The sequence below is a fragment of the Ursus maritimus genome, unplaced genomic scaffold (assembly GCF_017311325.1).
Source record: "Ursus maritimus isolate PB19 unplaced genomic scaffold, ASM1731132v1 scaffold_3, whole genome shotgun sequence".
Lineage (NCBI taxonomy): Eukaryota > Metazoa > Chordata > Mammalia > Carnivora > Ursidae > Ursus > Ursus maritimus.
This window is the reverse complement of record NW_024425563.1, coordinates 28,229,110-28,301,198: the sequence shown is the minus strand read 5'-3', so window position 1 is coordinate 28,301,198 and position 72,089 is coordinate 28,229,110. Positions and strand designations below refer to the sequence as shown.

At 39.0% G+C, this 72,089-nt stretch overlaps 2 protein-coding genes across 3 annotated transcripts in view; one reads left to right on the top strand and one right to left on the bottom strand.

The window, feature by feature from the left end:
• Window positions 1–3,647, top strand: part of PTPRZ1 (protein tyrosine phosphatase receptor type Z1) — a 114,639-nt gene extending 110,992 nt beyond the window's left edge. Inside the window, exons 28-30 of the mRNA XM_040644548.1 lie at window positions 515–657; window positions 1,372–1,507; window positions 2,961–3,647. Coding sequence (XP_040500482.1) covers window positions 515–657; window positions 1,372–1,507; window positions 2,961–3,101 — 420 coding nt within the window. The 3' untranslated portion in view covers window positions 3,102–3,647. The remainder of the gene's footprint in view (window positions 1–514; window positions 658–1,371; window positions 1,508–2,960) is intronic.
• Window positions 3,648–12,266: 8,619 nt separating this feature from the next.
• AASS (aminoadipate-semialdehyde synthase) lies at window positions 12,267–68,227 on the bottom strand. 2 transcript variants are annotated; one of them, XM_008705815.2, is made up of 24 exons: window positions 68,072–68,213; window positions 61,107–61,331; window positions 57,255–57,431; window positions 54,269–54,353; window positions 51,433–51,500; window positions 51,191–51,337; window positions 50,188–50,266; window positions 49,933–50,060; window positions 48,397–48,545; window positions 46,854–46,976; window positions 46,357–46,468; window positions 34,827–34,886; window positions 34,607–34,674; window positions 32,068–32,189; window positions 31,753–31,879; window positions 28,042–28,152; window positions 27,841–27,949; window positions 26,082–26,222; window positions 21,762–21,929; window positions 18,436–18,531; window positions 16,773–16,888; window positions 16,001–16,089; window positions 15,343–15,519; window positions 12,267–14,243 (listed from the first exon to the last, which is right to left on the bottom strand). In XM_008705815.2, the coding sequence occupies exons 1-24, from the start codon at window positions 68,207–68,209 to the stop codon at window positions 14,125–14,127; spliced, it is 2,934 nt and encodes a 977-aa protein (XP_008704037.1). In that variant the 5' UTR covers window positions 68,210–68,213; the 3' UTR covers window positions 12,267–14,124. The 2 variants fall into 2 exon arrangements, 1 of the variants encoding a protein (XP_008704037.1); XR_005838522.1 differs by lacking the exon at window positions 16,001–16,089 and having other exon boundaries at window positions 14,112–14,243; window positions 68,072–68,227.
• Between the last annotated feature and the right edge of the window lie 3,862 nt (window positions 68,228–72,089).

The window sequence follows — 72,089 nt, the reverse complement described above, 5'->3', positions numbered from 1 at the left end:
TTGACTGAGTACACTTTAGGAAGCTGGGGGTTGGAGGTTTAAGGGATATAAAGTCACACAGCCTGGTTGGTCACTTAACGCAAGAATTAGAAGTAGACCAGATGTCCATCCCCCTTGCCAGCATTTCCCCACCCTGTCACGTAATTCCCCTCTCCCCTCAATTAATGCTGGATTTGAAGAAGTCTATGTGAATTTTGAAACAAATGTTAACACTGAAGATGTCTTTTTTGAATTAAATAGTGGCACAAAGACATCTTTGTTTCAGAGTTTGATTGCCATAATGAACCCACAAATAAAAAAGAGATTACATCTACACATGGGAAATGAGGCGTCACAGCAGCTTCTTCCCTCCGAGACGGAGGACGGACGGCAACCGCTGCTGTTGACTCGTACGCGTGATTGGGTTTTATTACCTTCCTATAATTCCTGATTTCCCCAGTTATTCCACTCGTAATAAACTATCACTCACCAATATGACCCTTCTAAAATTATTAATTTTTCTCTCTTCTTACAGGATGATTATGTACTTGAAGTGAGGCATTTTCAGTGCCCCAAATGGCCAAATCCAGATAGCCCCATTAGTAAGACTTTTGAACTTATAAGTATTATCAAAGAGGAAGCTGCCAACAGGGACGGCCCTGTGATTGTTCACGACGAGTAAGTTCCTCTCTTTAACCTGTTCCGTGCCTGAGCACTCTCCAGGTGGTCAGATTTTTCTGTTTTCTTTGTAATAACCTAATGCTTTAGACCAATGGTGGTGACTCAGCGAAGGGAGATTATCAGCTTTTTATAAAGAAGGTTAATACAGAATTAGTTTTTTTTTTTTTTTTCACTTCTCTTAGAGCTCCTGTTGAAGGCAGAAGATGGGTACCGAACACGTTGTGTGATGAGTCAGTGTTGTGGCACTTGAATTTTCACAAGTGCTAACCAGAGAGACATTTCTAAGCTATTGATGCACTGGACAGGATTAAAACTGATCTAGTTTTTATTTACCAGGAACAGGAATCTATCCAATAGATCTTTCTAGGCTCCTGTTACGAACAAATTAAAAAAGCATATGCTGACATTATGTTATGTGTATGCTAGATGGTAGATGTAACTTGTCAGATCATTGTGATTTATTACCGGCCCCTTCCAGAGTATAAAAATAACAAATGTATAAACAAACATTGAACTTCCATAAAGTATCCCATTACTAATATCATGAACACTTGCTATTGTTTCAAATTAAACCATAGTTCTCTACGTGATAAAGAGAGACATTTCATTAAAAATTCTCGTGTTCCCACTACAAAGTTGTGAAGGTCTTGTGCCAAATGTGAATGTTTGATGCATCCGAATGGAGTCTTTGTCCTTTCCCTTTGCTTACAGGCATGGAGGAGTGACGGCAGGAACTTTCTGTGCTCTGACCACCCTTATGCACCAACTAGAAAAAGAAAATTCCATGGATGTTTACCAGGTAGCCAAGATGATCAATTTGATGAGGCCAGGAGTCTTTGCTGACATTGTAAGTAAAAGAACAGTGAACCGAACTTTCACTGTTAGAGTGCTGCTTACTTCTTAGAGGTTGCCAAAATCATTTTATCATGTATCCAAAAAAAATCACATTGACTCATAACATATTACCATGTAGTATTGAGCTGAATTACAAGTTAATCAGTTCACAATCCATGGAACTGGAATAATAAACAACAAACATTTAAAGTTTATCTTCCAGAAAATTGATGGATAAAATTTTTTAAATTTCACATGTGTCTTTTTGCAAGACTTACCATAATTCTGAAAAATACCCTCAGTAGAAGCACCAACTAATCCGACTTACCCCACAAAATAGTTCTCTTGGGGCGGGGTTCAAGTTCTGCATAGCCTGAGAACAGTCAGAAGACAGATCTCGAAGACTTAAACATTAGAACTGTTCACTTTTTTCTGAAGCCAAATTCAATTTTGGTACTTAACAAATGGGTAATTTCTGGGTACTTCTATTTTTTCATTTTTAAATTTTTACTGAATCTTTTTTTTTTATGTTCAATTGGCTAACTGGGTACTTTTAAAAAGAGAAACTTGTGCAATCAAGAAAGAGACACAGCACATTTGGAGAGATAGTTTGGAGAGATCTCAACTCTGAAAATAATCTGGAAGTTTTTAGTATCGTAGAAACGAGGGCTGGAAAGACAACAGGGAACTTAGTGCAAATGCCCCAGTGGGAGAACCTTAGGTGGGTATAGCAGTCACGGACTCGCCTCCAGCTCCCTGGTCTGTGGATGTGCAAGGGCCCATCTTTAAGGCTTCATTCAGTCCAGACCAGTTGGCCAAAAAGGAAGGTCATAAACTGTGGTCACACATGTGCTTCAGAGGAGCACTTACTAAAAGTCATTCAGGCCAGCTGAGTTGTCTCAAGCTGCTCCTATGGGAAATTGTTTTCCAGAGACAGAACTTTCACCTGGTCCATGAATGCATTGAATGATGCACTGATTTACATGTGGGCCTAGTGATTTTCCACTATGATGTTAGTCACTGGCTCACATTCTCTGAAACGGCCTTTGGCCCACCACCCTCCCCCACCACCCAAATTGGCACCTGTAAGAAAACTCTTTATTCCTTCTTCATAGTAGGGCCCATGCTCACCCTTGCTCAAAGCAGGGCATAGGACCAGTCAGGCTGGTAGAGTGTGCAGAATACTTGGTAAAAAGTGGATCTGGTAAAAGAAAAAAGAGATTCTGCATGAGCCCCTGAGCTGACAGTGCAGTCCTTTCTGGGACCTCTCCATAACCAGAGAAACCCAATGGATTTCCTCACAGCTGGAGAAAGGAGAATGAGTAAGTTATTTATGAGTGGCTTACAGGTGCCTCGTACCAAAGGATTACACGCAGTGCCAGCATGACTGAAAATGTTCCTTCTTTTTACAAATGTCCATCTTCACTGAGCTTCTTGTTTATAACCTCGCATTCTCTGTCCTCCAGGAGCAGTATCAGTTTCTCTACAAAGCGGTCCTCAGTCTTGTGAGCACGAGGCAGGAAGAGAATCCATCCACCTCTCTGGACAGTAATGGCGCAGCATTGCCCGATGGAAATATAGCCGAGAGCTTAGAGTCTTTAGTTTAGCACAGAGAGGGGTGAGGGGAATCCATACCTGAGCATTGCTTTCCTCTTCCTAAAACTAGGCAGGAAAATCACCTCAGTCCTCTGTTATCTGTTTACTTTCCATCACCTGACAGTAACTCCATGACATAGGATTCTGCTGCCAAATTTACACCATTAACAACGTGTGCCTTTCTGCAACACTTCTTGTAATTCACTTACTGAGTTTAAACTAAAATGGTCGAGTTTTACAGTATTTCTAAGAATGGAATCGTGGGGTTTTTTTCATATTGATTTTAACAGAAAATTTCAATTTATAGATATTAGGAATTCCCAACTACAGAAAACATGTTTGTTTTTAGTGTCAAATTTTAGCTGTATTTGTAGCCATCATTGGGTTTGCTAGAAATATAACTTTTAATATAGTAGATTGTAAATAAAACACTCCGTTTCCTCTGATATTCCATGTTTTACAACTGCAGTATTCACCTAAAGTAGAAATAATCTGATACTTACTGTAAATACTGCTCTAGTGTCTCCATGGACCAAATTTATATTTATAATTGTAGATTTTTATATTTTACTACTGAGTCAGTTTTCTAGTTCTGTGTAATTGTTTAGTATAATGATGTAATTCATTTATCTGGTCTTACTCCTACAAGTCTCCTGATATCCTTTCATGTTATCTCAGTAATTAACTCTGTTTTAGCATGTAACTTTAACTTTTCTGGAAAATAGAAATACATTTGTTTTGAAAGAAGATGTTTTTATGAGAATAACACCTTACCCAACATTGTTTAAATGGTTTTTATCCAAGGCATTGCAAAAATAAATATAAATATTGCTATCGATTTGCATTTGTTTGGGGAGTGTTGTGCTGGGGCATGTGTAGCAGAAAATTGTAGACACGGGTCCCCCTGGGATGGTGGAAGTGAGAAAAGGTGGATGGATGGAGCAGCAGAGAGAGCTGGGATTCCCAGTCTGTGCACCGAGGCACACGGGGAACTCAGTGACACTGCATAGCTACTATTATTAACTTACTCGGACCTAACTACTTACCACGTACCAAGAAACGTCAGGAAACTTGGGTGTAGAACCAAGCTGGGACTTAGAATTAGGCAGATTTGCTCGTCAGGGACAAGCTAAGCTGGTTTGCAAGCCGGGTGAATTGACAGACAAAGACCAGCAGCTCTTAAATCCCAGAGTAGAAAAAAGGTAAGACGCCTGCCCCACGTGCAGGCAAATCGTCAGGATCCAAGAGCTGTGTGGAGCTGACGTGTAGGAAAACAGTCAGCCTTCGTGACAGGCCGACTCGGAGACTGGAGGCAGTCCCCTGCCTCAGCTGGGTGTGTTGTACAGCACCGCCTGGTGAAGAGGACTCATCCCCAAGAATGTCCAGAGCAAGAGGCCAGGAGAAGTTTTCGTTTAAACTTGTGGCTCTCAGAGTATGGTTCCCAGACCAGCAATAGCAGCAAAACCTGGGAACTTGTGTGCACTGCAAATCCTAGATTCCCATCCCAGACCTACCAAATCAGCAGCTCCGAGGTTGAAGGTCAGCAATCTAATGCATGCTAAAGTTTGAGGACCACTGCTCTGTAGCCACCATTCAGGGAGCCGCCAGTGTTCTTAAGCTCCATCAGGAAATGGTCACCAAATCCTTCAAACAGAACCAAAATTAATTAGCTTTCCTTTAAAAGCAATAGTCATGAAGAGAGGTGAATAGGAGAAAGCTCAACAGCAGAGTGTCACAAATTACACAATGTTGGTAAGCACGGCTTTACCAGGCACAAGAAAAATAAACGGGCGGCTTTCTCACCCTGCCTGGGAGGAAAGCCACGAAGTTAATTTTGATTTCTTGGTTGCTTTTCTAACCTTATCTCCTAGTCCTCTTGTTTTATATTCTTTCCCTCATTACACACAATGTTTAATCATAAGCTGATCTGAACCAGGACTACATGTCACCTTAATTATTTTGTCTGTTTTTCCCTGGGCCTTTGTCCTAAGAACAAACACCCTCTGGGGGGATATGGAAATTTTTATTGCCTTCATGATTATTTATCAATGAGGTGCCTTGCAGAATCTCTTCCAAAGGAAAGTGATTATGTAAGTAACTTGTATGATAAGTCAACATTTTATAGACAAATTCTAGGAAATATACCAGAACTGTAAGGTCCATCATAGTTTCAGTGTGATACCCCCTGAGAATTTATGGCAGCTCCTTCCTCACATATAACGGATACAGATATTTCATACATATATATTCTACTCATTATTCCAGCACAGTATTCTTAATTGTCTTATTTCTGATCTAAAACTTCCTAATCTGTTAACATACAAAATGCCTTAGACCATTTCTCTAATATTCAGAACTTGGAAAATAAGATCTCTTTATAAGTAGATCTATTTTTAAATATTTTATTAGAATTGAATTCCACTTGCAAATAGCACATAAACTCAGAAGTACTAACCATGTATTGGATTAAAGTGAACTTTTTAGGGAAAATTGGAAAATCTACATCTTTGTTAAAACACATTTTTATTATTATTATAAACCATGATTGAATATCACCCACTAACTTGCAAAATGCTCTGGTGAATTAGAGCTCTCCTCTTCATTAGTACAGTACTAGAGCGCCAGAGTAGGTGGCGTTAAATGGTAAGACATATAAATGACACATATTACACCAGTTTGAAGGAATTAGACATCCTTGGCATTAAATTAGAGTTAGTAAGGTTTTCTTTACAGTAATCATTTTTAAAATGAAAAACAAGATATGAAAGTGGGAGTAAGAAAGGCTGTGGGTGTGAATTGGAAACTTCTCATCGCATACACGACAATAAGTTCTGCTCAGTCCATCCGTGGTGACACATTCTAAGCAGGCCACAAGAGACACAGACTGACCTTTGAAAAACTTTTCAAATATGCTAATTTGCAATACTTTCCTCTGCAACTCTGGCTGTGCCATTCAGCATGTCTCTCAGATTCGTATGATCTTGCTTCAGCCCTACAGGAGTCGCCTCAGTTCTGAACCGTGAACAGATGCAAGACATTTCTCCCTTGCTGCTCACTTGTTTAATGAAGCCATGTGCCCGAAACTATAGCATTAAGGTTCCTAATAACGAATATTAGATTAGAAAAGTCTTTCATGGCACATTTACTTCAAATAAGTGTTTTAATGGACTCAGGAAGTTAAACCTGCCTTTCTTGGACTTGTTAGAGAGTAAATGAGAAAACTTCCACCTTTTGTCATGATAGTATGTCCAGTTATAAGCTCACAGGGATATATAAAAAAATTCAAAGAACCAGTTAGAGAAAACATGAAATGGTTAGAAAACAATTAAGGCCAATGAGGACAGATGGATAACTGGGGTCATTACTGTGTATTTGCAGAGCCACCCACATGCCACTCTCCTAGGGTGCCTTCCTGTGGGCGATGGTCTTTTCCAAAAAGAGCTCAACAGTATCTTCCATCCCACATGTGACTTTTTGAAACTCATCCCATTGAGCTGTGGGGTCTGTGGTCCCTCTGCTTGAATCTGGGTGGACTTTGTGATTATGGGGAAAGTGACACTATGCGACTTCTGAGGCTAAGTCATAAAAGGCAACGCAGTTCTGCCTAGTTCCTTTGGGACCTTCGCTCTTAGAACAGTGCCACCATGCTGTGACAAAACCCACATATGGAAAGACCCACGTGGAAAGAAACCAAGGTCCTGGTCCTCTGCTCCAGCTGAGCTTCTGGCTGACAGCGAGAACCACCTTGCCAGCTGTGGGAACTAGCTGTCTTGCAACGGATCCCCCAACTCCGGTCAACACACCCCAAGTGAGACTGTGTGGAACAGAGATAGCTATTCCCCCTGTTTCCCCTAAGTCATGCCCAAGCCACAAACTGATGAACAAAATGAATGACTGTTTTAAGCCACTACATTTTGGGGTAGTTTGTTACACAGTGATAGTAGTTAGAACACTTCTTACGCTTCAAAGCCAGAAAAGCTGTAAACTATAGTCCCCTGACTCCTTTGCAGCTAGGGTTGTGCGTATGAATTACATTCCACCAAATACAGGGAGCCATAAAGTCTGGAAACATAGACAATGTTGTTTTACCATGCACTGTAATATAATTTTAACCCATTTATTATATATTTGCCTATACTTCTTGACTTTCTTTCTGGCCACTCTGAAAATACTATCACACAAGATTTAGAAGACAGAAATAAGGCAGAGGCCATCTTTCTGCCCTCTTTGACCCTGCTGGTAAAAGGAAGCAAGGTTGTAGAGACAGATGTGGCTCTTTGCAGCCAAATTCCAGTGTATTGAGTTGAGAACCAGTAGCAGCCATGGCAGGAAGACCAAGTACCTTTTCTTTTAGAGACAGAAAGAGTGTGAGTGAGGGTGGGGAGGAGTAGGTAGGGGCAGAGGGAGAGGGAGAGAATCCCAGGCAGACTCCGTGATGAGCGTGAGCCTGACGCGGGGCTTGATCTCACAACCCTGAGATCATGACCTGAGCCGAAATCAAGAGTCGCATGCTCAACTGACTGAGTCACCCAGGTGCCCCTTGACCAAGTACTTCTGATTCAAGCTTCCCAATACATGGGCACTAGCTATGAGTGTAATATATTGCCCCTACTGACTTGTACGCCTTTCTCTTTAAAATGACTAGGGTAGTTTCTGTTTCCTCTTCGAGAACTGATTCAGTAGCCTGGAGAAGTGTCTATATGACGTTCTCATTTTTTTTTTAGGTAACTTATTTCTTCAACTACTGCAGTAGCCTCTGGATAGCTCACCTTCTCACCCTGCCCTGAATCCCTCTCAACGCTGGAGGCAAAGCAATCTTTTAGAAGCACAAATCTGATTTTAACAGCCTCCTGGATTATTAAGTGACATAATCTCAATCTACTGTGACACCATGATTTCGATAGTTGGGGGTGATTTCAAACATCACAAAATGATGCTCTTAACCCATCCTTATGCTTTGGGGAAATTTCAACAAGCACTCCAAGAGGCAACAAATGAAAGAGAAAAATATGCCTCTTCAGCATTACTGCTAATGCTAAAAAATTTAACTGCTTTATATACAAGCAGAGCCTGTAACAACCTTCCCTTCTCTACACTTCCACCTCTACCATACCTTACCACCAGGCTTGTAAATATGTCAGTACTATATACATACGTATATACATTTATTGTATATATACACTACTATACGCCAGGCCTCATGATGAATGCTAAAAATACACTGGAATCTTAGTTTGAGTTGCCACAGAAGCAGACTCTGAGGCAATGTTTTAAGTACAAGTAGTTTATTTGGTAAGTGATCCCAGAAAATACTTGTAATTAGGAAAATGAGTCAAAGAAAGACCAGAGAAAGTACCATATTTGTCTTTTGAAAGACTAATGTGTCTGCTGTGAGGAGAATGGAAAGAAATTCTGGATGAGGCTAGCTATGCATGGGTAGAAAGACAAGGAAGGAGTCCGAGGGTGGATGAGGATAGATTCAGTGGAGAAAAGGAAGAAGTCCTGATTTGCTGGATATGGGAGTAAGAGAAAGGAAAGCATCAAGGATTACATCCAGAGCAGGGAGATTAGTGGTTGCCATTTCTTGAGATAGGTAATCAGGTGGAAGAACTACTTTGGGGGGAAATTACTAGAGTGGCCCCACTGAGAAACACTAGTTTATACTATAAACTCTCAAATCAACACTGAGTTTAAGAAGTCGGGGAGATATCCCAACAGAGATATTAGTAGATATTTGTATACATACTCAGAACCTCAGATGAGAAAGTTGGGGATTCCTTAGAGATACAGGTGATATTCAGAGCCACAGGGTGGGATGCGCACACCCAGAGGGAACATAGAGACAGAAAACAGAGGCTGAGAAAGAACTCTGAAGAATGTCATCCTTTAACATAAGGACAGATGAGTAGGATGCTGAAAAGGACCACTATCTGCATTAAGCATCGTACTTGTTGAACCATTTGCATAATGGTTGCATAATTCAGCCAATATTAAATTTCAAATCTCATAGGCCAGAAACTAAATAGAATCACTCTGTGCCCATCAAAATTTTTAAGTTTTTTTTAAAACATTATTACAGTATTTTAATAATCCATGCCTCTCATCTTTTCTCCTAGTCTTCTCTGTTTTACAGTCTATTTCAGTTTCTTTCCTCTATCAATTCCCATTTAATTTCTACCTCTTTTTAAGTATTTCCCTCAACTTAAGAAGAAAGAAAAAACTCCTTTTATCAACAGTTTGCTAATGAGACAAGCATGGTTTTTCTGTATTGGAGTTATGGTGCTCTGATCAAGTATGGGGGCTTGCTTTACCCTGGGGCCAACTTCACCAAGAACCTAGCTTAGAAGAAATGAACTTCAAAATGAATTGAGGCCAAGTGCTGGGCTGCTGCTTTAGTTTTGCCTGGCAAAAGCCCAGAATCATCTTCAATCAAAGAGGGGAGCACTATCAATGAAGTTTCATCAGACTTTGAGGCTGGCAGTGGAATTCTGAGGATTTATGCAGTGATGTAGTATATTTATCAATCAGCAGAACACTGGAAGACACCAGAAACCTTCTATTTTACTAAACCAATAACTTAGAGAGTCTGAACCTGTTAACCTTGAAAGTCAGGACTCAACACTATGTTTCATAATTCTTGCTAATTAATAAAAATTAAAAGTGTTAGGACTAAAACAAAATTGGAAGAAGGAAGTTAGTAGATTAGCTGTCGGTGACTAACAAGTATTGCTCTACAACAGGAAGCTTTTCTCACTGGATTCTTTCCAGTGGAATTCAAGTCTGGTAAATGTAGTTTCACTGCAGACAATCAACAAATGTAATCTATACAGCATATAAGGATAATACTGGCTACTTGCATGGCTGTGCAAATTGTGCACTGATCTAAGGGGGAGCTAATCACATCATAGGCATCAAATATATGACATGTACTTAAATGATTAATACTTACGAGGGTAGTAAAATGTTTGTTCTGATAAATTACATGCTTGACAATAATTTTTTGACAGAATTGTCTTCAAGAAGCAGTGTCTTTCTCTAATTCTCAAAAAGGCACCGTATGGGCCAGTGGTGGTCCCAATAAGCCACCATAAAAGAGGTTTTATAAATCAAAGTGCTTCCCAAATTTTACGAAGTATTTTGAATGACTTCGAATGATCAATTTTCAATATTAAGTCCCGTCACCTTAGGCAAATCATTTAACTTTGTGAGACACATTTTCTCTTCTGTAAAATCAATGGCCTGCCCAGGTGACTATTCTGGTCCTTTCCACTCTACTGCTTTAAGATTCTCATTATGGAGCAGAAATATCTGTAGCTTGTTTGAGCAGCATGGATCTTTGAGGATTCTTCCAAAGGCATTCAAATGATTGAAAAAACATCTCTAAGCTAAAATCTCATTAACCTTAACATAAATGTCAGGCAAAATGTTATTGCAAAAGAGGGAAGAATACTAGCTTTGAACATCCACAAGGTGCCAGGCTTTCCCTTACGTTTGCTCATTCAGCTTTATCACCATCCTGCAAGTTACTGTTATCCTTATTTTATGGAGAAGGAAATAACTCATATATTGTAGAACCACCCAAACTGCTCTTCAGCAGAGAAGCTTCTAATATCTATTTTGTCTAGGACAAGGAAAACTGAACAACATAAATATGGGGTTTATATGAAAGAGGCCAAAAGAGATCTGGAAGATGGGAGCATTCAGTCTACTATAACGATAGGACCAGAGGTTAACAAATTTTGGCTCAAGGGCCAAGTCTGCCCATCACTTCTTTTTACAAATAAAGTTTTATGGAACCCAGTCATGTCCATTCATTTATGTACTGTCTATGGCTGATGTCATATTACAAAGGCAGAAATGGGCAATTATGGCCCCTTCGGCCTACAAAGCCTAAAATATGTAAAAGTTTGCTGACCTCTGAGGAGTTATATGCTTGTAATTATAACCTACCCATTCATCCCCAGATCTTACCACCACCACCTTCATTTCTGAGGTTTCTGCTGGAAAGCTCATTGAGAGCCAATGCAGTGTGTGATTACATCCATCTTTACTCAAGCTTACACACATTCCTTTTCTAGCACTGCCACTAGCACTGACAATAGACTAGCTCTTCAATCATATCCCTTTCGTCATTCATTGGTGTTATGAAGCCCAAACAGTTAATTAAACTGAGCACTCAACACGTTTCTCTTGCCCACCTAAGGTGTTAGTTCCCTACCTAGTTCCCATTCCACCTGGGCACTATTCTAGATTGGAAGTGGAATCAATGCAACACTCATATTTCCTAATTGACTATGCTGAACTCAGTGTTGTGATTTAAAAAAAATACCATAACACAAATGTCTTTACTTATTAATACTGATCTCCATATATTATTTTTGCCATGTAGGACTGGGCCTTAATCAACTTTCATCCTTTTCAAATAGTATAGATGTTTTCTCAACTTTCATATACCCCACACATAATACCTGCTTATTTCAAGGGCAGAATTCATTCCATAAGCCAGGATATGTGTATAGTCCTAGAAAGTCAAACAAGGGTTTACTTTATATTTCAAAAGGAATATTTAGTTTCTATTTTCCCCAAGGAGCAAAGAAAATGTTCTTATTTATAATTTAATCATTTTATAACAACTTGAGATATAATTCACATTCTATATAACTCGCACAAAGTATAGTGATTTTTAGTATATTCAGAGTTGTGACACCATTATCTCAATCCACTCTACAACATTTCTATTACCCTAAAAAGAAACCCAAACTCATTAGCAGTCACTCCCACTTTCTCCCAAACCCCCAACCCTAGCAGCTACTGATCTACTTTCCCTATATATAGATTTGACTATTTTGGACAATTTCATATAAATGAGATCATACCACAATGTGTACTTTTGTGTCTGGCTTCTTTCTCTTAGCACAATCTTTTCAAGGTTCATCCATGTTGTAGCACGTATCAGAACTTCTTTTCTTTTTTGTTGCCAAATAATATTCCATCGTATGGCTATATCACATTTTGTTTATTCATTTATTGGTTGATGGACATTTGGCTTGTTTTGATATTTGCTACTGTGAATAATGCTGCCATAAACACTTGCTTACAAGTTTTTGTGTGGACATATGTTTTCATTTCTCTTGGGTATGTACCTAAGAGTGGAATTGCTGGCTTACATGGTAACTCTATGTTTGACCTTTTGAGGAACTTCCAAACTGTCTTCCCAAGTGGCTGCATAATTTTACATTTCCACCAGCAGTTCATGAGGGTTCCGATTTCTCCAAATCCCCACAAACACTTATTACCTTTTTCATGGTAACTATCTCGGTGAGTATGAAGTGGTATCTCATTGTAGGTTTGATTGGCATTTCCCTGGTAGCTAATGGTGTTGAGCATCTTTTCATGTGCTTATTGGGTTTGTACATCTTCTTTGGAGAACTATCATTTCATATCCTTAGTCCATGTTTTAAATTGGGCTCTTTGTCCTCTTATTGAGCTATAGGAGTCCTTTATATATTCTAAATACAGGTTCCTCCCTTACCTGATATATGATTTGCAAAAATTTGCTGTCATTCTATGGCTCGTCTTTTTGCTTTCCTGATGGTATCATTGGAAGCACAAAAGTTTTTAATTCTGATGATGCCCAATTTATCTACTTTCTTTCCCTTTTGTTGTTTGTGCTTTTTGGTTTCAATTACTTAAGAAACCATTGCTTAACCCAAGGGCATGAAGCTTACATCTATGATTTCTTAAGCTTTCTAGTTTTTTCTTTTATATTTAGGTCTTTGATCCATTTTGAGTTAATTTTTATATGTGCTGTGAGGAAGAGGTCCAACGTCATTCTTTTGCATATGGATATCCAGTTGTTCCAGTACCATTTGATGAAAAGACTATTTTCCCCTATTGAACTGTCTTAGCACCCTTTTCAAAAATCAATTGACCATAAATATGAGGATTATTTCTGGACTCACAATCTATTCCTATTTTATTCTTTTTCATGCTATTGTAAATTGAATTGGTTTTTTTCAGTATCATTTTTTGTTCATTTATTGATATTATATAGCAGTATAATCAATTTTGTATATTACTCTTGTGTCCTGCAACTTTGCTCAACTCACGTATTAGTTCTAATGTTTTCTTAAAGTATTCTTTTGGATTTTCTATGTATAAGATCATACCATCTGCAAACAGAGATGGTTTTACTTCTTCCTTCCAAATCCGGATGTGTTTTATTTCATTTTCTTGCCTAACTGCCCTGGCTAGACCCTCCAGTATAAGTTGAGTAGAAGTGCCAAGAGCATCATTTTCTTGTTTCTGGTTTCATGGCGAAATCTTTCAGTCTTTCATCGTTAAGTGTGATGCTAGCTATGGGTTTCTCACAGATGTTCTTTATCAGGTTGAAAAAGCTCCCTTGGATTCCTAGTTTGTTGAGTCTTTTTATTACGACAGGGTGTTAAATTTTGTTAAATGCTTTTTCTGTCCCTAATGAGGTGATCGGGTAGATTTTGATTTAATCTTACCTTTTTCCTTTTCCAAACACTCAAGAGAAAACTACAAGAAATGTAATTTGCTAGATAAATCATAATTTTACCCAAAAAAGCCATAAAACAGAATTATTGCAAAGGTTTATAGATAGGTAATCTAAGAATATCTAACTGAATCAATTTGAAAAATATAAAAATATGGCTGTGTGAAAAATTTTTTTCTTACTAAAAAGATAAAAGTTTATCTGATCATAGGAAAATATATTCTTATAAGAAAAAAGTTGTACAATAAATTAACATATAGCACAATCATCATTTTTGCACACACATGAAAAAATACATGTAGAATTATTAAAGTTCTCTGGTAATTACTGGCATCTCCTGCTCCAAATGTCTGTGTATTAAAATAGAGATTTATATTTTAAAAACATCAGTGTATTGACTGACTCAAAAAATATCATGCTTTATATTTCCAAGTAGCACATTAGCAAGCAGGTTTGTTGCACAAATGCTCAGAGCTATGTTGCCTGGGAAGATAAAAACAAGATGTAACTCTCAGTTATGGTTTGACTGTGCTTTGTGTTGTATACACGATGCCTTCTGCTTTAATTCTCTCCAATATTGGTCCATAGATGTCCTTTGAAAAGGGCCCCATCAGGCCTTTAGCTTTAATTTCACCTAGAAGAAAATAAATTTGTAGTTACCATTTTAAAGGTATTATTAAGGTTAATTTCTAACTGTAGATTGAAAGCACAGCTGGACTTGGGGATAGTATCGGAATTTATACATTTAACTGCATTAACTATTGCCAAAATGATCAGAGAATAAGGTGTAGTAAGAAAGTAAAGTAAACCTAACTTGTCTGCTTTATTTAAAAAAAAAAAAAAAGCATAACACCAACAGAATGAATTAAAACCAATCTGATTATTTGGGTACAGTCTTCTGTTAGGATGACTGAAACATCAAGTCTGAGTACTTTCCTTAAAGTCCATGATGACCTCACCCCTCGTCACCTCTTCACTCTGGTTCCTCAATAACTAAGTAGGTCGTTACATTTGATATTAGCTGATATGCTACTGTAGATACATTTTTTCAGTATTTCACATTTAGATGCTTGATGTTTGTCACTCCCCTCGCACACTCACAAGGGTCAAATGAAGGATTATACTCAGAGGTAACGCTTACTGAACGTATCGATGATCTTAGGGGGAGAGAGAAGAGTTGGCATTTGAATTCACTTAGTTCAAAATATTTTCTGAGTGCTGACAATATACTGAGAAATGAAGATTAACAAAACATGTCTGTATTTTTGGGGATCTGGAAGTGAATACCCTCTGCTCTTTCAGTGTTAACACCCGTAAAATATGAAAAATAAATGAAAAAAAGGAAGAGTTAACATTGCCTGGGGGATCATGTATGTGGTAGGAGCTTTATGTATTCTTTCACTTCAGCGCCACACACACACACACACACTATAAATTAGGATGACAATCCCCACTTTAAAGATGAGGGAGCTCTAGCTCAGATATGCTGAGTAACTAGCACCCCATCACTCTGCCATCCTGTGATTGAACGGGGCCAGAAACAGATATAACTCTAAAACCCACGGCTTTTACTCACCATAAGGTGATCGCCCAGTCAGTCAGTTCTTTTTCTGAGGCAGCTCACTTTCAGTGAGCACCAGTGTCATATTCAAGAGTAATTATTTGACGTCCAAGCACTGAATGACTTGGAGATGATATGGACACAGAATCGGATCTCCAACAAAAGAACTTACCATCAAGTAACATCTTGGCTGCCATAGCAGTGGGTAACCCCACAGTTTTAGCCATGGCTGAAAAGCCATTGATGTCCCCATAAACCACAAGATCAATAGTTTTATTTTCCAAATGTCCAGAAGGATGTCTGATTCCAAAACTGTCTCTCATCACAATCATATCTCTCTCTCCAGGTCCTTAAAATAAATACACAGACATTCTTAAATGCCATTATCATTACAACACCAATATTCCAATTCATCTGCTCCTACCCTTTTGCTCTCACTAACTTCTCCTCTCGTCATACATGGCCCTTAGGCAATTATCTATACTGCTCTTTAGCCCAAAGGCCAAGGGAAAAACTGATAACTCTGGCCATGTTCCTTTGTCCAGGTTTATATCACTGTCTTCCCCCCAAAATCCTCCTTCAGCATTTCCCTAATGCATTAAAAGTAAAACTAATAATTTGTTCCTTTCCTATTCAATAATTCCTTATTCCTATTCAATAATTCTCTTATTCTTCCCTCTGGAAAAATAGCCCAAGTGCTCTTACTTCTTACTAGCATACTTCCCCATCCCTACTGCTTGGCACCAGACCTCCCACCATATTCACTAGTCGCGCTGACTGCATCTTAGGACGCCGCTTCCGGGAGGCCTCGCTAATACCCCACGGCCTACCATAGGAGAGTTTCCTGGCCAAATGCTTGGAGAGGGCATCCACCACAGACTCTGCTTGAGGGACTTGTTCATCCCCAAGTAAGCCCAACCTGAGAAGGACAAGAGGTGGCTGTGTTAGGTCAAGTCCTACACATAATCTCACTTGGGAAGAAGAAGGGGGCTCTTTGGATTTTTATCTTGAAAGGGAAGAATCATAAGATGACAGTCCAAGTTATAAGACTCTCCTAAATTGTAGGTAACAGTACACTAGTAATCTTTTCATCTTTAGCATCATCAGGCTCCCCAAGGCAGTGCTCCCTGGAGCAGAACTGACACATTGTAAGTGCGTGCTGCTGCAAAGCTTCTTGGGAGATTAAGTCACAGGTTAGTTCTCCCACATTAAGGAGACCAGTATAATGTGCCACTGTGTGAATGAACTTTTAAAGTAGTTTCAAAAGACTGGGAGAATCTCCTACAGAAGAGAAAGAAATACCCCACCTTTCTTGGGAACTGATAAGTAAAGTAGTACTTATCAAAATAAGTATTTCCCAAGGAATAATTGCCATTGAATTTCTCTCTTTATCTACTTTTTATCCCCACATGAACACAGTACATGACAATCTCTCTACAACAGGCCAACATTAGAGCAGCAAATTAATCAAAGACAATGTAAAATGTCTGGTTCTATCTTGACCCGTATTTGACTAGAAAGGACTAAAAAAATCATTGATATTTTTATTGATATTGAAGGAATCCAGTATTTTGCTCTCTAAGCTGACTGGTGGGTGCCTACCATTCAGTAGCCTCCAGCTGGGTATTGTCTCTTCCTAGTTTCTCAAAGACAGCTTCCTTGAGCACATCATGCTTGGAGGAGGGTGAAATCCCAACCAGATCACAAAGGAGTTCTTTCTGGTCATAAAAATAAAGATAAAACTCTAAGTTCCTAATAAATAATCAGTTGAGAAATCATCCTATTAATCTGATCACAAATGCACCTCCAATTTTAAATTAGAAATGACTAGAAATAGTAAACTGTAATACTTACACATACATACACGTACATGTCTACACACTCACCCACCAATAAATGATATACCAAACAATATTTCAGCAATAAAAATGGGTCATAACATGAAATCGATACTAAACAGATGGCACCATATTTACCATCCTCTCCATTACTTTTTTACCCATTCTCCTTCACCCTCCAGTAGTCCATTTTGGCCAGGATCAAGGAGAAGGGGCTCATTGCTATGGTTGTCAGTAGCAACCAGAGTTCTTTTGTAGGTTCAAGAGATGAGAAAGACCTTGCAGATAATAGAATCTCAAAGCAATAACACTTAAGCAATGGTCATAGCTTTTTCTACTTTTATAACAAGACTTTTTTCCAGGATTCCAAGGGAAAATGTTATGCTCTTGATTAAGGAAAAACAAACTGGTTCATGGGCCAAATTTGGCTCACTGCCTGGTTTTGTAAAGAAAATTTTTATTAGAAGATAGCCACGCTCATTTGTCTTTGTATTTGTCTATGGCAGAATTGAGTACGTATGGCCCATAAAGCTTAATATATTTACAATCTGGTCCTTTACCCCCCCCAAAAAGAGAAAAAAGTTTGTCAGCCCCTATTCTAAATGTAGCTACCAAAATACTGAGATTCTCCCTAAGAATACCTGTACCAACTCTCCCGATCCAGCTGCCTCAACCTCAGAATTCACTCTATAGATGTTTATTCACTCCTGTCCGACATGTACATTTATGAAGGGTAAAACAGATTTGGAAGGCTCTCAGCTACATGAAAAACGGAATCTAAAGCAATGGCTAGCAAGAATACCAAAGTTAGCAATACTGATCTTTTTCTCCTTGTGATAAATTACTGGCATTTCTACTGGAATATGGGCACACTGGTTCAAGTTGGATGACCCACTAGTAACAGTTGGCAGTTAGTGGAAGCTCTGCTTTACATTCAATTACAAGCCTTCAAAGTCCCTTCCAACCTGGAGACTCTAAGATTTTAATGCAACACAAATATGGGCATAAATTCAGTGACTGAAACTCATGGTTAAAAATGACCAAATGAGAGAACTGATGGCATTTGGGGGTAGGGAGTCCAGTTCTGTGATACCACCAATAGCTCTCCGGGGTTATCAGTTGCAGGAGGCCCAAGTTTATCTCCTACCACAGGGTCACCACTTAGACAAGTGGTAGACCCCAGAGCCCAAATCCACCTCTTCTCAGGGCTCAGGGAGCAATCAAATAGTACAAGCTGCTACAGGAAATAAGCCCAGTGGGTCAGGCCCATGATCTCTTCATCCTTTCACAACAAGGGGTTGGGCGGGCGGGGGGCGGTTAGGGTTTATCTAAGCCACAGGATAACCACTTTTGCTGGTCCAAACTAAAGTTCAAACCTGACCATTTCTGAAGAACAGCAAACAGCATGTAATTCTGGAGTCACTCACCCAGGTAAGAGGGTTGGCCTCAGGTCGAAGGGCAGGAAATGCATCTCTGTTTATAAGACCCAGTTTTACAAATCCATTCAAAGCTTTGGCATACCCCTATAACAAGAATTATTAAGTAGTATATGAAATATTTCCCTTCAAAGAAAAAAATTCAAAAAAAAAAACTTTTTTGAAAAGAGGGATCTATTTTTGTAATTTATGTAGAAGACAGGCTGAAAGTAGTCATCGGAATTGCTTGTATGGATGCAAACATCTCAGGTTCAGACCAGAATCAAGAGTGTCAGAGCAACTCTGCGGCTTTGCATAACAGACCTTCAAAGCCTCGGGTCTTTACTTCTGTTTCTGGGTAGCATGGGAGGGGTATTTCTGACAACAGAAAGGCAAATGTCCTCATATATTATGCACTTCTGGGTTCAGCAGAATCATATTTAATAGAACAGTTCCCTCTCTTACAATGGGAGGAGGAGCTTGTAAGAATATTACACTCCCCCAAACAGATCATCTATTCTGCTGATTGGGAGCCACTATCCTAATGCATATAGGGAGCAGGAAGAGAGGTAGGAATCAGAGAGCTTCTTCGGAAAACACACAAATGTGGGGGAGGGGAGTCAAGGAGAAGAAGTCGAGAAAGATCCCATGGGAAGATGACAGCAAGCTGGGTCTGCAAGGACACACAGGTGACAGGCAGGTGCAGGAGAGTAATCAAGGCCCCTCTGTCATATTCAGATGATAGTGTCTGATCTCTAATACTGGAAAGAATATTCGGGTTACTGAAGGGTTGCTGGCTTTGCCCAGAATGGCGGCCCTCGTGGATATGAACACTGCAACATCTTCTACCTTCTGGGGTTCTGTGGGAATGGCTGTCATCCATACGCAGCCTTGAGAGCTTTATTCAATTCCTAAAGCTCTTAAAATTTTCTATTCCTGGGTCCACATATTTGGCAAGAGACTATATCTAAAGCTATCAGAAAACCCTAACTCCTGGAGCGCCTGGGTGGCTCATTCGGTTGAGCATCCAACTCTAGATCTCAGCTCAGGTCTTCATCTCAGGGTTTTGAGTTCAAGCTCCATGTTGGGCTCCCCACTGGGCATGGAGCCTACTTTAAAAAAAGGGGGAAAAAGGATGAAAGAATAACCAAATTCCTGGACCCCTCCAAAAATGCAACTACTTATATTCTTAGAACAAAATGAAAAAAACAGAACCAAAAAATCTGCCAACGCTAAAGATGTTATGGCTTCAGTTCAGACTAGAGTTTTTGCTGTGCCTAAAGGCTTGTGGAACATCCATGGTTCCTAGATCTCCTTAGGTGGTTTTCACTGACATCTTATTTGATTCCTGGATCGTGAGGACATCACATTCACAGGAGTACAGGTACCTGCCCTCCAGAGGCTTATAACCGATATCAGGAGACAACAAAAATATACATAAAAACCTAACTGAAAGTGCTGCTCAGTACCAATAAATGTAATAAAAGCTCTAAAGAGTAAGAACCGTAGTTGCTTTCTCTCCCTCTAAGAATAAAGAGGAGTTGGAGGGCTTGGGTCGCTCAGTCCATTAAGCATCTGACTCTTGATTTTCTCAGGTCATGATCTCAGGGTGGGGCTCCATGCTCAGTAGGAAGTCTGCTTGAGGATTCTCTCTCTCTTTCCTTTTGCCCTTTTCCCTCCCCTTTCTCTCTCACTAAAATAAATAAAAATAAATCTAAAAAAATAAAAATAAACAGGAGTTGACATGGAGAAACAGGGCAAACCAGAAAGCACACTTCATGTGCCAACACTGCGGAAATAACCTCTGTTCTTACGCGAATTTGGGGCACACAAGAATAACACTACCAGTGTGCACCGACTCCTGATGCCAACCCCACGTAGGGAAGGGGGACAGGAAAAGTTCTGGATGAGGGAGCTGTGATCTTAAATAACATGGTATGGAAAGCCTCATGAGAGCAAAGTCCTGAAGGAGCTGAACAAGAGTGGGAATATATCTGAGAGAAAATATTCCAGGCAAAAGCAGCAGCCAGTGAAGAGAGAAGAGCAAGGGGAAAGCATGCACAAGAATGGAGGGGCCTATGTGTCTTCCATCCTCCAGAGAAAAAGATCGTTAGTGAATGGTGGATAACACACACATGACAAATCCCTTACCTGCCCTCACCAGGAAATCTCACAGGGCATCGAGATCTAAAATCAGACCTCTGATTTTTAGAGAGGTGGTATGTTAAGAGATGCTGCTTGGAGTGGGTTGAAAAGTGTCTCCATCATAATTCACATCCACCCCAGAACCTCAGAGTATGACCTTATTGGGATACTTACAGCTATAATTAGTTAAGGATCTTGATATGAAACCAACCTATATTTAAGGTGGACCCTAAATCCAATGACTGGTGTCCTTACAGGAAGAGAAGAGGACACAGTGACACAAACAGAAGGAAGTGATGTGAAGACAGAGGCAGAGACTGAACCAATGCCAAGTTAAGGAACACTAAGAATTGGCAGTCACCAGAAATAGAAGAGAGAGACATGGGACAGTTTGCCCCTCCAAACTTCCAGAAAAAATCAACTCTGCCCACACTTTGATTTCAGACTTCTGACCTTGAGAACGGTGAGAATAAATTTCTGTTGTGGTTAACTACATGGTTTGCAGTAATTTGTTAAAACAGCCCTAGGAAACTATTACACAGATTGTCTTAATCTGATCATACTTGTCACTACTCCTTTGTGATTAATACTTAAATGCGTGGTGGACATTTGTATTTACACCCCTAGAATCTACACCCCACTTTGTGGTAAAAACATTTGAGATTTGCTTTGGGGGAAATGATGCCGACTACATCGCCAGCTTTAGGGACAGGAAACAAAAGGCAAAAGCTGACGGGCATATTTTATCCCGCTGACCTCAGGGGCTAAGGAGACAAAGATGATATTTTCAGCTGTACTTTTTCGTTCTCACTGGATTTGAACCAAAGAGGCTGGGGATGCTGCCACCACCTTGTCACCAGATAGAGCCTGGGATGGCAGCCAGCACTCAAAGGAAGAGAGAAGAGGTGAAGAGAAACCAAGTCCCCATGAGGTCACTTGACCCCAAATCTCACTACACCTGAAGGTGACCCTTCACATGCCCGCCACCCCCCCACAACTCCTCATGAGTCAAAAGTTCCCTTTTTGCTCAGGCCATCTTGAGTTGTCTCCTAAGATATTCACTCAAAAGAGTCCTGAGGAAACAGACTTCAACCTGGTTTATTTAAATTATTTTGATTACTAAGAAAAATTAAGCATACACATTACTTGCATCAAAACAGGCAACATGTTTCATCTCAGATACAGCTGCTTACCTTATATCTCAGTGTCCCCCGCAGCAAAGTGTGAGCAGATGGAATGCCGTAAATCTCAGCATATTTCGTACTGTCTCTGTTAGGATAGCCTTCCAAATTTAACCCGGGGAAATAATCCATGGGAGTAACTGCATCAAGAAAGGAGACGCCCCCGGCAACATCCACAACCTGAAGAACGTTGGAAAGGCACAATGGACCTATGTGCATTATTTGCATTAACAAAGAAATCAACATTTTAAAAGAAAGCAATAGAGGATTTGAGGAAAAAAAAAACTGTAATGAAACTACCATAATCCACCCCCGTACTCAAGCTATTCCACTAACAATTCAGAAGGCCATGATTCTCCCAAGCTTTAAAATCTGACTTAAATCTGGATAAGATGGCACTGAATTATGTCCCATACGGGGTTCGTTTTTAGATAAACAATAAGCTAAAAGCAGCAGACTCACTTAAATGGCTACGCTCAGGTAACAGTGGCAAGATCCTCACTTCATCTTCACTTATGTACACCTTTGAACACTGTGTATCAGGCACCAGTCTTGCCCATTTCTGTCACAGCTAGCATTAATGGGGCACCTACCATGCACGCGATAGGATCACACTCATTGTGGAGGGAAGGAGAGTGATGAGGAAGTTGCAATCTCTGCCTTCATTTCCTCCTTCACTCACTGAACAAACATTTACTGAATGTCCGCCCAGTACCAGGAGCTGTGCTAGAGCAAGTACAAGGAGCTCCCAGCCTAGACCAGTCAACCTATGGGTGCACACTGGGAACTGGGAGTAGGAGAGATGTCCCCTTACAAGAAAGACAACGCCTGAACACACAGTGAAACTCAAATAAGTGCTACCCCGGTCTTACCGCTGGTGAGAAGTCAATTCCCAAGCTCTTCTGATTTCTCAGTAATCCTCTTACCCACTCCCTCCCCAATCACACACTCAAAATGTACCAAGGCATGTTTTTCCCTTTGATTTTGATGAAAGCACTAAATTGTTCTTTTGGTGTGTGAGGTTTATGAGATGATGAAAAACATCCTGGAGTGATTAGATCAGGGCTGAGAATCTGGGGCTGCTTGGTAGAACTGGCTTTGTCCCTCCTGCACCACTGGAAACAGCTTCTGACCATGTGTCTGCGCTGCACAAAACCACCCAAAGGAGTCTTCTGCCAAACTTAATGAGCCCTAGAGTTGATTCGTAGATGGGTTCCGCATGTGTCTTGGTCTGAGAGAGAAAATGGAAATGTCTGTGTAGGTAGCCGAAGGCCCAGAAGGAAACGGGCAATGCTGACTGGTCAGGCCTGGCGGCATCTCTGAAGCTAAAGGCTTAGGTTTGCAGAGCACCAAGCACCGCCAAAACTCCAGGAGTGAGAAGCTGAAGGAGGCGAAGAGGGCTTCTCATTTAACTTTCTTAGGAAACTCCACTGGACTGCACAGCGAACATCCCCAGAGGGACCATTTCTGCCCTACTGCTTTCACACTAATCTCTTATATCAGAATTGTAAATTTTAAAAAAACCTAATAAGAAAGCAAATGTTAACCTTTAGGATCTCCACACACATCTCACTTCTAGAACTCATGGCAATTCTGAAGTTTTTTGCTTTTTGCTTTTAATTATTCGAAGGTGAGGGAATTATTTTAAAGAAAAATTCAGTAGAGACTACTATATTCCAGTACTTGACCAATCAAAAATAAATCAGCTGGTTCGTAAGTTTACCATGAGATCCTTGGAAGAAAACAGAGCAGCTGAAGAGTAATGATTCACTTAGAGACTGACAGCTGCCAAAACAACTTGTCCCCCAAATCACTGGGTAATCACGGTCATTTGACATCAATCCAGAGTTGTCTTTCTAGTGGCATATCGTGGGGTTCATGAATATGCCCTGTCCTGCTTAATATTTTATTAATGGCTCGGATGAAGAAAGACATATTATTTATTTGGCAGAGAACATGCATTTTTTCTGACTCAACAGTGCTCGCTCCCAACACCCACTGCCAGCAGAAATAGTGGCTCATTACCCACTGCGGCCAAGGGCTGCTCTAAATCCAGCTCTTCCCACACCCACACCCACACATCTCCCAACCACTGACTGACAATAAGCTTGATTGCTAAACTGACAAAACACTTAAATACAGGAAATATACAGTTTATTCTGGACCCGTTCTGTGCTAGGTGCCTTACTTACACTACCTTTAGTCCACGCAAACCCATTTTGCAGAAGCAGAAATTGAGAGTCACCCAGAGGCAGATCTGAAGCCGGGTCTGACTCCAATGTCCATGTTCTTTCTACTACACCATACTGTCCCCCTAATCGTGCTTATTTGTGGGTCAGTATTTTGAGATGGCTACTGATTGACAAGGTGCAGCATTCCAGACTATGGCCCCAGTGATACACCTGCTGACTGCATTCAAAATAGTTGCGGACAATGGAGAGCAGTGGCTCCTCCTAAAAGGAGGGCTGGGTGCTGCAGTCCAGTCCAGGTAGGGGCAGGCAATGGGAAGAAAGCCACACAACCCCTCTCAGAGCTGTGTTTGCAGAGCAAGCACGATCTGGAGAGTATTTGTTTCACATGGAGTCGCCTGGGAGAGGAGGCTGAAGGAGATGATGGCGAAGCTCTGCCACGTCACCCCCCCAGTGCCATCAATGTCCCACCACCCTTGGAGAAGGCAGAACTAAAAGAAGACACAGCCACTGTCTTCCAAATATGTGGAAGGGAATCATAGTTGCTAGAAATACTATGAGAAGTTAGAAGTTAAAAATGGTGCCAGTGGCTGGAAATTCCTGCAAGGATGTTAGACAGTGAGACACATCCTGTTCACAGGCCACTGCCTGAGTTGCTGGAAAAGTTTAAGGCTTCAACTTTAAGCAGAAGCCAGAGAGGTCACCTGACCCTCCATCATGAGGCCCTGAATTATATAAGGCCTGCTCCGTGGTGGGGGTGATAGCAGCAGAGGGGACAGAGGGACAAGAATACAAGAGAAGCTTTAAGAAGTTTAACAATCTGGGTTGGGAGAGAGACAGATACACTTGAATTACTGAGTGAATAATACAGCATCCGGAAGCTTCTTACGCACAGACAAAGTGTGGGAGTCTGGACAAAAGAATAGTGAATGGGGGCTGGAGTGGTCAGGAAAAGCTGCGTCCACAAGAGGGAACTTGAGTAGGACCTTGAAAAAAGTATCATTTTAGCAAAGAAAAGCAAAGCACCGTGTTTTCTCTCAGCCTCCTCCACAGTGTCAGGGAGATGCAAAAAGCATTCCTTTTTCACAAAAGGAGTTTGGGATGAAAGGGAAAAACTTCAAATTCAATATACACAACTTCTGCTGCCTGAAAATAACCTCTTGCTTTTCCTGAGCACTCACCACCATCCATCTCCTTACATAGCTAATTCTTGCTGGGGACTTACGACCTGCCTGAGAAGCTGCTGTTAGGCAGACTGCCATCTATTTGATGCCAGTGAGCCCCGCTGCAAGCACCCTACACAGCTGGTATGATTCTGCTTGTCTTCAGACAAGGAGCCCAAAGCTCAGAGAGATGCACAGACGGTTCTAGCGGCACCCCTGGTCATGACAGAGCTAGAGCACAAAGCCAGGCCCACTAACATCAAAGCCTGAGCTCTTTCTCGCGCACAGGCTGCACTCTGCTCACCCTCCCATGGTTATCACCTTTTCATTTATACGGCCTCCTGAAAATAAGCATTTGCCCCATGGAAGCAAGAATTTTCCCTGCATTCACACGTTAGTGTACACCAAACGTGGGCCAGTCTCTTTTTCAGGACAGGAGGTGGATGATGAAAATAACACCGAATTCGGAGGGCTCTTACATTCTGGTACACTGCAGCTGGGAAAGCAAGTTAGCCTCTTTCCCTGACCCACTAAACCTCCATTCCAAGAGCCACCCCCCATTCCAGCTATGAGTTCTCTGAGGTCAGGAACTTCATTCGGTGTGGCAACCTTTGATGCCTTGCACTCAGTAGGGACTCAGCACATATTCAGGACCCAATAAATGTTTGTCCTGCTGAAATAAATCACAAGACAACCTGTATTTATATATGCAGACAAGCTGAGAAGTAAATTTTCAAACTGCAGAAACACTTGCAAGAAGGTGAAGAAGAAAAAATGAGCACAGGCTTTGCTGGGAACAGCCAGTAGACCACATTAAGTGGAACAGAAAATACCCACTGGGAAACACTGGTGGAGGAGAGAATGGAGGACACACAGCAGAGCCACTATCAAAGGCCCTGGTAGCAGGGAGGAAGAGTCTGGACTTTCTGAGACAGTCATTGCAGGTTTGTATCTCTAAAGCTTTGCTGATAATCCTTCACCTTTCCACTGAGCAGGTAGGTGGCGGGCTGCATTATGTTCATCAAAACTCCCACTGGACTCCAGCTAAATTTGTATCTCAAAGGATTGTCTGAATGTTCAGGGGCTGGAAGCCCACCACAGTAGGAAATGTAAGATTCAATCTGTAAAATAAGGGATGAAAGACAATGACAGAAATGAGGTAAATGAGGTAAACTTGCTTTTTTTTCTTAAACTTACAAAGGCTTTCAAAAGCCTTCCTTAAAGCCTTTAAGCCTTCCTTAAAGCCAAACACCATTTGATTATATATATGTATATGTATACACACACACACACACACACACACACACACACACACACATTTTTAAAATCAACTGGAGATCGTGACTAATACTGTCCTAGTTAAAAATCCAACTATTAATTCTGCTTGGTCAGTTCCTCCTAACTTTTGTGTTCAAATGATATATTTGATTATACATTTTGTAATACATAAGTATAAATCATTTGTATTAATATCAAATTAATACATAATTAATCTTTATATAAAATATAATTCTAATTGATTCTATATCTGATTATATCCATGTTACATATATATAACCTAAAGCATTTAATCTGACTCATCACATTTTCATATCCAATAGTTCCTTCTCAAGTGTAAAGATACTTTATATACCAAAAGACTGACAATATTCCAAAGAATTTTTCCCACTTTTAAAAGTCAAACCTTTCACCAGTCTATCCCACTGAAAGGTTTGACTTTTAAAAGTGGGAAAAATTCTTTGGAATATTGTCAGTCTTTTGGTATAAACTGGTGATGGGTAGTAAGCAGGGCACATATTGCATGGTGCACTGGGTGTTATATGCAACTAATGAATCATCGAACCTTGCATCAGAAACCAGGGATATACTGTATGGTGACTAACATAATGTAATAAAAAAACATTAAAAAAAATAAAAGTCAAACCTTTATCCATTCATGGATGAAGATGTGGTATATATTATACAATGGAATACCACTCACCCATCGGAAAAAAATGAAATCTTGCCATTTGCAACGATGTGGATGGAATTAGAGGGTATTATGCTAAGCAAAATAAGTCAGAGAAAGACAGTTACCATATGATCTCACTCATATGGGGAATTTAAGAAACAAAACAGAAGATCATAGGAGAAGGGAGGGAAAAATAAAACAAGACAAAAGCAGAGAGGGAGATAAATCATAGGAGACTCTTAACTATAGGGTTAAGAGTTTGCTGGAGGGGGGTGGGAGGATGGGGTAACTGGGTGATGGACATTAAGGAGGACATGTGATGCAATGAGCACTGGGTATTATATAAAACTGATGAATCACTGAACTCTACCTCTGAAACTAATACACTATATGTTAATTAATTGAATTTAAATATTAAAAATAATTAAAAATAATAAAAAAGAAATCAAGTTGGAAAAAAATAAAAATGTTCTTAAGGCTACTTTTTAAAAAATTAAAAAATTAAAGTCAAACCTTACTATCTCCAAAAGCAGTCTAAAACCTTTCATTAAAACAAAACATTACAGTAGCATCTATTTCTCTAAAAATCTATTGTTAAACCTTGGACATTGTTTTACCATACAGATATTTCTGTGGTTAAAGGATTTTACTAGAAATTTCTAGTCAGCATATGAGTTAGAATATAGCAGCTTTGTTAATCAAAATTATAAAAAGATTATTTCTGTACGCCAAAATCTGGGCCTTTCAATATTTTCCTAAATGGACCTTTGGGTGTAAATTGAGCTCACCGTGGCTCCCACTTCCTTGGCTTTATCTATGGTTTCCATTGCCAACATATGATCAAGACCAGGGTCCAATCCCAGTTCACCAATGACTGTGATGCCAGCATCTTCCACACTACAACAGGTGGGAAGGGGAGGAAGAAAAAGTTGGATACAAAATAAAAATAATGCCATGGGGCTACTTTGTTGAAAATGACTGAAACTTACCTCTTTTCTAATTCTTTTAGCGCAGGTGTGATGTAGCTTGCAGTGATCATGTTAACTTTGCTCGTGATGCATGCCTTAGCCACAAGAGGATGCAATGCATAAGGCAACAAGCTTAAAAACAGAGAGAAACTAATCAGAAACTTTCCCAATCCTACCTTCCAATATACCTTGAACTGCACTAAAGCTAAGACATCACTCTGATTAAATTATTCTCTTCAAGGTGACCGATGACTCTTTGAGAACTACAGAATAAATTCATCCTGTTATCACATTTAAAACCCTCCACAATTTGACCCTCATCTAATCTTTCCATTACTCTCCCTCTATCTCCTTCATAAACCACATATGGGAACCAAAGAAGTTATTCTAATTCTCCACTCAGAGCCTGTACTTTTCCAGCTCTGGAACTTTACTCTCACTGTACCTTCTACTTGGAATATTATGTCCACCCACTCACTCCCATCCAGGCCATACCCTACTTAAAGAAATGTCTGAAAAAGCATCTCCTCCAAGAAGCTCTCCCAGATTCCCCCAAAGCCAGATCATCTTCTTCTGCATTCATTCAGCTACTTCTTTGCAACATTTAATGAGATTTATTCCATTCATCCTTACATTTCTGTGACTGTCTGTCTTGGCTGCCCTACTAAAAGATAAGGTTCTTTTTCTTTTTCTTCCATATTTCCCAAATGGCTATCAGGTTGGGTTAAACTAAGTCAAAGTGCCCCAGATGTTACATTACGGAGTAGAATCTAAGAAGGTCCAAAGGAGGAAATAAGCTTTAATGGTACTGATTGGTGTAAAAGCTATCAAAATGGTTAGAAATCTATATGCTAAGCAAAAAATGAAACTGTGTTCAAAACTCAACTTCAACTGGGTTTTCTAAAAATCTGGCTTTGGTGTTTTACTTTGGCACTAGGACTACACAATCACAAAAAATGAATTTCCATAAATGTTAATATAAATGAATATATTCATATTCTAGCCAAGGAATAATAAAACATCCTGTCAATTGCATAACAATATTCAAGTTCTACTAGCTTCTTGACTATCTGGTGAAGCAGTCTACATAGTACAATGAAAATATAAATACAAACTTATAAACATGATCAAACTATTTCACTGTATTTGTCAGATTCATCCAGCAAACTTCAGATTTTCTCTATTTTATATAAAACAAAACAATAAAACTACCTTTGAGATACTTATGCCTCCTCAGGTTCATAGAGTATTGCTACTTAGATTTATTATCATGTGGAATAAAATTGTGTTCACATTTTGCCAGTATCAATATGAAAACTCTCCATCTCTGTTTTTTGACTTTTTTAATCAAAAAGAATTATTACCAAACATGGTAACCCCTTAAAAGGCAATGAACAAAATACAAGCAAAACTCTTTGTTGGGAAAGTATTAATAGAAAACGTACAATGACATCATCTTAAAGATGAAGTAGAGGTTTTTTTGGTCACATTCCTCACATTAAAATCTTTCTTGATAAAAATTTTGTTAAGATCTAATAACATTTTTAAACTCTGGCACAATCTGCCCCAACCAAATAATATGCTAAGAACTAGAATGCCAGGGGCGCCTGGGTGGCACAGCGGTTAAGTGTCTGCCTTCGGCTCAGGGCGTGATCCCGGCGTTATGGGATCGAGCCCCACATCAGGCTCCTCCGCTATGAGCCTGCTTCTTCCTCTCCCACTCCCCCTGCTTGTGTTCCCTCTCTCGCTGGCTGTCTCTATCTCTGTCGAATAAATAAATCAAATCTTTAAAAAAAAAAAAAAAAAAGAACTAGAATGCCAGAACTGTGATTAGTGGTGCCTATTTTACACAAAAGGATTAGCATTCATGACTCATTGCATATGTAATATACTACCTACTGAAGGGACATAACTCTTGAATTAGTTGAGTTGACTCCAACCCAATTAATCCAAATAATTAGAAATGCCACTTGTTAAAACATACACAAAATACAAATGGAATTTTCAAAGTAACTTATCAAACTCAATCACTACTTCACATTAAATCATTAAGAACTAGAACTGCCAAATTCAAACCATGAGGATTTGACATATTATTATAAATTTTTTTTGTGAAACATATTCTTGATTTTATTTTGGTAGACACTGTTATTGTGTTTTTGTCAAAACATTCTTTCTCCAACCTAAAAAATAAAAAATTCTTTAAAGAACGCTACAGGATAACAGTGTTTAACAACATTACCACTATTCAGCATGGAAACTCAACGAACTGAGAAAAATTAAATATAAAACAGATTTTGTTAATGTTAAATTTTATTGGAGGCCATCAGTTTGCTAAATTTTAAAATATACATATATTAATAGATTATTATCTTGTCATATTTTGCTTCAGACTTAGTTCCAAATGTGTCTTATACTGTTTTCTTTTTTTATGAAAAAAAAAAAAAAAACCAACCAATGTTTTATTTAGGTATCTATGTGTGGTGAAACAAATTCTCTTTGTTTTATTCAGAAGCCTACAACATTCCATTATGAATCATTATCATACTGCAGACAGACAAGGTCTATGGGTCATTGGGAAATTTTTGCTGAATAAAAATTATTGCACATTAAATTTATATAAATAGAATATCATTTTAAGTGTGAAAAGTCAGCCTATAATTTAAATACTTCAAGAGATAATGCCCAAGTTCCCCCACAGGATTACCTTTCCTTTTGTATGTTTTCGAAACCCATTTTGTTTTTTGTTATTTTAAAGTAGGACATCACAGAATTTCCTCCAAAGATACCATTTTAATCTGACCTAACTATGAAAGTCGCCTAATCATGGATGAGCAGGTAGCTTTCTTCCTTCCACCTTGGAAAAATTATATTCTAAGAATAAATGACTATTTTCATCACTGCGGTATTTTAAACCCCAGTTTAATTACAGAGTGATCCACATGTGGCTCTGTACCTGGAAGTCAGATCTGCATTTTTATCAGTAGCAAACACTAGTTCAAATCTGTCCCTCCGATACGACTAAAAATGGTCATAAGGCTAAGAATCTACTCATTTTCGCTTAAGCTTTTTAAGTCCACAAGATAAAATAGCCACCAAAACATATGAAACATAACTACTTCTGACGCAGCAATTCCACTTCTAGATAGATATCCAACAGAAATGTGTATATATGGGAACCAAAATACTAAATACTAAAATGTTCATAGCCACACAATTCATAATAGCCAAATTCCAGAAACAGTCTAAACATCCATCAACAGTCAAATGGATAATAGGGGTATATTCACACAATGCAATGTTACAGAGCAATGAGAATGAATAAACCATAATTACAGGCAACAACACAAACAGCTCTCACAATCGTTGTGTTGCAGAAAGAAGGCAGACACAAATGAGGACATTCTGAGTGGTTCCAAGTGTACAGAGTTGAAACTAGCAAGAATTAATGCATACATGAGAGGCCAGGATAGGGCTTACCCTTGAGAGATAGGGCTAATAATGGAAACAGACACATGGAGGGCTTCCAGGGTACTATTAATCTGTTTCTGGATGTGGATGATGGTTATGAAGTGTGTTCGCCGTGAAAATTCACTGAACCATATACACTTATGATTTGGGTACATTTCTGGGTGCACACTTCAACTGCAAATTCACTTAGGAGAAAGAAAATAAGGAAAGAGGCAAAACAACAACAAAAGATATGACAATCACCTCTTCCGAGATACTAACCTGATGACAAGATCTTGTTTCGCCACCAAGGAGCTCAACTTCTCTTCTTGTTTACTAATGTCCATGCTAACAGGATTAATATTATATTTCTTGCCTAACTGTTCAATTTGGTTCTTCATGTCAGAGCCTATTTCAAGAATACAAAAATCCAATTTTTAGATTACCCTTCACTAGTCAGAGAGTAAAACACACTTTAACATCTCCAAAAATAATTTCTCAGAGTTTAGAAACAAGATAGTCATCTAAAATTCACAGAATAAGCATGCTTTGAAATCAGTTTTCCTTCTTCTTCTTTAAAAATTAGGGCTTATTTACCTACTGTTATTTCTATCTTATTATCTCTTGACAGATATTCCAACACAGGTTCAGATACATAACCAGATCCAAGAACCAAGACTTTTTTTTTGGTGCCCATTGAAAGTGACTGAGCAAGTTCCCTATAAACAAAAGAGAGGAAGGGGAGAAAAATTAAAGAACAAAAACATATTTAAATAACAAAATCCTGCTGTCCCCCACACAAACCGAACTTTATACTATGAAGTAACATTTCTTATAATAAGAACCTCAACAGGAATTCCCTTAGACCAACACTTTCCATTAATTATTTTAGATTTTGTGCGATGAATAACAGACCCTGACTTCTCTGCGGTGTATGTCCATACTTTCATGCTTTCCCAACCGCCGGTGAGGTGCAGATGCTGACCATCACCTGGCTGACTCACAACTGAGTAACTTGGTTCCACACTTTATCCTTCCAGAGGACGTGATTCAAAATCACGCCAGGGGCTATACATCAGAAATCTTACCCCTCACAACAATCTGAGGAGACAACAATCTGAGAAGGAGATTATTATTAGCCATATTAGGCACTGTTTTGTCATTTATCATTAGGGTCACTGGAAAACAATTAAAACCATACTTTGGAAATCACAAATGCCATGGATTAAATATAAAAACCTAAGATGAATTACTAGGCAGGATTTTAATGCTTGAACAGTTTATTCTGTTGGAATTTGTCCCTTCCTAACAGATTAATTCTCTGTCTTTCCTACAAACTTTGACCTCCAAGACTGTGACTGTCTTGTTCATCTTTACAAACCCATTTAATGCTCAATAATTTCTGTCTTAAATATGAAAGCTACTAATTAAAACTCTTTAGAATCAAATTCATAGATACATCAGTGTAAGACCATGGGAATGACTTGGTGCCAAGGACATAAAAGGAAGGCTCTGTTACTGGAATCTCTTAGGCCAGGATGTCTCTCAAACCTTAACCTGTCCATTAATTCTCAGTGAATAAAAATAAATTTAAATACAAAAATGTCCCTTCCCCTCTTCACCCCCAACACTCATATTACTAATGAGGTGAGTCTCCTTTAACCTTCATCCCCATCCATTTCGCCCCCCAGAAAAGAACACAATTATTTGGTTAATGTACACCCTTTCTAACAATACTTTCTATACTTTAAGTAATTAAATTATATAATTTTGATGTCCAAAAATACGATGTTCAAAATAGATTTTTAAAAACTCGCTCCTAGATTTTAATACTGTCCTTTAATACAGCTACCTCAAACACTCGAAGTTAACAATCACTATGTTAAGTGAAGAAGAGAATATTCGAATGAGGCAGATATTTAAGATAACTTATATTTCCTTTCAAAATACAATCTTCATTATCAGTCTCTTGACAGAAATTCCACTAGGAAGGGGGGTAGGAAGTCCTAGTAGATTTGCTGCTATAAGAAATATGGTGTGTAAAAGTGAAAACATCATCGTGACCAGTCATGCTAGACATGTTATTAGGATTAGTAATATAGAGATCATCAGATGATAAGAATAAAAAGATACAGAGAGTTATGAAAGACAAACATATATGAAGTTTACCCCGTAAGAAACTCTCCTACAGGACTATAGTGTTAGGCAGTTTAAAAACAAAAAAACAAAAACAAATCTCTCTTGGTATCTTATTCCAGAATATTTCATTGACACATCAAAAGTAACTATAAGAAAACTAACACAGATGGACAAGCACAGCAGTAGTACACTTGATCCAAGCTGATCTCTTTATTTACTTCTTACAGATAGAAGAACTGAGAAAGAAGATAAGGCAGTTTGTTCGCTTCTTTTTAATTTTCCCACCCTGGTCTCTCCTGAGAATTCAGTGCATGGGTTATTTTGTTAAATGTGAATAGACCAGTGGAGCAGATATAAACACAAATCAAGTGCAATCAGCTGAAGAGGACCAGAACATTCCAAAGAAATGTCAATGTTTTCAAACTTCGAGTAGTAAAATCAATTAAGGAAACAAGGGCCTTAGCTAAGTATCTTTCTAAGAGAACTATTCTCTTGGGTACATTTACCACATTACTGTTTGGCACCTTCCTCCTAAGAAGAATTCCCAGGGAAAACTGACCTCTCAACGTTTTCTTTCTTCACTACTTCTCTTAATTTCTAAATAAGAGCCCACTTCCCTAAACATTATACTCAACAAAATAGAGTCCAAACCCTCAACTAAAAATCAGACTGAAAGTACCAGAGAAAGGGTTAGTGTGCTTATTTTCTTTGACAAAATAGCTGAGACACATCAATATGCAAAAAGCTAGAGACAGACAAGGGGCTACCCAAAGGACAACTTTTTAGACTTCTGCTTGCTTACATACAAGTCTACACAGGAGATTAGAAAGCCAAAATGATGTTCAGAGGAAAATAATTCCCACTGGTTTCAGCCAGTCACATAGTTTGGACTTCCTACATTTACAGACATTTTCAAAATTGTATAAACCTAGTATCATGAACTCACAAAGAAGCATTTAAAAATACTCAACAAAACCAAGACAAAAATAACGCTTACCTGTTCTCTCGGAGTTTCTGGATATATTTATACTTATCAGTCAATACACCATTGGACGTAATCACTGCCTAAATGTGTATGACACGAGACATTTTAGTGTCCATGTATTAGACCCACAAACATGGGCTCATGTAACAAAGATGGAGAGAGAAAGGGAAAGGGAGAGAGGACGATAGTGGAAAAAACACACCCATGGAAAAAAACTATTTTCATAACTTACGTCTCGCACCACAGGAGAAAAATTCTGACTTTCAAGAGGCTGTGTTGCATCTGATAATATCTGAAAGGAAAAGGAGATTGATAAGAGATAAATTATTGCAGAGAAGAATTCCTGGTGTTTGTTTCCATAATAAAATATTAGTCAAAGGAAAAAAAAGAATTTACAAAAGTTTTCTGGAGATCACTGAATATAAATAATTAGTATTAGAAGTCTACAAGCAATGAACGCTAACCCCTAAGAACCTATTTCAGCACAAGTTCTAATTTTAAAACTACAATTTGATTACAATCATCTTTGCTTGTTAAAAACACAAAATAGTTTATCCTTCCCCACCAGTTCAATCTGTCATATTGAACATGCTGGCAAACATCACCACAAACTTTTTACTCACTCTGAGGGCCTGAATTCCATCCCAAAGGTTCACACTGTTCTATCAGGAGAGAGAACGGGCTTTTCAGACAAAAGCCATCAACCCTGCAATAGGGAGTCTACCTCAGGTCCACATTAGATCTATGTATAGGCACATCAGCATTTTGAAAGTGTCAGGAAAAAAGGAGACCTCAAAAAATCATGCAGTCTTCCCATTATCTCACAAGAATGAGTCAGATGGCCAACAACAAAAGCCACATCTCTCAGATTAACATCCCACCATCCTTCTAGTCCTCTTCTTTTCTTCCAAGCTATCCAACTCCTGAACAGACTGCCAAGAGTAAAGGTCATATAAACAATCATTCCCTCCTTATCCTTGTAGGTTCAAGTCTAGACCACTCACCCAGCTGAGAAAGAGCAAAATGTACCTATCAGGTACTGGTGGAGAAATATTTATTTACTGTATTAAAGTAAGTATCAGGGCACCTGGGCGGCACAATCAGTTAAGCGTCCAACTCTTGGTTTTGGCTCAGGTCATGATCTCAGGATTGTGAGATCATGCCCCATGTCGGGCTCTGTGCTCAGCATGTCGTCTGCTTGAGATTCTCTCCCTCTCCCTCTGCCCCTCCCACTCGTGCTGTCTCTCTAAAATAAATAAATCTTTAAAAAAGTAAAATAAATATCAAAACTATTTTCGTATGTCTAAAATATACAACACTTATGCTATCTATTCCTGGGATGTGGGCATTAAAAAAAAAAAGATACATATCTATAAGGCAGGTAGGGCATCTTTGGGGAAGCTCATGGAATTGGCACACCTGGTGTCCCCCACTGCTTCTTTCGCCCAGGCCCCTATGAGTATTCCCTCCTCAACCTGACTCTTCCACCTACCAACCCTGTCTCCCGCCAGGAGCCATTAGTGAATTTGAATTTCACTTGACATACAGCGGGATCACTGAACTCTTGTGTATCCTTTCATTTTCTCTACTGTTTATCCTTAATTCTGCAGCCTTTACTCGGGCCTTTCTGAGATCATGGGAACTACCTTCCACCTCTCTCTTTCCATTTATCTTCAATCTAAAACACAAACCTGATTATTTCTTCTGTGTCTATTTAACATAATCCACTAGCTTTCCAACACCTTCAAGATAAAGTCTCTAGTTCCCTATCTGGCCCCCAAGACTCTCCATACTCTGTCTCTGCCTCTCCAACCTCAATTCTCCCTTTTGTCTCATACCCAAAACTCTAGTCCTACCAACACTGTGAAGCTGCTTATCGGCATTAGCGTTCCCATGCCCCTGTGCTATACCATGTGGGTGCCTCACACACTATTCCTCAACACGGAATTCCCACTCTTCATCCTCCAAGATATAGCTGAAGAACTGCCTCCTCTGTGAAGCCTTTCTCAAAATCTGTCCCCAAGCAGACTGAAGCTAAGAACTGCACTTGGCGTCGTGCCTGTGCAATAAAATGGTAAATATTCAATAAATATAAAAATGGATATATATGATAATCATATCGATTTTTCTCAAGAAAATGAAATAACTATCTTGAGCTCCCCCAAAGAAAGGCAAACATGAAAGACAACAAAAGGCTGCTGAATGATTGCATTTAACTGTCTTCCTTGCTGGAATTCAACCATGACAAAAGTGCAAGCACAAGCGTCCTCAAGCATACAGCGTGCCTTGTCACTTTCACATATACCACCTTTGAGAGCTCATCACTCTTCCCTAAATTAATTTCAAGCTATTTATCCTGGTGTCAAGACCCTTTCCAGTATGGAACCAACATGCTTCCCTTTACTGTATCAGACTTGACGGCTCACAAAAACCCTCTGTAAAATTAACTCCCACCTTTGCTCTCCTGTCTCCATTAGATAGTATGCTTCCCGTTCCCATGCAAAGGAACAGATCCTATACATCTATCAAGAGCCAGCTCAAATGTCACCTCTTTCATAAAACCTTTCCAGACTTTACCCAACAAGACAGAGCCTCTCCCTCCACAACTTCCTTAGCATTTTCCTAATGGCTGTCATATTCTGCCTTATGGCAGGATTGCACAATTGTCTCATCCACCTCCTGGACCTTATGCTTCTATAGATAAGAAGGTGTGTTTTAATTTTCTTCATCCATATGTGTGCCTTTTCCCAGCAGACAAAAAATATGTAATTAATTCAAGTGAAACAAACTTCTCTATTGGTTCAGAATGATAGCGTTTAATGCCATAGGGTCTGAACCTTATGTCAAAAAGGAAAATCTAGGGGTAAAAGACCGTGCATATACTTTTTTTTAAAAGATTGCATTTATTTATTTGAGAGAGAGAGCAGGGGGAGGGGTGGGGGGAGAGAGTGACAAGCAGAGCCCCATGCAGGGCTTGATCGCACGATCCTGAGATCATGACCTGAGCCAAAACCAAGAGTCAGATGCTTAACTGACTGAGCCACCCAGGCACCCCAACAGTACATATACTTTAAATATAGTTCCGATACAGTTATCAGAAGAGAACACAGACAATATACTTAATTTTTTTAGTGGTATGCAGATACACACATATCAAGACTACAATCTAAAGCCATAAATTTTCACAAATGTCCAGTGCTTTAAAGACAGTGCTGAGATAGATGCCCCCAAGACAATCCCACCACACTGTTCAGAAGATTACCATAACGTATAAAAGGAAAAATGTGTGACAATTTAGAGACACCAGTTTAGTCATCAGACATCTGAGCAGTATCACCTGCTTCAGTCTGACCAAAAACCTCCAACGCCTCATTGTCAGGTAATTTTAACATTGTCACATTGCCTAAGAGTCCATTAACTGCTGATTTATGTAAGCAAAAACATACAGCCTTTTTAAATGTACATTTTCTTTCCAGCAATGGTGAATGAGATCTTTTCAAACCAATCTTCCCATTGAGTAAAACCAGATAAAACATGAAAAACCTCAGTTTTTAGCTTCAAGACTTTTTTGCCTGGGGAAGACAATGGAATAGGAGGACCGTAAGCTCACTTCTTCCCACAGACACAACTAGATAACAGTCACATCAGTTTAAATAACCCAGAAAATGACTTGAAGACTGGCAGAATAAACTCTTCACAGCTAAATGAAGAGAAGAGGCCACACTGAAGAGGGTAGGAAGGGCTGAGATGCAGGGATCCGCAGGACTTTCCAAAGGAGGGAGGGACAAAACAGGCACAGGGAGGAGAGAGAAACAGACTCTCACACCACCCAACCCACGTAGGAAACATGAATCCCCATAATATTTGGTTTTGAAAAACAGAAGGGCTGAATTTCACAGGTTTTTACAAGCACCAGTACTTAAAACCTGGAACTTTAAAAATCTGCAGGCTTGGCTCTGGGAGAGCCAGGAGAGCAAAATGAAACCGAGTCCCTACCCTTAAAGAGACAGCACAAGAAAAAGCCCCAGTGCATAGAAGCAGCAGTTTGAAAAATGCCTGAGGTATATGGGAGGAAGATTTGTTTACTAATCTCAGAGGGTGTACGGGGGTTGGGGGGCAGGATCCAAGAGAAGGATTCCTTCTCTGGGAATAAAGGAGCTGCTCTGTGCTATTTCCCTGCCCCACCCCACCCCCAGCCTAAATACATGCCACCAGCTGAAAGCAGCATAGCACCTACACTCCTACCTAACTTGATAACAGTGTGCCCTACCCTACAGGTGTTCCCCTGTAGACACACCCCCTTAAGCCAGGCCTCAGCTCAATGTCTCCTCCCACGGAAGAACTGTGCAAGCCTTGCTAACACCACGCATCTGATACCACAGGCTTCTGCAGATTAAGACCCTCCAATACACTCTTGGTCTGAGCCCATCCAAAGCAGTGCCACAAGCCTGGCATATGCAAGCAGCCCTGATGGACCAGCATCACTCCAGAGTGATGCCTGCCCCAGGGAGAGGGAAAGAGAGTCACACACACCAGTCAGACTGAACCCCAGCAGTGGGCTGGGGACATATGGTGGATCTGACAGCAGGTCCCACCCACCCACAAAAGCTTTTCAGAAGACAAAACAGGGAAAGCAAACTGCACCTCAGTGCTACTGCATCTATGGCAAATGCCAGGTCTGACACAACTCAAGCCCAAGCAGCCCCAGACCAATCTACTAACATCACAGGGACCAAACCCTGCCCACAATAGGCAAAGAGGGCCACTGCAGATGAGGACTGAAGAAAAAAGTGGCTCAGCCACAACAGCAGAATGCACACAGCACACATAGGAGACATCCCTGAAGCACCAGTTCTGGTGAAGAGGGAACCCTGCACTACAGAGCACCACAGAACCTCTTCTTCATAAGGCCACTACTTCCAAGAGCAGGAGATGTAGCTGACTTTTCTAACACATAGAAACAGGAACAAAGAGTTAGACAAAATGAGGAGACAGAGGAATATGTTCCAGATGAAAGAACAGGACAAAATCACAGCAAGATACCTAAGTGAAATGGAGATAAGTAAAATGCTCTTGAGGAAAGAGTGGAGGGCCTCTGTGAGACCCTTAGCAAAGAGACAGAAAACATAAAAAAGAACCAGTCAGAAATGAAGAACTCAATAATTGAAATTAAAAATACACGAGATGGAATAAATAGTGGGCTAGAGAAAGCAGAAGAAAAGATCAGGGACCTGGAGGACAGAGTAATGGAAAACAATCAATCTGAACAGGTGAGAGAAAAAATAACAATACAAAATGAAAATAGACTTAGGGAACTCAGCTACACAATCAAGTATAATACATTTACATTATAGGGATCCCAGAAGGAGAAGAAAGAGAAAAGGGGGCAGAAAATTTATTTGAAGAATAGCTGAAAACTTCTTTAATTTGGGGAAGGAAACTGAAATCCAGATCCAAGAGGCACAGAGAGCCCCCAACAAAATTGACCCAAGGAGATCCACACAAAACCACATAATAAATAAAATGGCAAAAAGTAGTGAAGCAGCAAGAAAAAGAAAACAGTTACATACAAGGGTAACCCCATAAAGCTATTGGTGGATTTTTCACCAGAAGTTTAGCAGGCCAGAAGAGAATGGCATGATATAGTCAGAGTGCTGAAAGAAAAAACCGTGCAGCCAAGAATTCTCTATCCAGCAAGGCTATAATTCAGAATGGAAGGAGAAATAAAGTTTCCCAGACAAACTAAAGGTAAAGGAATTCATAACCACTAAACCAGCCATAACCACTAAACCAGGAAATGTTAAAGGAGACTCTCTGAGCAGTAAGAGTAAGAAAAATAGGAAGTACAAAAGCAGTGAAATTAAGTATATCTATAAAAATCAGTCAAGGGACTCACAAAATAAAAGGATGTAAAGTATGACACCATACACCTAAAATGTGGGAGGGAACGGAGTAAAGAATGGGTTCAAACTTGAGCAGCCATCATCTTAATACAGACCACTATATGCAGATGTTATATACAAACTGAATAGGAACCACAAATCAAAAATCAGTAATAGATATGCAAAAAAAAAAAAAAAAAAAGAGAAAGGATCCAAGATCATCACTAAAAAAAGTCAACTAACCATGAAAGACAAGAGCAAGAAAAGAAAGAAAAAGAGAAAATCCATAAAAACAGCCATAAAACAAGTAAGAAAATGTCAATAAATGCATACCTGTCAATAATACTTTGAATTTAAATGGACTACCTGCTCCAATCAAAAGATATAGGGTGACAGAATGGATAAAAAGACCCATCTATATGCCACCTACAAGAGACTCATTTTAGACCTAAAGACGCATGCAGATTGAAAGTGAAGAAATGGAGAAGAATTTATCACGCAAATAGATGTGAAAATAAAGCCAGGGTAACAATACGTATATCGGGCAACATAGACTTTAATACAAAGACTGTAACAAGACACAAAGAAATATATGTATATGTACATATATACATATATACACACACACTAATATTAGGATATATATATTAGTATAAAGAATAATATATATATTATATACTAGAATAGTATATGTATATACTAGAAAATAAAACAATATTCATGCACCCAACATGGGAATACCCAAATACATAGAGCAGTTAATAACAAACACAAAGGAAATAACTGATAGTAATACAATAATAGTAGGGGACTTCAATATCCCAATTACATCAATGGGTAGATCATCCAAACAGAAAATCAACAAGGAAACAGTGTCTTTGAATGACACATTGGACCAGATGGATCTAACAGATATATTCAGAACATTCCATCCTAAAACAACAGAATACACATTCTTTTCAAGTGCACATGGAACATTCTCCAGAACAGATCACATATTAGGCCACAAGACAAGTCTCAATAAATTCAAAAAGACTGAAGTCATACTATGCATCTTTTCTGACCACAACACTATGAAACTAGAAATCAACCACAAGAAAACATCTAGAAAGACCATAAACACATGGAGATTAAATAACGAGCTACTAAACAATGAATGGTGCAACCAAGAAATCAAAGAGAAAATTTAAAAATACATGGAGACAAATGAAAATGCAACACAATGGTCCAAAATTTTTGGGATGCAACAAAAGCTGTTCTAAAAGGGGAGTATATAGCAATACAGGCCTACTTCAAGAAGCAAAAAAATCTCAAATAAACATATAAAGGAGCTAAAAAAAGAAAAAAAAAAAGACCCAAAACCAGTAGAAGGAAGGAAAAATAAATATCAGAGCAGAAATAAACAAAATAAAAACTAAAAAAGAACAAACAAATTTAAAAAACCCAATAAAACAGAGCAATGAAACCAGGAGCTGATTCTTTGAAAACATCAACAAAATTAACAAACCTTTAACCAGACTCATCCAGAAAGAGAGAGAGAGAATGAGAGAGGACGCAAACAAAATCAGAAACAAAGTAGGAGAAATAACAACCAACACCACAAAAATACAAACAATTATAAGAGAATACGATGAAAAATTATATGCCAACAAATTGGACAACATAGAAGAAATGAATAAATTTCTAGAAACATATAACTTCTCAATATTGAATCAGGAAGCAACAGAAAATTTGAACAGACCAATTACCAGCAATGAAATTGAATAAGTAATAAAAAAACTCCCAACGAACTAAAGTCCAGGACAAGATAGCGTCACAGGTGAATTTTACCAAACACTTAAAGAAGAGTTAATATCTACTCTTCTCAAACTATTCCAAAAAAATAAAAGAAGGATAGCTTCTAAATTGATCCTATGAGGCCAGCATTACCCTGATACCAAAGCCAGATAAAGACACTACGAAAAAAGAAAACTATAGGTCAATACCTCTAATGAAAATAGATGCAAAAATCCTCAACAAAATATTAGCAAACCAAATCCAACAATATATTTAAAAAATCGTTCACCACAATCAAGTGAGATTTATTGCTGGAATGCAAGCTTGGTTCAATATTCGCAACATCACATCAACAAGGGAAAAGATAAAACCACACGATCATTTCGACGGATGGAAAAAGCATATGACAAAGTATGAAATCCATTCATGATAAAAACCCTCAATAAAATAGGTTTAGAGAGAACATAACAAAGGTCCTATATGAAAACCAACAGCTAAAATCGTACTTAATGAGGAGAAATGAGAGCTTTTCCCTAAGGTTGGGAACAAGACAAAGATGTCCACCTTCTCCATTTTTATTCAACATAGTACTGGAAACCCTAGCCACAGCAATCAAACAAGAAAAAGGGTTAAAAGACATCTAACTTAGTAAGGAAGAAATAAAGCGTTTACTATTTGCAAATGACATCATACTATATATAGAAAACTCTAATGACTGCAGCAAGAAACTACTAGAACTGATAAATGAATTCAGTTAAGGTTGCAGGATACAAAAAAACAATGTACAGAAGTGCACTGCATTTCTATACATTGATAATGAAGCAGCAGAAATAAAGAAAATAATCTCATTTACAATTGCACCAAAAAGAATAAAATATCTAGAAATAAACTTTAATGAGGAGGTGAAAGACCTGTACTGTGAAAACTATAAAACACTGATGAAAGAAACTGAAGATGACACAAACACATGGAAGATATTCCATGCTCATGGATTGGAAGGACAAATACTGTTAAAATGTCCATACTACTCAAAGCAATCTTCAGGTTCAATGCAATCCCTATCAAAATACCAACAGCATTTTTCACAAAAGTAGGACAAACAATACTAAAGTTTATATGGAACCACAAAAGACCCCAAATGGCCAAGCAATGTTTAAAAAGAAAAACAGGGGTGCCTGGGTGGCTCAGTCAGTTAAGTGTCTGCTTCAGCTCAGGTCATGATCACAGGGTCCTAGGATCAAGCCCCACATTGAGCTCCCTGCACAGCGGGGAGTCGGCTTCTCCCTCTGCCTCTCCCCCTGGCTTGTGCTCTCTCTCTCTCTCTCAAATAAATAAAGAAAATCTTTAAAAAAAGAAAGAAAGAAAGAAAGAAAGAAAGAAAGAAAGAAAGAAAGAAAGAAAAAAGGAAAAGAAAAGAAAAACTGGAGGTATGACAACCCCAGATTTCAAGTTATAGTACAAAGCTGTAGTAATCAAAACAGTATGGCCCTGGCACAAAAACAGACACCTATAGCAATAGAACACAACAGAGAGCCCAGAAATAAACCCACAATTTTATAGTCAATTAATCTCTGACAACACAAGAATACACAATGGGGAAAAAAAGTCTCTTCTTCAACAAACCCTGTTGAGAAAACTGAACAGCTACATGAAAAAGAATGAAACTGGACCACTTTCTTTCATCATATACAAAAATTAACTCAAAATGGACTAAGGACCTAAACGTTAAGACACTAAACCTCAAAAATCCCAGAAGACAGCACAGGCAGTAATTTTTCTAACATTGGCCATAGCAACATTTTTCTAGATATGTCTCCTGAGGCAAGAAAACAAAAGCAAAAATAAACTATCAGGACTACATCAAAATGAAAAGCTTCTGCACAGCAAAGGAAACAATCAACAAAACTAAAAGGCAACCTACTGAATGGGAGAAGATATTTGCAAATGACATATCTGATAAAGGGCTAGTATCTAAAATATAGAAAGAACTGATATAACTCAACACCAAAAAAACAAATACTCCAATTAAAAAATGGGACATGGACAGGCATTTCTCCAAAAGAAGACATACAAATAGCCAACAGACACATGAAAAGATGCTTAACATCACTCAACCATCAAGCAAATGCAAATCAAAATGACAATGAAATAGCACCTCATACCTGTCAGACTGGCTAAAATGAAGAACACAAGAAACAACAAGTGTTCGAGAGGATGTGGAGAAAAAAGGAACCCTCTTGTACTGTTGGTAGGAAAGCAAACTGGTACACCTACTATGGAAAACAGTATGAAGGTTCCTCAAAAAATTAAAAATAGAACCACCATATGATCCAGTAATTCCACTACTGGGTACTTACCCAAGGAATACAAAAACACTAATTAGAAACAATATATGCACCCCTATGTTTACTGAAGTATTATTTACAGTAGTCAAATCATGGAAGCATCTCAAGTGTCCATCAATAGATGAATGGATAAAGAAAAGATGCAGTATAAATATATATATATACTCATACACACACACACACTGGAATATTACTCAGTCATAAAAAAAGAATGGAATCTTGTCATTTGCAACAACATGAATGGAGCTAGAGAGTATATAGTGTTAAGCAAAATAAGTCAGAGAAAGACAAATAACATGTGATTTTCCTCATATGTGGAATTAAAGAAACAAAACAAAGGAACAAAGGAAAAAATAGAGAAACCAAAAAACAGACTCTTAACTACAGAGAACAAACAGATGGTTACCAGACGGGAGGTGGGTAGAGGGATGTGTGAAATAGGTGATGGGGATTAAGGGTACACTTTTCACGATGAGCACTGAGTAATGTATAAGATTGCTGAATCACTATACTGTATACCTGAAACTACTATAACACCATATGTTAACTATACTGGAATTAAATTTTTTTTTTTAATTTTACAGTAGATAAGACTTGCTGCACCATAATTCTGGGGAAGAAAGCCCAAAGAGATGAGTCTAGCACTTGGCATGAACTTCCATGGGTGCAGTAGGAATAGAACCCAGAGCAACCACAGCCTCCAGAATGTGAGTAGAAAATGCCAAAATGCCAGGAACAGCAGATTCAGAAAAAGTAAAGCCCAACTTTCATGTGAATTCTGTTCATGTCTCTGGATAACCCCCAAACTGAGTGAGTGTAGGTAAGCAACCCAGGTAAAGATGAAAGAGCTGAACTTTTATTTGAGCTACCCCCCACCTCAGGTGAGACAGTTTTCAATTTAGGTCTAACCAGTGAATTCTCTGCTAAAAAAAAAAAAAAAAAAAAAAATCAATATTTCTCAAGAAAATATAACAATCCAGAATCTCCACAGCTTAACTATTCACATCATCCAGGATACAATCCCAAATTATTCAACTGGTAAAAACCATTTTCAAGGGAAAAGACAATCAATAAAGTTCAACCCCAAACTGACCCAGATTTTTGGAAATATGATGCAAAGACTATACAGTGGATTTTCTAACTCTGTCCATATGATAAAGAACAGTACACTCATAATGTATGAAAAGATAGAAATTCTCAGCACAGAAAGAGAAGAGTATGCTTAAGATAAATACTGAAATAAGAATGCTTATCTTTGCCAATGAAATGGAATTTAGATAACACAGTATTTCAATAGTCAATCACAGGTTACAATATAAAATACATGACCACAACAAAAGCTGTCACTTAATGAAGCATTAGTGACAAACATCCAATAAAATTTTCTGTATATCTGATTTTTCAAATCTGTTCATCACAGCACACAGTAAGAATGTTCTAACGTGAATTGACCTAGACAGCAGGAAGAGCAAAAAAAAAGGAAATCTTATCTCGCATGTCATGAACATTCTTAATAAAATATGCATAATGAGAGATAAATCCAATTGTAATTAATCATGAAGGCAGTTGTAGAATTATATTCCCCATGAGACAAGTAAGCAGAATATATAAGAGAGTGTCTATAAATACTTTTGAGGGAGGGCTGGCATTTCATTTCACAACAGATTTCTTAGGTATAGGAGACCAGAACATTCTTAAGATCCTTCTACAGTTCTATTTAAAGCCACAGAATTGCTGTGGATGCTACCAGTCAGCTTACCATTTCTTCAACATAAGGGTAAAGCATGTCTCCAAAGTATTCTGTAGCTTCAATTGGAAGCTGTGCTGGCAAATTGTCAATGGAACACATCAGAATCCCAGAGCCTTCAACACTAGGAGAAGCAATATGCTTTATTCAGATGTATAAAATGTTATTTGTAAGCTCTAACATTTCCAGGTGTCTACTCCATTATATTTGCTCCATAATAATTTATAATTGTGTACCGAAGTATAAAAGAAAATAAACAAGACTTTTCAAATAAAACTTCCCTTCTTCAGCAACTAGTCCCCATTTAAATGTAATATACATGTATTTAACTGCTTGAATTTGTATATAGTTTTTCTACCAAATTTTTAAATATGGTTGAGCATATCTCTGGATATTTGCATAGCCTTCATAAAAATGTAAACCACTGAATATTTTAAACTAGTATATCAAGGTAAGTAAATGATGCATTACTATCTACCTCTTACCATCTATAGCCTTAGCAAACTCACCTGTCATGAATAATATGCTGGTCTGCATCATACATACAAAAGGGATGTTCTATTGTCGTACATTCAGTCATAAACTCTATAGATCCTCCTGTGTCAGCTGAAATGTCACATATTGCCACAAGTCTGAAAATAACATTGATACTCAGATGAGAGCATGAATCTTCTCAACGAGATTAAAAATGAATAAAAATGAAAGGTACTTGAACAACTTTTAGTGTGGGTGCCAAATATTTCCTGGCTCTTCAGCTCTTTTTCCTACAGTTCACTGTTCAGGACACTGTGTTCTTCTAGGATATAGACAATCTTCCCAATACAAGTTTTAGTCTCCACACACAAAAGTAAGAAGAAAAAGAAGAGGAGGAGGAGGAAGAGAAAGGAAATCAAAGTGGAAAACCTCTTCCCTAGAGAAATCATAAGAAATAGCCTAGTTAAAGTTAACCTATTTAGCCAACACTAAATAACTTATGAAGGGTTGATTACACTACCTCCACCCCGCTTAGTGGCACAAGGTTTATTCTGAGGCGGACTTTGTATGACCGATGACTACAGAACACACAAATACATTGTTCTTCATATATGGTGAGGCCAGTGTATCTCATCGGAAGGTTTGGAATTGTAGGTAACTTTTTGTACAGTGGGGACAGGTCTGTGCTTATCTAGCCACTACATAATTTTACATGTTAGTACAGGGAAATCTCCAGAATTATGAACAGAAATCTCAGCCCGGCTTTTGAAATCCTTTCGGGGTTGACCAAAAATTCCCTGCCCAATCTCCAACTATCACTTGCCTTTATAGACCCTGCACTAGAGCTAGACTGTTACACTCACTGTGTCTTAAATTGTGCTTTGGTGGTTCCTACTTATCAAGCACCAACCCTACCACTTGAAATTCTTTCTCCTCAGTCTTCCCTTTCAAGGCTTTGCTGAGCCCAATGTTCCCACTTTCTTCTAAATTCTTGTGCTATTTATTGCTCCTAGCATTCCCTTGGCATTTACTTCATGCCAGCTACATGCCTGAGGGTAGCAATCATATTTTTCTCTAACCTTCAGCTTAGCAGAGCTCCAGGCAGATGAGGTGTTCACAAATATTTATTGATTAATTATGTAATTCAACATTTAATAATTAGTTGAATACAAATTGTATGTCAGGCAATGTACTACGTACTTGTCACCAAGATAAATAGGACCCCTATCCTTAAGGAGATTAAATTTTAATGGGAGGGAGAAAAATCATAAACATAGGAAAATAAATGATCATGAATTTCAGGGGAAAAAAAGTAACAGACTAGAGAGGGATGGGGATGGGGACAGAGAAGATCCTTCTGAGGAGGTTACCTCTGAGCTTCATGTAGAGTTAAGAGAAGAGAGTTTCAAGAAGCAAGGAAGGTTAACTGTCAAATGCTGCCAAGAGATCAAGTGAGAAAAAACAGACCACTAGTCATTAACAGTTAAGTCCCGTGATATGTGAATCCCCTGTAAATGATACCCTAAGAGTGGGCCCTGCTGCTGAAAACAGCCATCATTACTGAAGTGAAGTCCTTACTTGTGTGGTAATGCAGGGCAGCCTTCCACACCAGCAACAGAGGACTTGCCTGGAACCAAAAGACTCTGGACATCTTGGCGAGTTAGTAGACGAGGGGTGTTTTGTTCCCAGTAGATTCCATTAATGAAACAAGTTGTATAGGGTGCAATCTGTAAAGCAAGTGCCAAGTTCAACAAGATAGGCAATAGCAAATTTCAATGCAGTAGGCTGAAAGAGAGCTATCAGTAAAGTTCATGAGAAATAACTTAACGTTACTTCGAATTGACTTTATGATTTGCCATGTCAGTGGTCATTTCGTGAGATGAAGACGATAAATACCCACCCAGATTTCAGTGTAGAATTACTCCATGAGAAGTATATGAGCATAAATACATTACTATTTCTGTTTTCTAATGTACTACATGGCCAAAAAAAAGGAAAGGACAGAATCAAGTGACCTAGCACTCTATTTCCAGCTCAACCACCAGTAGTGTGAGCTACATCATGCTACCTCAACTTCTCTGGGCTCTATTTTCCTTACCTGCCAGATGGGGATAATATGTACCCCATTCCTCAAAGGAATGCTGTGAAGATTAAATCAGATAACATCTGTAAGCTCCATGGACAAATGTGCTACATACATGCATACATGGTAACTAGGTCATTATAAATTTTAGGATGCATCCAATCACCAATATTTCTGTGATTGGGGAAAAGAGAAGGGATGGAAATTTACTAGGTTTTTAATTTTTCAGTCTGAAACTAGTTTCATCATTTTTGTTTCTCAAGCATTTCAAGCACTCTCAAGCTACAAGTGAAAGTCCTTCTCTACAACATGCTCTACATGCCATAACAGCTATATTTCATACCAGAATCTATAATCTCTGCTATTTAAAATTATCTAAAACATTCCTTTTCATAATAAATGCATGCACTTTTATTTATTTTTTGGTTTGCTGATTTATTTTGAGGAGGACTTGGCAGTGACTCCTACAGAACACATAAATACATTGTTCTTTCTAGAAGATAAGGCCAGGGTGTCCCCATCAGAAGGTTCGGAATTACAGGTAACTTGTTGTACAGTGGGGACAGATCTGTGCTTATGCAGCTGTGCTGTTTCACCCTAGTCCCCTGTAATCAATGTCATGCATTCCAAGACAGCTGGCTGAGGTTCTGACTGCAATTTGTGGCCATAGAACTGATGAAACTAGGTTGAGATGAAACCCATAGACACTGTGCTTTGCCAACAGTATAACTAGTCCAGCATAAACACGGAAAAGAGTACTCCACAGGAAATGGTTTAGAGTTACTGGGCACATGCAGACCTGAAGTAGAAACAGAGACAGTGAAGCAAGGGGCATCGCCACCACAACGACTAAGCAAAGGCCACTCCAAACATCAGTAAAAGCCAACAACTCCTAAGGCCGACCCAAAGGATTCACAAACCAATATGGGGAACTGAAAACCAATGTATATATTTATAACCTCTCTCCTTGAAAACAGCCTGACTATAGTGTATTAGAAGCAACGAACTCAGAAGCTGAATGTGATACTCACATCAGTGTTAAAACGACTTATGTAGTGCTCAGGATATTTGTCATAATCTACAGGATCATACACACCATCTGTTTTCCTGACAAGATGATGATGGCGACTTAACACCGTCCCATACACTTTTCTCAGGTCTTGCAGAGGAGAAAGAAATTAGTAAAGTAGGTGACAAATGATAAAGATTTATGATGATAAAATATTATAACACAGAAACTGTTAAAAACAGTAAAAGATACATACAGTCATCCCCCTCCCCCTTACCTCCATTTTGGGAAACTTCTTTTAATTCATGTGGTTCCACGTATTCACAAGGTAACTCATTGAAGATTTCTTGGGCTCCCTGTAAATAATGCATGAGTAAAAAATCTAAGAATCAATAGGAAAAAAGCCAACACGGTTACCTGCAAAGATTCCAGCTCACATTCCCCACAATTATTAGCTCCTCTTGTCCTGGAGGACGAGGCCTGCAACACAGAAGTACAGGTACGCTTCTTGCACAGCCTACAAACAAGCTTTTATTCCAGTATGAACAGCATTCATTGGAAGGAGCTTTAATTTTTTTTTTTTTTTACTTAAGCTACTCAGAGTAGACACAGGGTGTTTAAAGATGAGAGCACAATAAAATATTTCTATTTACTTTGTGCTCCACTGCAGAATTATTTCAAGTGAGAAAGTGTATTTCCTATGAAAAAAAAAAATCACATGCCTATCTCACAGTATACTACAAATAGTGATGTCCTGTTCATAAAATATTTTTATTGAAATAAGACCAATTTAGAATTACAAGTTTCTCTGGAGGATCACAAATGCCTTCTAAAAAATTCCCCAGAAGGAAGAAAGTATTAATTCTAGTCCTGAATTAAGCTTCCTAAAATTTTATTGGCAAAACTTCAAAATCATTTTTAAAAATTTACATCCTGCGCTCACTTCCAAACTTTTGGACATCTCAGTGAGGAAGGTAAAACAGATCACCCTAAGAACAGACCTTTATGCCATTAACAATGATTTATCCTTTTAAAAAGAAAAAGTGTTCAAAGACTCTGACAGCTTGGAGTCAACTGAAAGCAAAGAAAATAAGTTTGGACCATTACTGCTCTATACGGTGGGAAAGTTACATAGGTAAGAAAGTACCAAAATAGAACACCTACTCATCCAGAAGCAAGGCTCTGAAATGACCACAAAATGTTCACATTCCTTGGGTTAGTTTCAGAGTTTTGATTGCTTTACAGAAAGAAGACTTTCTTAGAAGTATCTAAGAAGTTACCTTAGATACATTACCAGTCCCTGTGAACACAAATGTTAAAGGCCCTATCGACTTTGGCATCAAACCCAGAGAGATTTCGTAGCCAGCATCGCGGACAGCTTGCACAGCCTGACTGCTGTTCCTGTAGTTATGAGCCATGCCAATGTGCTGAAAGCAAGCACACACGAATTCAAGTTAGTCTACCACCTGAGACATTTTCCTGATATGTATTTTCAAAAAAATAAACAAAATACACATCTCACCATAAAAGGTGTGTGATGTCCCAACGCGAGGAGCCTTAACCCCATTCCATGTAAAATGTTGATCATTCCTATCGCAGAATCAGACCAACAGAAAAGCCATTAGTCGGGAGTTGAAGCTGTTCTCTCTGATCGTTCTCCAACCTGCTCTGTGCTCTGATGAAGCACAGACCACAGCATCTCAGATCTGGAAGGGGCCCCAGGGGTCACCTTATCTGTCCCCTCAATTTTCTGCCATCAAAAGCACTAACCCAGCTGCATCCCTACCCACTCCCTTCCACTTTCAAAGAGTGTCCCTCTTCTTTTCTGAGGTTATTCTCTCTATCTTTGCTCCAAATCCCATCCCTTCCCATTCCTTCTCTAAGGAATTCACTTTTGAAATTATTCCTTGCACTATCACTCCCTATTGGCTCACTCTTATCAACATTTAAAGACACTTACATTCCTCTCAAACCAAAACTAATCGACAAATACAAGGTCAGCATTGACCTTATGAGTGTCAGCAGCAATTTTAGTGACCTAATAGCTAAACTTGGTGAACAACTGTCAGACCTTGACTTACCTGTCAGAGGTATTTGGCAACGTGGAATCCCTCTCTGTTGGAACCCTCTCTTCCCTCAGCATCCCTGACTCAAAAATTTTTATCTCACATTTCTATAGGTGCCTCTTCCCATGCCCATTTCTTTTAAATTAGTGTCCTCTGCCCTTTCCTTAAGGTCCTCCTTTAAATCAATTAGCCTCAGGATTCTGTCCAGGGCCCTATTCTCTTCGATCTCTACAGTTTTTTCCTTAGCTAATTTTATCCAGTCCTAAATTTCAAGTATTCTGTATATGCTGATGACCCTAAGTCTGTATCTCTAACACAGGTATTTTATTTCAAGACCTGACCAACTACTTTATGGATTTCTCAGTTTGGACTCAAATAGCGAAAACTCAGCATACCCATAGCAAAGACCTCAGCATCCACTCTCCTCTTCCTCTTTTTAGGAACAGAACTTTCCTTCTTTGTATCCCTTTCATATGTTCTTTGATTTTTTTTCTGAAGTCAACTTTTAAAAGAGTAATTTATATTCAATAAAATGCACCAATTTAAAGTGTATGTTCGATAACTGTGAACATATGTACGCACCCATTTTACCACCAACATAATCGAGATACAGAATATTTCCATCAACCCAGTCAATCCTCCCCAGTCCTTTGCCCCAGAAAACTACTGGTCTTCTTTTTCTCTGTATAGAGTAGTTAATTCTACAGTTTCATATAAATGAAATTATAAGTATATACTCTTTTTTGTGTGTCTGCTTTCACTCAGCATGTTTTTGAGATTCATACCTAATTCAGTGTAGTTTCAGTAATTTATTCAGTAGTTTACTTATTTTTATTGACAAAGAGTTTCCATTTTAGGGGTATATCGCAACTTATTTATCCATTCCTCTGCTGATGGACATTTGGATTGTTTCTACATTATGAATGAAGCTACTAGAAATAAGTCTTTATAAAAAATAATTCATTTCTCTTGATAAATGCCTATGAGTAGAATTTCTTTGATATTCAAGTTTTTTATTTCTTCTTGAGTTGGTTTTGGTAATTTCTGTCTTTCAAGGATTTGTCTATTTGATCAACATTGTCAAATTTATTGGCCCATTCATAATATTTTCTTTCCCTTTTAATGTCTATATGAAATATAGTGAGGGCCCCTCTTATATTCCTAATATTGGTAAATTGTGGCTTCTCTCTTTTTCTAATCAGTCTAACTGGAAGCCTATTGATTTTACTGATTTGTGTAAAAAAAAAACAAAACTAGCTTCTGATTTCATTGATTTTCCCTCTTATCTTTATTATTCGTTTCCTTGTACTTGCTTTGGATATAATCACTTCCTCATATTCTTGCCTCATAAGATGGAAGTTTAGATCACTAATTTGGACTTTCTTCTTTTCTAATAAAAGCATTAAATGCTACAAATTTCCTTCTAAGCACCACCTTATATGCATCCCATAAATTTTGGTACGCTGTTTTAAATTTTTATTCAATTCAAAGTATTTACTAATTTTTCCTGTGATTCCTTCTTGACTCATGGGTTATTCAAAAATACATTGTTTATCTTCCAAATATCTGGAAATTTTCTAGATATCTTTCTATTATTATTTCAACGTCAACTTTATTATAGTCAGAGCACATACTCAATGATTTCAAACATTTTATGTTTATTAAGAACTGTTTTGTTCTTATGGGCTGTCTGGGTGAGTGCTCAAATAATCATCAATTATGTCAGGATGGTTGATGGTGTCTTACTATTCTATATCCCCACAAATTTTCTACTTGTTCTAACAATTACAGACCTTCAAGTAATCTAATCTGATGCACAGTTATAACATAAAGTGGTGTTTCCTCAACTAAAGAAAGTTCAAAGTACTAACTGGGACAAAAATCAAGTGGAGTTTTCCCCCAACTCCAGCTCTTATCCTTTCTAAACTGTTCTTCTATTGGTTCCTGCCCCTGTATCTTTTCCCTCTCTTCCCCCCTTTCTTCTCCACTATTTCTCATCAACAAACTGACCTCTCCTAGTCTTCTAGACAGAACTACCTAGAAAGTCAGATCCTTCTCATAGTTGTTCTCCTTCTCCCTGCTTTTTCTTTTTAACTTTTGTAATAAAGATATGTAATGATTTACCTTCTTATTTTATTCCCCTAGTTTTCATCACTCTTAGCTGTACCCCCATGTTTATTTTTATTGGTGGAAATGAACTCTTCCATGCCCTTGCCACAGAAAAAAAGAAAACACAGTTACTTCCCAGGCAAATTTAAAAAATGGGTGATGTAAAAGCCCTGGCATACCTACCTGCCACACCTGCCCACTGTCCAAACGCCACTACCCGTGTTCCTCTATGATCCACCATTTTCTCGTAATCAATAAGTCGGATTTCCTGAAGAAATGACAAAAAATTTTCACCCAGACCCATTAAGCTTAATCTCAATGAGTAAAGCATATAGATGAGCAAATAAATATTTCACATTTCTTCCTCTTAAAAAATATATCTTGACCTGACTTTGTAAGTTACCATCAGGTGCACCATGAAATATTTAGAAAATGCTGGGTCACAAACTAGCAGGGTGATAAATGCCTCTTGATGGTGGTCAATAAAATAGGAAAGGCATGACTTCCTTTAACTTTTAGGTCAGCACTATCTACATATATATCTATAGTCCCACTCTATCTATAGTCCCACTCGTCCCCACATCCTTCCTTCTAGTCTCAAAGGAAATAAGTCCCTGGGGCACCTGGGTGGCTCAGTCGTTAAGCATCTGCCTTCGGCTCAGGGCGTGATCCCAAAGTCCTGGGACCGAGCCCCGCATTGGACTCCCTGCTCCACTGGGAGCCTGCTTCTTCCTCTCCCACTCCCCGTTTGTGTTCCCTCTCTCGCTGGCTCTCTCTGTCAAATAAATAAATAAAATCTTGAAAGAAAAAAAAGAAAGAAAGAAAAGAAAACAAGGCCCGCCCAAGGCTAATCCCTGTGAGCTGGATCCCAGCCTTTTCCCATGTCTTCCAAAACCACTCTTGAACTTTTTCTTTCCTGCGTTATCCCTTTGTACACTGTTCCTTCCTACCTTAAAGATGACAACACCCTCTCTCAAGTCCACACAAACAAATCTACCCCAGTCTCTTTCTCTCTGCCTTCCTCCTTCCCTCTTTTTTCTCTCTCCATCCTTTTACAAGGAAGCTTCATTTACAAAGTAGCACATGCTGCCTGCTTTTCACTTTCTCACCTTCACTGAAACCACATTCTTCTTCTGTCTTTGGGAATCTTTCTTCTCAAGAATGTCTTATTAACTCATGGTTAAAAGCTATTGATACACTGTAATTACAGAATGTTTTAAATAGTCATTTTATTTCCTCAAAGACCATATGATTTTTTACCATGTGCCTGAATTTAAGAATGTTTAATATTCATCCAACTCTAAGTAACCGGTTACAAAATACTGCCAGAAAGCAGCCACACTGGTTCCGTTTTTGTTAATTCTCTTGTAATGAACAAAAGTTCGTATAACATGAAAGAAAATGCTTCTAAAGTACTTTTAAAAGAGTTTATCTGCTTAAGGTGAAACCTTTTTCTTATACTATTATTTCCATTAATTACTTTTTGAATTTGTTTTTCAAAACCACTGGGAATTCACTAGCCCAGGTCTAGCATATTTGAAATGAGTAGGAATGTATTCTATAGGCCTATATAAAACACACTTTCCTCCATTGCTTTTACTGTTTGTGAAGTCTCCTGTCCTCTGCCTATTTTCAGATTCTTGTCTAGGTTCTAATGCTCTAATCTAGCATTCTTACCCCAGGGCTTGGACCTTGGACTTCTCTATCTACACTTACTACCTACCCTCATCCGGTCTCATGGTCTTAGATTCCATCAAGTCTCTGACAAATATGTATCAGGAGGAGTCACCCTGAGCTACGAACTCGTATCATTGGCTCCCTCCTTAAAATCTAATGCCTAAAAGTATGAAATCTGCTTAAATGTCTAATGGACAAATTAAACTGAACAGGCCCTAAACTCTACTCCTGACCCTCCCACCCACGCCTGCTCCCTCTTGCAGTACCATCATCTCAGTCTGTGGCAACTCCTTCAAATTGCTCAGGCCAAAACCTTGGACTCATCTCAGTCTGCTCTTTCTCTCGTATTCCACATTTCTCTCACCAGCAACTTCTGCAGGATCTGACCTCTAAAATACACCCAATACTGGGTCTACTTATCACCACCTCCACTCCCACCACCCTCATGGGAGCCACTGTCATTTGGAACCTGGCGTCCATACTAGTCTAGACTAAAAATCTTATCAATTTTCTCCCCCATCCCCAATATTATCCACACGGCATTCTGAAAAAGCACTTTAGAGCACAACTAACACTAACCCTCCACTCAGCCAGAACCCACGGGACTTTGCACTACTATGCTCTCTGCTTGGAGGACTCTTCCCCGATGGATATGACTTGATCCTTCACATTACTTCAGATTTTTGCTCAATGCCAAATTTGCAGTGAGGTTCTCCCTGATGATCCCATTTAAGCTACAGTCACCACCCACAGTGCCCAGATTCCCTTTTCTCCTTCTGTATCATATTTATCTTCATCACACATATCTCTAAGTGACAGATGAGATACCTTATTTTTTATCATGCCTCCTCCCACTACAATGTAAGCTCTGTGAAGACAGTTACTGTATTGCCATTGCAGTGAAGAGGGTCAAACACATTGCAGGCATTCAGTAAATATTTGTTGAACAAATACCCTGTATTTTAAACAGCTGAGAGTTTTTGTATAGTACTTATATCTCAAGAAATTATTTCTTCCTTCATGAATGTTAATAAATGTAAAAATAATCTCCAGGCCACTTCTGGCACTACAGAGCTGTGCAACCTCAGTCAAGTCACTTCACCTCTCTGGGCTCCATCTAAAAAATGAAGGAGGTGGATTATATGATCCCTGAGGCTCTTTTTAGCTCTAAATTCTACTTGGTAACATCTGACCAATTGGCCTTATAAAGAGCTAATCGTTTGGGGGAACACTTCTATCATTTTTTTCCATTTCAGTACAAAAGGAATGAAACATTTGGTTTCTCTTATTACAAATTCCAAACTTGCATAGCAGAGCCCGAGAAGCGGCAGAACTCTTCAAGCACTAACTCATAGATCACCTCTCCCACTGAGGTGAATAACATGATGTATTTCCTAGATGTTGAAAGAAAACTAAAACTCCACTTGACATTTAAAAGTAGAAAGAAATATTGTTTCTATCTTAACATTTACGATTACTGGCCACTAATTACCTGTCTCAGAATCTCATCCAGCAAGCCCATATTGGCCTCCTGAGCCTTTATTGTGTGGGAGAAGAATGCATAAGTCTTCTTAGACATTAATTTTTCCTCTGGGGGTCTTTTAACTCCCAAAATTAGACAAGCTTCAGAAATATCCTCCTGAAGAATGCCACCAGCTTTGACATATTCCTGCGAACGCAATTTTGGTTAAAAGTTACTTCCCTAATTTGTTGTATTCTTATTTTCTTTAATAAATAAGTGTAGCAAATAAGGGCACAATCTTTGGAAGGCAAAAAATCTGTATGGATTAGAACAAATAACAGAATAACTACTTCTAATATTTTTACTTTCTGGCTAAAGATCAATTTAACAAGTTTGACTTTTATAGCAAAAAAAATTAGAAAATTCACCACCTACTCCTATTTAAGAGCAGTTAATAGTTTGATCATAACCACTAGCACATATGATTTAAAAATATTTGCAAAACTTATATTTTGTATCGACAATGTACTGAAATGCTAAATGCAAAATAGTAATTTATTACTCAGGTCTATTTTTAAAAGAAAGACATATATCGGCAATATTTACTTTTCTTTTTCCTTTTTTTCTTTTTTTTCTTGGTTCAACTAGTATTTATTACTGTCCCAACCCATCCAGTGGATTGTGCTAGAGATGAGATGATAAGACACACTAAAAAGGCAGATAACATTCCTCCCATAAAGGAGCTCACAAAACACGGTAAAAAGAAATCAGAAGCACAATAAATGAGGTCAAATTCAAAAGAATTATGAACAGCAGAATGTAAGTGACACATTAGTTTAATGGATATTGAGATAATTCCTGGGTGAGATTATCAAGGAAATATGAAACTTTAAAGTACTCTAAAAGACTAGGTAGCATTTGGAGAAATGGAGATGGGAAATGCGAGGTGGTAATATCAGTAAAAAGTATTGAAGAAATATATACAAATATGGAGGCAGGAAAGTAAGGAGATGTTTAGGGCATAATGGATAAATCAGTTTGGAAAAGTTGACTATTACCATGGTGAATATGATCTTTATTGGATAAAAAATAAAAATCATCATTAACATTTATTAATAAATTAGTACTTGCTTTACTGAGCTCTTTTCAGGAATTATCTCATTTAATTTTCCTAAAACTCCCATGGGTAGGTACAATTATTATGGCCATTTTATCAATGGGAAACCTGAGGCTTACACATTTAACTGAGATTGAACTGCTAGTACATGGAGACAATAGAAGTCATTTCATATTTCTAAATAAAGGGTTAGCATGATCTAGGTAGAATTAAAAGAGCATCAAAAGCGGCAGTCGAATAAAACGAAGTTGAATCTAGTTAGGAATCTACCTTAAAAGAAACTATAGATGGATAGACACAAGGATGAACATATGAGTCATACCTGGTTTCTTTGAAAGCAATCTATTTGCCCATTTATAGTAGACTGCTTAAATAAATCACAAATCATGGAGTAATTATGACAGAGTAATTAAAATACAGCCATTAAACAGAATGAAGCAGATCTCCATGAACAGACGAGTGAGTTCCAGAGTATGTCATTGACTAAACAAACAAGATACAATAGAGTATGTATAGTTTACAACCTTCTATGTAAGACTAAGGGGGAACTAAGAACACACACACACACACACACACACACATGTTCATTTTTACAGAAATAAATATAGGAATAATAGATCAGAAACTAATGATGATAGTAATCTATGGAGTGGGTGGGAACAGGATGCAGGGGATTAAAATAAGAGGAAGACTTCTCTGCATAACATCATTTTACATAGTTTTAATCACTGATTTTAAAAATATAATTAAATCAAAAAGGATTTTAAAGCAACCTTTGAAATATATAGAAAAAACAGATAATTCCAACTGCATATCACATTGACAATGTAACTACACAGAATAATTCAAATAACTTGAATACAACCGTCTGAATATTCTTTGTGAGATATATTCTAAAAGCAGAAAAACTTTTTTTATTCAAAAAATATTAAAACCCATTTAATAGGTTTATTTTTTTATTGAGGTATAATTGACATACAACATTATATAGTTTCACATAGACAACATAATAATCAATATTTGTATGTATTGCAAAATGATCATCACAATAAATCTAGTTAACATCTGTCACCATGCATAGTTACATAAGAACTTTTAAGATCTACTGTCTTAGCATTTACAGGTTTATTGTTAGTTATAACAATAATATCGTGATTCCAAAACTATTTTATGTATAATATAGAATAAAGCAAAAAACATGCATTAATATTATAAAGAATTAAAATTTTCACTGCTGGAGAAAACAGATGCAAATATAAAATTTTGAAGGTAAGAAAAACCTGCAATGTTAAAAATTTTAATTGGAAATATCAGTACTGATTGATGATTAAATAATATTAAATAATATATATGTATATGTATGTGTAATCTGTGTGTTTCTTAGCTCTGTTCATTAAAAGTTCTAAAAGCAACAATACCCCAGTAAAAATAAGCACATCTAACACCAGATATCAGATCTTGGTTTCTACATACTAAAAAAAATCAGGGCTTCCTAATGAGATAGATGGCTAATCCCAGGTGTGGGGCAAAAAAAGCACAAGGTAAGCCTAAAACCACTTGTTGCTGCAGGAAACAAGAAAGCTGAAAGATAAAGTGCTCCAAAGGACATAGGAGCACCCTTAAAGGAACCCTCTATCTCAAATTTGGGATAATTGGGACATTTAAAAAAATGGTTAATAGATTATCATACATAAAATGAAAAAGGCCCAGGCATCCATAATGATACTCAAAAGAGCATGCAAGAAAAAGAGCAACTAAGGGAAATCTCTTTTCTATAGAAGAAAATCAGTAAGTAAACTTAGAAAAGTGATAAAATCAGAAAATCATCACTTTGCAAGCTTCCATGTAAAAAAATGATTCAGGCAAAGATTATCAACGTAAGCTAACATCTTTAGCAAAAGGTAGTTGAGAAACAAATAGAAGATTCACAGGTCTCAAAACATCACGTCACAGATGATTCAGTAATTACAAAGGGAAAAAGGTGCTTAGACAATGGAGAAATCTGGTGGCAACTACCTCAGCCAAGTGACCACAAATTCCTAAGCTTAGGACAACCTGATATTTTGTGTCTCTGATGTGATACAGTAGGAAGAACACACACCACCAGGATAAACCCCAGATTAATAACACCCAGAAGCAGACCATTCTACAAGTCAACTAGTCTGGACTCTTCAAGAAGAGTCAATGTCCTAGGAATAAACAAATCAAAAGGGTGTGCTGTTCTAGATTAAAAGAACTAAAAAGACATAACAATAAATGCAATGAACCTTAATTAAGACTCAATTAAAATGAAAGGCCATAAAGACATTTGAGAGAACGGGGAATGTGAAATGGGCTATGTGAGATCATATTATGGAATTACTAATTTTTTTAGGTGTGATGGTTATGCAAGAGAATGATTTATTCCTAGGAAATACAGCAGTGTCTTATTGGCCTTAGTCTCCCTAGTCCCAGAACCAGGGTTGCACATGGGGACAACGACTGTAGGACATTACCTCCTTCTAAAGGCAATCCCTCCATCCCTCAGCTGGAGAAAGCATGGAGTGGGGTGAAAATAATACTTAATTGACTAAATTCTGGAGTCAAGTAAAAATTCTAACTAGGAATCTCATTATAATCAAAAGAAAGGAATATTGTCATGGGTGTTTAAGTGACATTGGCAATCATTTTATTTTTACTCAGATGCTCCTTGATTTCATACACATTTTATTTTTACTCAGAAGCTCCTTGATTTTCATTTTATTTAAAAAATTAGAAGTATTTACCTTGTCATGAATGGCCCGCCGATTGGAAGGCTGTATTAGGACTTTGTACCCCAGGCTGGTGATCCCTTTAATGTGCCGGGGAGCCAGAGGCGCCCTCCTCTCCCAGGCATTCACGTCCTCCCGTCTCAGGGCCATCACCGCTTTGTGGTGAAGCCCTTTGGAGAAGCTGAGCCCCAGCCTGCCCAGTTTGGTCCTTTGTACTCGCAGCATCTTAAAACCTGGTGACTGTAAAGACATCATAAGAGAACAGAACAACAAAAGGCAGGAGGGCTCACAGATCCATTCTGGTCTCCTGAGAAATCTGCTGTAAAATCCAACCAACTCAGATGTAACAGACACAAGATAGAGAAAAGGGGAGGGAAACCCTGGATGATGTAAAGTGCTCCTCTACCCAACAAACCCAAATTTCCACTAGTGAGGTTATTTATTTCCAAAATAAAAAAAAAAAAAGGACTGAGCAAATTGTAGAACACTAGCCAGTATCTGCCAAGTGGAAAGAGTTTTTTAAATGTATGTTTCATCACACATGTATTCAGCACAAAAGTTTTAAGCATGTTAACCTACAATGCAAATACAGGAAGATAATCTGTCGATTTTGATGGCATAAAAGTTAGAATCCTTTAATCGTGTGCAAGATTCTTGACAACCCAGCTCCAACCTCTTTCGAGTTTCATCTCTGACCATTCCCTAAACTGTGCTACTCAAAGTGTGTTTGGCAGCCTGTTGGTAGTCAGTGACCTGCTTTTTACTGGTCCTGGATGAGCTATGTACAGAAATAGAAAGTAAGCGCTTGGAAACCTTTGTATCACATGACCATTTTTCTAGTAATTCATGGTTACTGAATTTCATAAAAGTATTGGTCCTGGCAGACTGGAAATTTAAGAAAACAAAATAAACACGCTCCTCATGACAGGTGTTAAAAGTCTAAGAAGCACTGTCCTAACCCTCCCTGACCCTTTTGTTGCTATAACCATGCTGTTCCCCTTTTCAGGGTTTCCTCTCCATACCACTTCCTCCTGCTATCATATTAAACCCAGACCTGTCTCAACCAGTTTTCTAACTGCTGTTCCAGATTGCATAATTCCACTCATTTATTCAATCAAGAAATGTTTACAAGAGGCTTACTATGTGCCAGCACAGAGTAAATTTTATATAGATTTTTTTAAATGTTTTTTTTATTATATTATGTTAGTCACCATACAGTACATCCCTGGTTTTTTATGTAAAGTTCGATGATTCACATATAGATTTTTAAAGCATAAAAATCAAACAACACTCTGTCCTTCTTCAAATGGTTGCATACACTTGCAAGTCAAATGTCAATTCAGACGATAACCTCCTGAATCATTTCGATGCTAAACCTTCGTTTTTTATGTTTAAGGTTGGCATCAAAATATAGGGACTAAATGATTTCACACTTTCTAGAAACTTCCTACCAATCACTGCTAACATACATCAAAATTCTTAGGAAACACACTTATGTTACATCAGACTGAAATCTCTAAATCAGACCCACTTTACAGATGGAGAAATTTTGTCTAAACAGTGGCACATCCAAGTGCATTTCCTGGGAGCAACTACTTGCCAGTTGAAATAGAAAATTATTGTCAACTCACACACAACAGACTAAAGGAACAAAGCTAACAGCAACGTGATGAGCTAAGAAGGCTTTAAAAAGAAGAGGGACAGTAAGAAAAACAATGCACACAGCTAGTGAACACGCTGATGAAAGCAGCTCAGGCTAACTTTTACTTGGGCCAAAATACTGATGAGCAATATTTTAGTAAAACACTGCCATATACTCTAATTTTTGGTTTATTTATACAGTTTTGTTTTTAAAATTCTTCTCTTTTTTTGAGAGAGAGAGAGAGAGAGCATGTGTGAGCAGTGGGGAGGGGCAGAGGGAGAGAAAGAATGCCAAGCAGGCTCCACACTCAGCACCGAGCTCAACACAGGGCTTTATCTCACTACCCTGAGATCATGACCTAAGCAGAAATCAAGAGTCAGACGCTCAACCAAATGCACCACCCACACGCCCCTATACAGTGTTGTTTTTAAAAGAGATTTTATTAGGCCCCAACTCAAGCCCAAGTCCATAGCACTTATTCTCCCCCAAACCAAAGGAAAAATTGCAACAATCCCTTACGACTTAAATCCCTATGGTTCTTAAATAAAACCAATTACAAAGACAAGTGAGATTTCTGAACACACACATGAGCCTAGAAATGGTCCTGTCTTCCACAACCACAGGGCTCTATTTCACATACCATAGGTGACCAAGTGACCCTGCATCCTCTATTCTTAGTACCAATTTTCCAACTTTTGGAGCCAATATGAGGGAACACGTTCAGATATTTTAGTGTCTCTCCTCAGCCCAAACTTGATTTATAAACACAGTCTCACCTCACTCAGTGACCATCCGTCCTCTTCCTCCCTTAGTCTGGGGTAAGGGACACAGTGTGGAAGGAGACACACACACACACACACACACACACACACACACACACACACACATATGTATATAGTACACACATATGTATTTGCAAAGGCAGACTTTCTTTTTTTTAAGATTTTATTTATTCATTTGAGAGAGAGAGAGAGAGAAAGCACAAGCAGGAGGAGAGGCAGACTCCCTGCTGAGCTGGGAGCCCAATACAGGGCTCGATCCCAGGACCCTGAGATCACGACCTGAGCCAAAGCAGACTTTTAACCATCTGAGCCACCCAGGCTCCCCGCAAAGGCAGACTTTCTATGAAGACTAGAAAAGAAGCGTAGCAGGGAGTGATCCTCTGAAGTTTCTTTGGGAAGCTGCTTTCACTTTCACTTTTTGTAGGGAATTCTCAAATCATAATTCTGACTTTGTTTTTAAATAAACGTAACAATAGTTACCATTGATTTGACATTATATGCCAAACAATATGCTGAACACTTTCCAGACATTATTTCATTTCCTCCTTCAAAAATCTTAATAAGTAGATGCTATTATTGTCTTCATTTTACAGGTGAAAACACTGAACTGGAATCTGCCTAGAGTTGCTGCTTCTAAGCAGAAGCAGGATTCCTAGGTTAATATTTAACACTCAGGATTTTCTCTTCGCCAAAGCCTGCAGATCCACACCACGTGGATCTGGTGTATGTTACTACTGCCAGCTCATTTCAGGATAAATTAGATTCATATGGCATCAACTTTAATAGAGTAAGTGATCATTTCTCTCCCCAGCACAGGGTGCTTCTATCGATCCCTCTCCTATATGCCACTGAAAATCATTCCTGAGTCACTGCCAAGGTAAATTCTAGGTTTCTGGGTGCTTAGAACAAGAGATTTAATTATAGCAGGTATTGCTGTGTTAGTAATTGCTTGAACTTCGAAATTTGGTCTCAACATGGAACTTTCCAGGCCCACAATTCATTTCATTCTAAGGTCATCAAGAAATGCTCACTGTTGCAGATTTCTTGCAGCAGTGAGGATTTCTTAATTGCTCTTCGATAGGGCACGGCAGGTGTCTGGTATTTCATGGAAATGCCCAGGTGGGCTGTTTTGGATTTCCCTGTCCTGAATTTTGTGGACTTTTCCAAGAATATAAGGAAGTAAACATGAGGTACATTTCTGCAATGCTTTCAGTGAAACAAAGCAGGAAGACCCCTGGCTTACCTGCCGGCTCTACTGAGATCACTTGACAGTCCTAATGACAGCCTGTAGGGTGAGCAAGGAAGATGTGGGAAAGCAAGAAAAGGAGATGAGGAAACAAAGAAAGAGGGAGAATAAGGAAGAGGAACAGGAGAAGAGGAATAAACGGTAGAAAGAGAAGTGTCACATAGTCAGCGGAGGGAAAAAAGACCCTTTCCCAGACAATTTCTAAACAGTCTTTGCACAGACATGCACTGAGATAGGAGGACAACGAGCGGATGGACTTAGCAATAGAGCATACTCTATGATACCACCATACCTCTCTTTCCATCTTTCAATGGAAATGTTCTTTTAATTTACAAATTATCTATCTTTGCAATGTATACATGAGAATGGGGCAGAGGAAGGACATCCTTAAATGTTCTCTGTATTTTCTAACCTTTTCAAGAGAAGTGAAAAGGAAAATGGTCATTAGAGATAAAGATGATACATAGATACAGCAAGCCTAGAATCCCATACACACCCCACCATTTTCTTTCAGTTACGATGAAATAAACCATGATCATTGATTATATCACCATCCTAAATCACATGAAGGAACCAAAGAAGATTTTGTGAGAGGTATTCATAAAAGATCGTATCTAAGGAAAACTACCTTCAAGAGCGGAGGACCATAGCTCCACGGCCATGAGTCTCAGCCCACACTACATATTTGGTTTCCAGACCATAATAACCCTGGAGAGGCCCCAAAGGGTTCCAAATTAATAGAACACCTGGTGATGGCCTAGAACTAAACCAAACGCCTCCCAACCCCAAGGCTTGCTAGAACAAAGCTTGGGCAAGCAACAACACCATCCTCCAGACTTTCACTTCCTGTTGCATAGGTACATTCTCTAAACGCTTCCACATTAAACTCCTTATAAAACAGTTAACCATATGTTAAAAAACAAACAAAAAACAGTAGACTTGGGGCAGGGGGAATCTACTAATATTAATTAATCTGGTCTAAGAATATTCATGTTTTCAAGCAGCTACTCAAAGTCATCCAAAGATCTAAGACCCATGACTCTTCCGGTCTTTAGCCCACAAATTTAGTATCATTGAGATGGAATGCAAAGTTAGTTTTAAATTGGACTCTAATCCAAAGTGTTTATGTGCTTATTTGTCAGTCTCTTTGCTAAACTATAAATGCTTACTCTGTGACCTTAGTACATAACTCGACCTGTTTGTGCCTCATCTGCAGAATGGATTCATAGTAGTATCTACCTCTCAGGGCTCCTGGGAAGTTTATCTAAGCTAATCTGCATAAAGTACGGAGTACTAACTTGCATGCCATTAATGCTCAATAAATGTCAAGAACATAAGAAGGCCCCAAGTCTGCCTACTCCTCAAAGGTGAGCACAACACCATAACTAACAGAAAACACTACCTTCCCTTCCTCTTTGTCACGCTGTAGTAAGGCCTTCACAGTGGCTCCATATTGATGCCCCCTCCCTCATTTCATTTGTCAAGGAAAACAAAATGGAGCCCAGTAAGCCCTGTCCTCAACTTCACCCCCTCAGGCATATAGCTTACCATTGATGCTATATTTCATTAAATTTATGACACATTTTTTCACATTTTAGCATCTCGGAAATAGGGATGTATTTTATAGTTGATGGCATCTTAGATTTAATGAAAACATTAATAATGTTGTTATTTCCCATGCCAAATGTACAGTTTCTTAATTCCATAGAATTTTTTTGTGATCTCACCATGAAATTTGCCACTGTTTGCAATGTTATTTCTATGAGATAATTAATAAAAGAATATTGGGAAAAATGAAAACTTTTCTGTTAAAGGGGCACTGCATACATACCAAAGATCACTTCCAAAATCCTGAACTATTAAGGTCTGTTAGGGCTTAAAAGCTTGGGAGGGGGAGAGGAGGGCGGGCAGGAGGGTTCCACCACAAATAAATCAAAATGAAGTTCTGATAATGCTGTCACCAGTAACAAGTGAGACTGAAAACAAATATGATTTTCTGGAGAGTGGGAAAGTCACTAAGAAAAGTTGGCCTAAATCTTTGTCCTCCTAACTCACTTTGCAGAATGGCCACAAGTTTACACTGCCAGAAGGTCATATACCCCTAGATTCACTCATCTATTGGGAAAAAAGGGGAGGGGAGCATAAGTGACAAAATATACACGCGGAGACATATAGGCATCCACGCAAAGTGCTACTGGTGACTTTTTGTTTTTACCATAAAGTATGTGAAAGCTACCGCCTAAGTAAACGATTCTTCAGTCCCCTGAGCAGCTACATCGGCATAATTACAGCTACGCCTTACCCACATTCCGATAATTGATGACCCACAATATCAAAAAATGTTCACCTTTGTTCAGGTTACTGAACGGTCTCTCTCCCTTCTTTCCTTCCTCTCCCCAGGCCCCACACCACTCCCACTCCCCTAAAATCAGTGTCTGGAAAGCACATCACTTCTGGAAATTGTCAGGGCATTTAGCCCAACTCAATCAAGCAGAGTAGGCAATGAACTGTGTCTGCTTGCGCCCCTTCCCCGCATTAAGTGCTCACACCGACCACAGCCACGCAGCCGCTGCAGGGTCTCAGGAGTTCAGGAGTCGCTGACATTCAGGGTGCCCAAATTTCTTACACCTTCTTGGCCCGTTAGTGTGTAGCCAAGGAGCAGCAGTTTGCCGGGCGGGGGGGAGGGGGGTCCCCATCTCAAAGAGAATGGCCAGCCCAAGATGGTCAGGGCGAGGAGTTTGTGATCAGAGTTTGGCTTAGCAGGCCAGAGCTGGAAAGGTCGACTGGCAACCGCGCACAGAGAAAGCTGGGGTTAAGGGAGAGGGCTGCCCCCGAAAATCTCCATCAACCACACTCCGCAGCCAGCCAACCTAAACAAGTGTACAGTCCGAGAATTAACAGGGTGTCCGTTCTGCAGCTCCCACACCTATCCTTTACTCCCCAGCAACCTCCTCCTCTCCAAAAAAAAAAAAAAAGAGAGAGAGAGAGACAGAGAGAGAGAGAGAGAGAGAAGAAAAGAAATTTTAATTGCCATCCCTTCCCTTTGCTATTCAAAAATTCCAGAAGAGCGCCGACAGCCCTCCCTCGCTGCAAGGGAAACGCTCGCAAGGGAGGCCCAAAAGCTCGCCGTCCGGACAACGGCTTGGGGTTCCGCGGAGTCGCCGGGTGGCCCGCGGCGCAGAGCGTAGGAGGCAGAGCTCGCCCGCCGCTCCCGCAGGACAGTCGGCGCCTCGCCGGCGATCTCCAAGCGCATCTCGCCTGCTGAGCCCACCGCCCGTCGGTTCAGCCCCCTCCAGGCGGCCCTCCTCACCTTGTCCCCTCTGAGGTGCCGACCGGTCCTGCCGCCTCCGAGCGCCTGGGTCCGGAGAGAGTAGGTTCCGAATTCCCAGCAGAAATTGGGATGGGGGCCGGGAGGAGGAGGTGTTTGCTCAACTTCGGAGGACGTCATGCCGCCTCCTCCCGCAGCCAATCAGCGGCCGCCCTGAGGGAACAACCTTCTCCTCCGCCAATCGGCGGCGCTGCCAGGTGCTAGGTCATGCCCTGCCCCTGCTCCTCCCCGAAAAATCCTTCTGCCTTCTAGATCTCTGACCTGCGTGCGTCCTTAGCTGGGGGCATCACATCTTCCCAGGACAGTTATTGACCAAGTTTGTAACTGTCCATGGCAGAGGACAGGCGGAGACGCAGAAGGACGAAAACAGTCCGGGCATTATACATTGATAGATGTGTGTATCTCCTGGAAAAAAGTTGCGAGCTCATGTGTATTACATTTGTTTAGCGATACACATTTTTCAAAGCATTTCACAGCTTCATAAAAAGCCCATGAAGCCAGATGACAGTTCTTAGAACAGTTTTAGAGTCCAAGAAACTGAGACTAGGAAATTAAGTGTAGTGTATCCACATCCAGTGAATATTAAGAATCTATGTGTATGGCAAAGTCTACTATTCTTAAAAAGTCTAAAGTGGCCCTAGAGGGACAGGGGGAAATGCACTTCATAAAGACTAGCCTGAGCACTAGAGGCTGAAGAAATGCCAGATGCCTATCTGTGGTCCTTCTAGGGAGTCAATGGCCAAAGAGTAATTGTCCTCCTTATTCTTATAACTTTCTCCAACACAGACTTTTCTCATATCTATCACAGATGTGTTTAACCACGTAACTCTTGTGTCAATAATCTAGAGCCTAGAACATTCTTATAAACTCTACTCATTGTCCAAGTGCAGAGAAAATTAAAATCTTTTAAATCTTTTTTTAAACTGAGACCGTCCTCTGTATCTCTAGCTTCACATATCCAAAATCATATTCCTAGTCACTCCTCTAAAGCCTTCCCTTGGTGCTGGGTTTCCCAGCTCCATTCTTGATATCACTCGCTTCCTAACCACCACTGAGCCAAGACTGAAACACCAAATTTGCTTCAGTTCTTCCTCCATCTGTCAACCTTACCCCTGGTGTTGACTCTGTCCTTTAAAATCCCTCTCCTACTCTCTCCCCCAAACACCTTTTATGCACTACCTGGGTCATTTTCCCTGAAGCACACAACTCTGATCATCTTATTAGCCTGAGCAAAAAGCCACTGGGACTATCCACTATTTGTAGACCATTGCGCCAAGACCTTCACACAACATGTGAGTTGCTTCAAGATGTGGCCAAAATCAGCCATCTCAGCTTTATTTCTATAGTAGAACCAGCCTCAAACTGACACTGAAACACAGTTTGTGCTTTTCTGTATCCCTAAGGATTCGGAGCCTGAATCAGAATCCTAACTTTTCCCCCTCAAGCTGTAAATCATGGGGAAGTTAATTCATTTTCAAAAAAGCCTAGGTTCCCTTATCTGTTGATAGAATAATAATAGGAACTAGTCACAGGGTCATTACGAGAATAAAATAAGCTGATGCCCAAAGTGCTCTGCCAAGTGTCTGAAGAAACTGACAATTATACTTTCTCTCCCCCAGTATCTCATGCGGTCCACTTTTCTGTAATTCTCATTTACAAAAATGTCCACCTCTCCCAAACTAATCCATCCTTTAGGGTTCCACTCAAATGCCACTTCATCAATGAAGCGGTCCCTGAATACCAAGCAGATACAATCTCTCCCTTCTCTGTGTCTGCCTCTCTTGTTGTACTTACCACAGTCTTCCTTATACAACAGCCATTTGTATCTAGCTCATCTCCATCCCTCACCTGCCGTCATCATCAGCTCATAAAAACTTTAATAAAGCAACTATGTGTGTATGTGTGTATCCTTACTCATTTTTCCCCATTGCTTCTAACACAGTATTATGCATGTGATCAGTCAGAGTCTCAGAAAGAAACAGATGGCACAACCCAATTGAGTAAGCTAGGAGACATGAAAGGAGTAAGTATGTGCAGCAATAAAGGAAGGCAACAAAAAGATGCTGCCCCCCGCCCCCGCCCGCCAGGGACTAGCAATAGCAAGAAGTATCTGCAGGCCTTAATGTGGCCAGGTAAGAGATGGAACTCAGAAAGAGCTCTAGCTGTGGTGTAGCTGAAGCTATATGGGGAGTGCCACTTGATAGTGGTGGCTTTTAGCAGGCAAGGAGCTGCCTAAGGAACAAAAAACTCCACCCAGAGGGAGCTACCTAAGGCAGAAGTCAATAAACTTTCCGTAAAGGGCCAGAAAGGTCTCTATCACAATACCCAACTCTGTCATTTGGAGTGTAAAAGCAGCCATAGATAATACTTAAATAGACAGGTGTGGCTGTGTGCCAATAACACTTAATTTATCATAACAAATTGCAGGGCAGATATGGCCCGGGGGTCATAGGTTATAGCCTAAGGTATGAATAACCTCCTTTCATTCTCTTACCCTCCCATCTCCTGCTGGTGCTGTCTACAAATTGAACACAAGGAAAGCCAGAGGGTTGGTGCAGTCCATAAATGTTAGTCCCTCAGGGACAGAGCAAGTAGAGAAGGGGGCAGAAATTCTAGAACATTCAAAGGAGAATATTCAGCACAAAAGATGTTCAGCAAATGCTTGTTGGAATTAATGAATCATATGACTGGTTACTGTGAATTACTCTGCAAATGGTTGATCATTCGTGGGAAAACTATCAAAATTGCTTCCCTGAATGGACAAATTTGGGAAAGGGCAGGGGACGATGGTGACTCCACAAAGGGCCCATGAGGCTCAGTCAGCTTGTCTCCTGCTTTACTTTGAAACCCAATCCACTTCTGACCTGCCCTCACCTTGAAGAAATATTAACCTGGCCCCAAATCCCTCCTGTGTGAATTCTAAACTACTGTTCAAATGCTTATGGTATTTAGGAATTTTGCAAAATATGTGAATGAGAAATACTGTTCCTTAAAATAGGGAATTCAAATGTTTTTCATCATAGTGATATTTGTTGTAATAAATGTGACAGTTCTCAGAAAAGGGGGGACAACAGATGAGATTAAAAACAAGGCTTGGATATATACAGCCCAAGTCAGCTCCCACAGTCAACCCCTCAGACACCTTCAATATGGGAGACTCCTTCCACCCATGTGGGATGCTAGGTTGACACTCCTAAATTAGAAAGTTGATTTGGGGCCACTCAAGCTGCCTCTCTTTCTCCCACCTTCTTTGGCTTTCTCTCTTCCCTAATTGTTCCTTCCTTTGGTTCTGTCCTTCCTGAGAGACGATGAGGGTAGTCAGGCATCTGAACACTGCAGTGAGCTGGACCTAGACTTAATCCCTCCTTTTCCACTCACTAACAAGCCATTTTGTCTCTTCATTTTCCTTGTCAGGACAGCGGTAAATATAATAGAGCTCTCAAAAAGATTAAGTGAAGCATGTTCTCAATATATGTGAGCTATTACTGGTGCTTACTATTTTATTCTGTCTTATCATCTCCTCCCCCCCATTTTTTTTGTGTTCAGAACCCACTCTCAATCTTAAGTGAACTTTGCCATAAAGAGAAAACAGATGGATATTTGGAAGGAGGAGGTGGAAGCGATCTAGCACACTACTAAGTTTGTTCTATTTATTTCTCAAAACTTCATATTTCTTCCATGAACAGCAATTTTTATTATATCACTATAATCTGCCCACCCTAATAAATTATTCTATTATAAAGACAAGTTTCTTGTAGACAGTGCAAAATCAAATGTACAAAGTTTTAAAAAATAGTTTAGGAAGGCAAAGTTTCTAAATGACAATTACTATCGTTGCCTCCCCAGTTATTTTAGGAATGAAACATACCTTCTTTATCTTCAAGTCAGTTAAAACTCTGATCAGGTAAGGCAAGAGCAAGAACCACCCACAGATAAATCGTAATTCCTGCAAACAGGTTCTGGAGGGAGATAGTGATGTCCTGGGGGACTGTTCCCCTCC

Excerpts from the sequence above, each read along its gene's own strand:
- AASS (XM_008705815.2), bottom strand. The coding sequence starts at position 68,209 with ATGACGTCCTCCGAAGTTGAGCAAACACCTCCTCCTCCCGGCCCCCAT. Across the intron at positions 51,338-51,432 it reads GACATCACACACCTTTTATG|CACATTGGCATGGCTCATAA; the intron begins GTGAGATGTGTA and ends GCTTGCTTTCAG. Across the intron at positions 31,880-32,067 it reads TAAGATAGAAATAACAGTAG|GCTCTGACATGAAGAACCAA; the intron begins GTAAATAAGCCC and ends TTCTTGAAATAG.